This window comes from Rhinolophus sinicus, chromosome 16, assembly GCF_057876585.1.
Source record: "Rhinolophus sinicus isolate RSI-liver-muscle chromosome 16, RSI-T2T, whole genome shotgun sequence".
Taxonomy (NCBI): domain Eukaryota; kingdom Metazoa; phylum Chordata; class Mammalia; order Chiroptera; family Rhinolophidae; genus Rhinolophus; species Rhinolophus sinicus.
Window position 1 is genome coordinate 82,215,660 of NC_142516.1, and position 72,089 is coordinate 82,287,748.

At 41.6% G+C, this 72,089-nt stretch overlaps 1 protein-coding gene across 2 annotated transcripts; it reads right to left on the bottom strand.

Moving 5' to 3' along the window:
* Nucleotides 1–303: 303 nt before the first annotated feature.
* Nucleotides 304–60,034, bottom strand: SPTLC1 (serine palmitoyltransferase long chain base subunit 1). 2 transcript variants are annotated; one of them, XM_019713878.3, is made up of 15 exons: nt 59,879–60,034; nt 58,638–58,745; nt 56,106–56,200; nt 46,031–46,124; nt 45,445–45,517; nt 31,416–31,548; nt 28,977–29,106; nt 24,956–25,045; nt 17,376–17,483; nt 15,205–15,300; nt 14,763–14,859; nt 13,378–13,432; nt 6,539–6,656; nt 2,859–2,932; nt 304–1,719 (listed from the first exon to the last, which is right to left on the bottom strand). In XM_019713878.3, the coding sequence occupies exons 1-15, from the start codon at nt 59,933–59,935 to the stop codon at nt 1,626–1,628; spliced, it is 1,422 nt and encodes a 473-aa protein (XP_019569437.1). In that variant the 5' UTR covers nt 59,936–60,034; the 3' UTR covers nt 304–1,625. The 2 variants fall into 2 exon arrangements, with proteins under 2 accessions (XP_019569437.1, XP_074186290.1); XM_074330189.2 differs by lacking the exons at nt 45,445–45,517; nt 46,031–46,124; nt 58,638–58,745; nt 59,879–60,034 and having other exon boundaries at nt 1,494–1,719.
* Nucleotides 60,035–72,089: the final 12,055 nt, after the last annotated feature.

Below are 72,089 nucleotides of genomic sequence, written 5' to 3' on the forward strand. Positions count from 1 at the left end.
TTTTAAAAGTGGCAATAAACAGCTAGATGTTGCAATTTTGACCTTTAAAGTATAAAAGTACCTGAAAAGTTACTATTCTCATCCATTTAAAAGTAATGGTTCTGGTATTTCTGTAGTGCTACTGTGGCCACAGCTTAAATCTGTAGGAACCTAGGAAATTTCAAATACTATACATTGAAGTACTAAAAAATTAAATGAATATTTTCTGAACTCCCATCTCCCCACAAAAGATATCATCCTAGATTTGCAAAACAGTAAAATCAAGACACTATTCTGTTGAATATATTACATATACAAACAGACTCAGCCGGAATGTAGATTTATTTCATTAAAAACACACAAAACATTCACCGCCCCCCCACAGAGAACTGTATCCTTTAAAGCAGCGGCAGCAGCGATTCCAAGGCACATATGTAAGAAATACCTCAAGCAAAATCAAAACCAAACATTAAAAAATAGGTTATTTAAAAAGATGGTGAACACAGATTACAAAAATGACATTTTTAAAGCAATTTTATTCCTTTACCTTTAAAGCAATTTTATTGCTTTACCTTTTCTTTAATAAGAAAAGGAATAATGGTGTAATATTTATGCGATGTCCAGTGGCACATATCACAGACATTATGTAACCTAACATGGTTTGCTGAAGGAAAAAAACAGCTAAAGTACAGTAAGATTTTTATTTTTAGTGCTTTAGATCATTTTTGCATATTTGAAATTAATAAGCTGAAAAGGAAAAAACCTCTTATTTTCCTTAGCTTAGAGAAAGTGCATGGCTCTATGTCCCTAGGCAAACCCACTACACAAAAAAGGACATTCAGATGGTCTAAGGAATCGAGGGTGATTTATACTTTGGGGTCATCACCATAACCCTCTTCCTACACAGATTAGAATTCAACGCACAATAAATGTAAAGGTCAATTATAGTCAAATAAAAGAGTATCAGATTTAAATTACTGCTCACTTAGGAAGTATAACGACCACTCTCCGGTTAGGGGTACTAAGATTAGCTGTTAGAAATGGTGTAACACCAATATTTAGTGGATATAAAAATTCTAGGATTCAAATATATTATAATGAAAAGTTGATAATAATTGCACAAAAAGTGTTCCCTTATATACTAGCCAACACTGAGCTTCACGCAATGAAGACTGAAAAAAGATGTGGCTGAATCAGGTCTTCATGACACAACAGTTTGTATCCCGAACGCTGAAGTGCCCTCTAAGCGATAATGCCGCAGCTGTTTTCTATGAAACCTTAAGGAGTGCTTACAGAATCTTCACTAGTAGAGGGGAGAGACGATAAAATGAAGCTCCATTTTTAAACAACAACAACAAAGAATATAAAATAGTATAATAAAACATTTAAACAGTACTAAACAGCACAATTTAAATACTAGTCATATGCTGTCATTAGTTTTCCTTTTTTAAAAAAATCAGCTCCTGGGCCTTTAGATGTGTGCTTTGTAAAAATAATCAGCATCCTTCTCCTGGTCACACGGCAAATCCACACCCACAGCACCTGGCACCAACGCAGTCTCCAAGATGGCCCCTCGCCGCCACTCCCAGTGACACTGGCCGACATTGGCCTGTCCACACGTCGTGTGGCCCCCAGGCCGAGGCTGACTACAGCAGGACTGTCTGGGCCACCTCCTTGATCGTGGAAGCAGCTTTCTCCAGTTCCTCTTCCGTTTGTTCCACTGTGACCACAACTCTAATGCTGAGAAATAAAGGACACAAAAACATGCATGGGTCAGCTGCCACCTGTCTGTGATTAAGCTCTATGGGCAAGTGCTGACCTGCTTTCTCATTGTCTGCAGTTGTTTTCTCAGTTCTACGGCAGGGCAGGGCAGGGCAGGGCAGGGCAGGGCAGGGCAGGGCAGGGCAGGGCAGGGCAGGGTGTGGTGGCAGGGACCGTGTCCCGTAAGCCTGAAACACTATGAGCCCATTTACAGAAGTGTGGGGCTCCCGCCTGGAGGCCCAGTGTGTATCTACTCGAGGTGACCTTGCAGTGGGGCTCTTGGAAACTTGGTCTTTTAACTAATTGACTGCTCCAAGCAGTACTAGGCCTAAAGCAAGAATTCCAATTTCTCAAATTAACGAATTGTCTGGTTGTTCGTATTTATAATTTGGCGAGTCATGCTGGAAGGTGGGTGCCCACCACTGGTCTGACATCCCCATTTCCCACGCTCGGCCTACGCATTACCTGCTCCTGGAAGCCTAAGTCCTGCCCAGGCCAGAACCAGCCATGGCCTCCCCTTCTGTGACCTCACTGACCCCGTGCCAGGACCCTGAACATGGCATGCTTCGGGTTTCCACCTCCTACAGTGACACTAAGTGCTTAGAGGGCAGGACCAGGATATTTGGTTAAATCCTGAGTTGGGGTCGCATCACCACGCAGGGCTTCCGGAATCCCTGGGTTTCCCCCACGATGCTTTATTTCCTGGGTGTTTTCTAAGTGTTCGTGGATGAAGTGCCACACGGTGTTGCAGCTATAGGCGGGCAAGCACTGCAGCCGGCTACCCTGTGGGACTGTCACCTCATGGGAACTGCTGGCAGAGGTGCCACATTCCGGATGCGCTTGGTGTTTGTAATGGAACCCCCGCCACCCTACTTCATCCTTGGGGTCTCAGCCATTTCTTTGAGTCAACCAAGAGGGCACTGTGAGTCCTGAGAGGATTTTCAATTAAAATCTGAAAACATCTACTTTAAGAACAGAAGACAAGTGATGTACTGTATTTTAAAGACCCACTTTCTTCCTAGCTCTGGGACTGTCTTCCAAAAACTGTGAAAACATGATACGTTTCATACAGACTTTAAAGTACGGGAAGGTAAGCTCACACCTGAACGTCTACCAACCTTGGAGGAGGGAGGCACTTCTCTTCCTTCTCCAGGTAGCGTGCCTGGGTCAGTGCGATGCCCCTGTTCATGCACTGTGTGGAGACAAGGAGACATTTACACAGGAGGGCAGACACCACGGTGGTGACGGCGGGAGGGGGGTGGTGCACCGAAATGCTGTCCTCAGCAGCAGCTCTAACTCACTTCTACAAGGCCGGCTGCCGGGAGACAGAACTAAAACAGCGCCCAGCCGTGATGGGCAGCAGCACGGCTGTGCGGCCTTCCTGCAGTGATGGAGGCGTGTCCTGCCCCATCCTGCACAGCAGCCACGAGCTGGGTGGCCCTCAGGCACAGTAGGTCGGCTAGTGCCACTGAGAGACTGAAACAGCCACAGGTAGGCGGTGGGTACCATTCTGGACAAAGCACAACCAGCACACAGGAACCAGTACCAGCCAGGCCTGCAGGCTGACTGAGGCTTGGACTCAGAGTAACGCCCGCAGAGCTTTTCAGGGAGAGACCGCTCATTCACACACCAGCCACACCCCAACTCCCTTCCATGTGCTACCAGGCAGAGGACTCAGGATCACACAGCTTTGCGTAGCTTCCCAGGCATTAACCACCTGCTGACACTTTTTGTAAATCAAAAATTCTCTATCGAAATAAAGCATAAAAACCAGGTCACGGTAGAGGGTTACGGGGATTTCTTTTTTGGGGTGATGAAAATGTTTTGGAATTAGACAGTGACACTGCACAACCCTATGAGCATATGGAAAACCACGCAACTGTATACTTTAAAGGGTGACTTTTACAGTATGTGAATCATATTTAATAGCAGGTAGTGGTGTGAAGGAGAGAACAATTATCCCCGTGTGGCAGGAAGGTTCTTTGCTGGAAGCGGGCCACTCTGTAAGCCGCGAGGCAGGTTTTTCTCTTCTAGGAAAAGATGGAAAGCACCAGCAGGCAATGACGATGGACTTGTGCTGTTTCCAATTTCTGGACATACACCTGGGGATGTTCACTGCTCCTGCAGACGCCTGGCTGTTTCTAGCCCTGGCTAGTTAAGGAACATTTTTATAAACCATCCCTCAGTGTGTAACAACAGTGTTTTGTCAAGCAACTCAACAAAAACTCAACAAAACCTCTCAATTCTATAAAGCTTAAACAGGGGTCACAGTTCTTTTCTCTCCCTTAAATATTGAAAAGAAAAAATAGAGAGGTGTGGAACAGAAGATCTTTAAGATGGAAGCTGTGATGATGCACAGACACAGGAAGAGCTTTCTCTTCCTTCTTCCAAATGCGGTCTGCAGATACTGCTTCTGTCCCCGAGGCCCGTGCTCTTCTCGCTCAGCTCTCAGGATGATTTCCTGGAGACCGCCACGCGAGCGGGGATCTGAGCTGTGCGCGGACTCTCCCTTTCTCTTTTACTACCGTGTTTCCCCGAAAATAAGACCTAGCTTGACCACCAGCTCTAATGTGTCTTTTGGAGCAAAAATTAACATAAGACCTATTATTATATTAATTATATTAATTATATTAATATTATATATTATGTTATATTATATTATACTGTACTATTATAAAGACCTGGTCTTATATAAGACCCAGTCTTATGTCAAAATAAGACTGGGTCTTATATTAACTTTTGCTCCAAAAGACGCATTAGAGCTGATGGTCAGCTAGGTCTTATTTTCAGGGAAACATGGTATGAGGATAGTCTATGGAAGTGCCATGTGTGAACAATGAGCCATGGCCTTACCTGCCCTCTGTGTCTCTGCAGAGCAGCAGGAAACCGAGGGTGTCTTGTGAGAAAGGAGCAGAGGATCTGGCATGTGGCCTGCAGAGAAGACCCACGTCCCGCCCACACACAGAGCGTGTGCAGAGCACTGTCCCGAGGGCCTCAGGGAATGGCGGTGTCACAGTGGACTCCAAGGCCCTTGGGACACACAGCTCCAAGGCCTGCGCTGCAGCAGCTGCACCCGTCCTGTCACTGGGGCGATCCAGTTCAGGAAACGAACTTGCTGTCACATGAAGGCACTGAGATTAAATGGACTTTCACAGCTTGTCTGTCTGGCTTCTACTTAATTTATCAACTTGTTTCAGTATCACGTTTGTGTAAGAACTCTAACCCCAAGGAGCCTTACCTCCTTTGTATCTGTGCACATTTAAGGAACATTACAAGAACACCGAGGCAGTTAATGTGGTCTGTGGGACGTATGTCCTTTTAAAGAGCTTGTCTTTGTTCACGTTTGCAGAGCGGTACCTGAGGGGACACCTGTCATTGCCTTACTCAGCCAGGTGAGAGTCACTCCAGCTCAACTGTTCATAATCTGACACGTTCCCTTAATTGGGAATCTCACATTCTGGGTTTGGTTTTACTTTGGAATTTTAAGATGACTGATTCCAGAAGGCCACAACTGAAGCCTTCCAGGAGTCGTCATTCCAGGTGATGTGGTTCACGCCTCGTAGGAGGAGGGATGACTAGAGCAAGTTGTGAAGCCAGAGGCTGGCAGCCATGTGACTGGGCGAGGGCCCGACCTCCATGAGCCCCAGCAGGGCAAAACATGAGACAGACGGCGCCATCCCAGTTCCCGACACCGGGTAGCAGGGACCCGGAGAGGAGTCTCCAGGAGGAAACGTCATCGGGAAACAGAATGCAGCCCGCTTTCATCCTCAAATACATAAACTGGTACCTTGCTTTTCAAACATAATCCATTCCGGAAGACCGTTTGAGTTCTGAAATGTTCGAAAACTGAGGCACGGTTTCCCCATAGAAAGTAACGCAAAATGGATTAATCCGTTCCAGACCTTCAAAGTCAACCCCCAAAACTGAAAATTTAGCATGAATTTTACTATCTAATGATACCACAGATACATAAAATATATGATGTTCATAAACTGAAATGTTCATCAACAGAGACGTTTGAAAACCGAGGTACTACTAGATGTATTTCAGATTCAGGAGAGAGGCAGTGCCACCCAGGCACACACGCTCAGAGCTGCAGGGCCACTGGACAACATTAGCAGGAGGAGGAGGAGGAGCAGCACGAGGGGAGTAAGGGGAGGGGACTCCAGGAGACGCAATGCTGCGGGACAGAAGGAGTGGTTTTCCCCAGAGAGCTTTTCTGGGTTAGTAAGTAGTTCAGTTACAATGAGTAGTAAACTGACTTTCAGATGATAAAAGATATTGAAATCAACATCCCAAATTAGATATAGTAACAAAGTGGTCTTCCTTCCTTCCTGGTGACAAGCATATTATGGCCTGTGTCTGAGCTACGTTGGGGTTCACCTCCTGACAGTCTGGTGTAACGTGTGGTCTACACAAAATGCTGTCCTCACCTACATGTGAGAAAGCCTGGCTTTGTGAATGGTGGGCCAGTGGGTTTCCTGGAAGGCTAGTGATTCAGAGCAAAAGGAAGGGTATTTAAACCCAGCAGCAAAGAACATAACACCTTCAGTGTGAGCTAAAGCTAGACCCAAAGGGATGAGCTGTGCCTGTCAGGGGAGACGCGCGACGCACTCAGCTGGGCTTCCAGACGCGGGCAAGGCTGGGCACCACACCAACTCCACACGAGGGGTGACCAGCAACCTGGTTACGCCCAGCCCTGGGGGCAAAGAGCCTTCTTAAAAATGACATAAAAAAATTGGTTGGATTTAGGGGATGGGTGGTATGGGGAGATTCACTTGGATAATTGGATACTTACTTGATTTACAATTTCCTGAAGTAGTTTAACATCCTTTTCTCTTGACCTAGTGCTTTCTTCTAGTTGCAGGTGAAATGCTGGAGAAAGGGCCTCCCCCACCACTTTTAATCCAGAAATGCTGAAGAAGGGAAACACACACACACAAATCAAAGCATTAAGTCCCTTCCAGGCTCAGGTATCTCCCATGCAAATAATGTTACAGAGTCTGCATTAATGACTGAGTCCCAGAAACCATGACTTTTACGGGAAACACCCTGTGGTGGGATTCTGATTCCGACAAACAGAGGCAAAATGCATGCGCTGGGCAGTCGGCATCCCCCAAGACCCCCGCCATGCTGTTTCTGTGACACAGCTGGGAGGAAGGTGCCCGTCCCGGTGGGCACCTCTGGCTCTCACTGCCCAGGAAGCACGGGAGCCCTCCCTAGTCTCCCACCAGGAGCTCTGCAGGCCCTGTCACTGCCTCTCCTCGTCTGTTCGCTCCCGTTCTTCCACTGCCGGTGCCAGACAGACCTGGTCCAGCCTCAGCGCCACTCCCGAGCCTCCCTCATCACCCACTCACCACAGGCAGGGGTCTGCACCGTCGTTTTCTATTACTTACTCTGAGTTTCCTTCCCAGACTACTTACTACAACTGATAACATTGTTTCCTTGATTACTACCTAAGTCTTTAGTTTCTATCTTGTCTTTTCATAAATTGTAGGGATGATTTCTGGCATTGAAAATGTTGTAATTTGACTTCAACAATATGTTCATATTGAAAAGTTTCCTTATTTGCCTGTTTAATTTTAAATTTTACTTGAGTGAACAATTTTCTTCTTTCTTAGGATTAACAGCACAGAAATCTGCTATTGCTTAGGTAGAAACATTTCTGTGAGGGTGAAATCCTCTATTTTCCAATGATTATTACAGATATCATGAGAACTGTGGGCCATATTATTTAGTCAGGTTCATTTAAAGTCCTTTTTGTCCTATAATAAAAATACTGTTTGATTTCTGATCTATCTCCTAGAACACACATAGTAATACACATTTATTTGAAATTAGGCTAAACATTTTAGATTGCTTTTATATAGTTTGTTTCACCTGGATCTTTCCCTTAGAATGAAATGAGCACAGAAAGCACTTGGCAGCATATTTGATTCCTCAAATATGTTTAGGACACAACAGGTTTTATTGAATGACTGCCACATGCCAAATGTCATGTGAGGTACTGGGAGCCAACATCATTTAGCTTTCAAGCCACACCTGAACAATATTCATTTGTGTCTCCTTTCCTTCAATGTAATACACCATGTTATGATCTCTAAATAAACCAGGCTGCAGATCTGAATCATGGAATCTTAGAATCTATGTCTTCTGGAATGTGGGAGAACCTTCTAGATTAGTTCTTTTACTAATGTAGAAGCAAAACAATACGCTTTCAAAACCCCTATCCTCGGTGAATTTTGCATATGTTAAACTTGTACACAAAAAAGCACCATTCATTTCTAGGGCACGTACTCTCGTGGGAGACTTAAAAACTGCTTCTCAAATAGCATTTCATATGAATTAAATGGCCTGGATTTTTCCTAACACATACAAGGCACCTGTAGCCCAACTGAGCCTGTGCTTTGATCAAATGGGCTCATCTCACATGGTGGGTAGGACAGGCTGATGGGAGAAAGAATGAAACAAAACGCCCTCTCTCTAGCTGCTGAGTGTCAGATGAAAGTGTAACTAAAATCAAATGGACACAGAATTACAGATTGAGTTCAGAAACTTAAAAGCTGTGTTTCAGGGCCTATTATGCTTTTTAAAGAAAAATTTTGGAAAGGAAAATGGGCTCAGATGTGGTCTGCATCATGTGCTTAGTCTAGGGAGAGGGCTGGACACCAATAACTTAGCTGCTAGAACTTAGGGCTCTTCACCTTTCCAGCAAGGAATCAGACTAGGGTAGGCTGCTAACTTCTTCTCCCAAATGCAACCTCAAAGATGAGAGAAGAGAATCACTGACTAGAGGAGAAAAAAAAAAAAATTACTTAGAAGTGAACACTGAAACTACTGTCATTAAAAATTTTTATCTTTTAAATATTTATTGGAAAATAAGAAATAAAACCAATAACCTAAATGTAAGAAGCTAAAAAAGAGTAAGAATACAATTTAATGAAACAGGAAAGTAGAAAAACAAGGAAGAAATCAATGAAGGAAAACAAAATATGATAAATAAGCAAAATTAAAAATAATGACTTAGGCAAAATTCCAGAAAGATTATCATAAAAATGCAAAAGAATGAAACAGAAAAAAAAAAGGGGACGGGAATAATGTAGATACAAGAGAGATAATCACAGACTATGCCCAACGGAAATGCCCTGAGCCTAGCCAGTCTCAAAGGGGTTGGGCTGCCCAATTTTGAAGAAACAAATATCAAGCCTGGTGTTATGCAATGGCTTCAGAAAGCAGGAAAAGTGGAACAACAGCTCTATCATTTATTGAGGCTACCAGAACATCGATTCCTAGGTTACATAAGGTTGCATAAAAGAAGGTTATAGGCCCATTTAAACTGTAAGTATGGATATAAAAATTAAAATTAAAATATAAGCTAACTACATCTAACAATGCAGAAAAATATAATGTAATCAAGTAGGAGTGTAGTCAGGAAGGCAAGGATGGCTCAACATCATAAAATAAAAGTCTCCCCATCTAGGAACAATATGATAAAGACCAAAAACCTATCGTATAATGTTTTATGCTTAATAAGGAAACACTTTTATATTGGGAATGAAAGAAGGATGTCTGCTATTACTGCCACTGTTCAACAGAGTATTACAGATCCAGACCAATGCAATAAAAGAAGAAAAAGAACTAAGATTAAGTTCTTAGTGGCCATCCTCAATTAAGAGGGAAGAGAAAAACATTACTGCAGATAATAGGATTTCTATGTACATCGTCATAACAGAATGAAACAAACTACTGGAATTAAGAGCTCAGAAAGACTGCTGGATATAAGATCAGTTCAGAGAAAATAATAAATCAGCAATTAGAAAAGATACAAGAAAAGACAACCTCATTCGTAACAGCAACAAAATCTGCAGCATATCTAGAGATTACTCTTAAAGATCCTGTGAAGATGCAAGAGCTTTAGGGAAATTTTTAAAAATTCCATTAAAGGACCCAAAGGAAAATTCAAATAAGTGGATGCAAATTCCCTACACAGCAATCAGAAAACTTAATGCAGTTACAGTTAAAACTCTAGTAATATTTTTGGTGGAACTTGAATTAACTGCAAAACTTACATAGTAATAAAAATAGATAGTTATAAAAACAGTCTGAAGATTGAGCAAATAAACCAATAAAGTGAGAAAAAAGAGCTGAGAACCAGATTCAGGTATAAATGGGAAACTGGCAAATGAGAGAGACCAACCAGTAGAAGAAAGGATGTGGTGTTTGGACATTAAGAAACTGACTGCACTAGTATTAAAACAAACGAGACATTCTCTAGCCACCATCCCATTTCTTTGTTCCTCTTACTGTGTTTCCCTGAAAATAAGACCTAGCGGGACCATCAGCTCTAAAGTGTCTTTTGGAACAAAAATTAATGTTTAAGACCTGGTCTTATTTTACTATAAGACCGGTTATAATACAATATAATATAATATAAAATATAATATTATGTTGTATTATATTATATGATATATACTATTACATAGTATTATATAATACTATATAATACCAGGTCTTATTTTACTATAATACAAGACCCAGTCTTATGTAATGTAAGACTGGATCTTATATTAATTTTTGCTCCAAAAGACGCATTAGAGCTGATGGTCTGTCTAGGTCTTATTTTTGGGGAAACACGTAACAGCAAAACTCATCAAAACAGTTATGTGAGCTGTGTCCCATTCCTTTTCCTGGTTTCTCCTGAAACTACTTCTCCATCAGGCTTTTTGTACCCACTGCTCCGCTGAAACTGCTCAGCAAGTCCCAATAACCTCCACATTATGAAATCAAAGGCGCACTCTTAGCACTCCCATCTGGCTTGCCAGCAGCGGCACGTGATGTGCTGGCCTCCTACTTACATACTTTCTCTACTTAGCTTCCAGGACCCTGTGCTCTTTTGGTGTGCCTCTCCTTCACTGGCCACTCTTTCTCAGTTTGCTTGGCTGGCTCCTGAATTCTTTACATTGAAATGCTTGAAACACTACCTATATGCAAGTGACTCAAAATGTACCTCACGCTCACATCTCTCCCTTAAACTTCAAATTGTATAGGTTGGTATGAAAGTAACTGTGGTTATTGCAATTATTTTTAATCTTTTAAACCACAATTACTTTTGCACCATCCTAACATATTCAACTGGTACATTCTTCTTCATGTCTGATGGCATTTCAGGCTTACCATACCCAACACGGAACTTGCCCAACAAACTCACTCCCTCCAACAGTTCTAACAACCTCACTTACTAGCAACTAAATCCAGTTCCTCAGACCAGAAACCTTAATATGAAGCTTGAGTCTTCTCTATCTCACTCACCCTGCACATGACCTTCTAGCAAATCCAGCTGGCTCTACTTTCAAAATATGTCCCAAATCCAAACCCTCCCACTGCTACTACAAAGGTCAGAGTCACCATCATCCTCTGCACACAGCACTGCAACGATCTCCTCACTGGTCTCCTCGCCTCTGTACGTGCCACCAAATAATACATAATCTGTTTTTTCACACAGCACAAGAATGATTTGGCTAAGCCGTTAAGTTCAGTCACGTCATGCCACTCCTTTGCTTAGAACCAAGTCAGGGCTTCCTGTTTGGGCCCTGGCCCCTGTCATCTGACCTTTACCTTCCACTGGGAGTCCCCGGTTCTCCCCTCTTACCAGACTGGCCTCCTTGTTTCATTTTCTGTTCCCTCTAAACAGCTAGATACCTGTGCGATGTGCTCCATACCTGCCTTACTGTGTGTGTGGCATGAGGTGACTGTGGAGTCCTCCACGTGGAGACACTGAGTCAGCCAGTGGGCCTGAGATCTGGAACCCTACCAAGGGGGACAGAGTGGGGATACTAACTGTGAGTTGCCAATGTCCCTTGTCATGAAACAATCTGACACTCCAGGGGAGGAAGAATGCCATTCTCCAAGAAAGTAACAGGGAAAAGAGGGCCACAGACCAAGCCCTGAAGAGGATGCTAAAAGAGAGGCTTCAAAGACCAAGATGAAGCGAATCAAAGACATGGAAGAAAGCCAGTGTGGTGTAACAGAATTAAGGAAAGAAAGGGCTATAGGAAGGAAAGCGCGCTCAGCTGTGCTGAGCCCAGTGAGGTAAGGAGGGCAAGCTCTGAAGATGGTCGCTGGAGCTACAATGACGCAGCCCTCGGTACCTCCACAGGAACAGTCTGGGTGGAATGTAAGAGTAGAGAAAGCAAACTCAGCAGTTTCATGGGTAACAGAGGAGAGGGTGTGGCGAGAGCACAGACAGTTCTGGAGAAGGTCAGCTACAAGGAAAAGCAGAGCAAAGGGCAAGCTGCTAGAGGGAAAGGTGGGCCGTGGAAAGAGGAACCGAGAGCAGAGTATACCTGAGTGCTAGTCACGTGACTCAGGAAAGGGGAGAAACACAAGACAACGGAGCGGGGACAACCAAAGGCACTAGCCTTTAGAAAGAAGAGCTATGATGTCTGGAGGAACATTTCTTTGGCTGTAACACAAGGGAAGACTGGATCAGATACCTGTGTGTGTACAGGTCTGTTAGGGAACATGAGGGAGTTCCCAAGTGACAGCAAGAGGCAAGGCTGTCAGCTGAAAGTGGGTGGGGTGAGATAGAGGGTGGGGGATATTGGAGAGATAAAAGGGTGTGAGAGATGAGGAAAGTGAAGGACTGGACTTAACGAAAGAACACATGAGCACTGCCAGACAGAACGACACATCAGAGGGCGGTGTTCCTGAGTTACAGAGACTCCAGTGTGCTGGCCGTGTTGGTGTATTAATGCCTCATAAGCCAATGTAACTGGAATCAATACAAGTAACATCTCTCTACCATAAATCATGCAAGAACTTTGTTACTATGATGCAGACACACCCAGGACTTTAATTATTTCTGCCCTTACTTTATCGGGAACAGCTGTGACTGCTCATTTTTTAACTGTCCTTTTCTTTTAGAAAAGTTTCTAGTTTCTGTATTTGGCAATGGGGAGAGGCCAAAAAGGCATGCTTCACCTTAGGCAAGGCAAAAAGAAACACTTTGGGCAATGTGACATCATTTTCTATAACGCCACAAATCTGCCTGAAAATGTCACCACCTCAATTTTTTTCTCAACTCTAGAGGCACCTTAAAGAAGTACTCTTGTGTAGTTAAAACAAAGACAAGCAAACTGCTCATAAGGTTCACTTCAATTTCACTTTCTTTTTCTTGTGTTAAAATAAAACTTAGTGATTATTTAAAAAGTAACATGGACAGTACGAACACACTGTCATCTAACTACATGGCATATAACCATGTCCTTTTATTCGTACAGATGTGGAGAGATTCTCCAGTGTTTATGCTGGTTATTTCGGGTGGTAGCATGTTGGGTTATTTGTTACTTTCAACCGTGTATCTTCTAGACTGCTATAATATCTTACTAATGAGTTTGTGTCATTTTTAGAAAAACAAAAATCATGATTCTTTAAAACAAGGACACAACAGATGCTCTGGTTTCATACATACACATGTAAGTGAACTGAGTTTTTGGTTTCATAGTTGCAGTTCAGTGAAACTGACCCAAGTCTACCAAATGTACTTAAAACCAAAAAGATGGGATTCAAAATTTTTCATTAGTTGTTTTAATGTGGTACAGATGAACTTTAAGTTAGTTGAAAACATATAAAACTTACCCTTGTAAAGCTTTATGAATTCGTTTGCACTTTTCCTTCAACACTGCAAAAATACCTGAATGAAAAAAATATACTTGATAGTTCAGTTGACCATTGAACAAAATGGGGGTTAGAGGCGCTGAACCTCCCCCCACAGTTGAAAATTTGACTCCCCCAAAACTTAAGTTGTCCCTCGGTATTCACAGGGGACACCAAAACCCATGGATGCTCCAGTCCCTTATATAAAAGGACAAATCAGTGCACAGAGTCAACTCTGCATCTTTGGACTTCTAACCATGGGTAGAAAATAGTACAGGTATTTATTGAAAAAAAAAATTAATGTTACAGATAAGTGGGCCCATGCAGTTCAAAGTCGTGTTGTTCAAGGGTCAACTGCATATTTGGAAAATTTGATAATACTAGTCTAAATATATTTTTAAAGATCCAGTTCAAGTTCATCAATGTAAAATGTGGCAAATCCTTCTACATACTAATAACAGAAACAGACAGCCAGTAACTCCTGTGAAGGCCCAAGCTTTCATCCTTGGCACATGCTGACACCTCCTCACTCCACTTTCAGCAAACTCTGGGAGAGATTTTTTTTTTACAAGACAACAATGGCTCTTGTTCCTATCAACACTCTAAATAATCTCGCTAAGAACAAAGGGTATAAATAGATTTCTTATTTCTGGATCTTAAACAATTTGGTGAAAGACAGAGACTGTCGTGCTGTTTATGATCTTTTACTCAAGGAAAATTCAAAACCTAAAATATCTGAGCAGGAAGGGGGAGGGCCAGGCCGTCTGAAGAGCAAGCACATGGCTGTGCAAACAGAAACACCCACTTTTCCTGATCCTCTGAATTACAACCAAAGTGGAAAATTTAGAAAATTTAAAACTCAGAAATACCAGGCATGGCCTGTTTCTCCAATTTCATGTTAGGCTTGGTGAGGGGGCACAACAACCACAGCCAGTAGCCACATTTTACACTTAGGTGATGGTGCCCATTAAGTAAGCTTTAATGGTTGGTAAATAGGTACCAACTGCTGATTCAAAGGCAGAGGGGGAATCAGACAATAGTTACAAAATTACAGATAACAAGAACTAGCAGCACACTTCAGCGAATTCCTCCCAACACGACAGACAAACCAAAGACAACTGGCCCAGAGTTGGGCCGTCCTCCTCTGGGCAGCTCCACCCACCCGGGGAGCCGGGTGCTGTGGCTTCAACTCTGGGGACAGGAGAAGCTCTAAGCTGAAGCCCCAAGGCAGGAGCAGCTGTTTTCCGGCCCAGGCCAGAGCTTTGTATGACAAATCATTTCCTCTGCGTCATTCGCCCAGGAGGCACACCAGGAGCCGGCTGACATGGCCTGCAGGGTGTCTAACCTCCGGGGTTTGAAAGCTCTACCTGGATTCTCCTCCATGATGTTGAGTGCCTCAATCGCAGCTGCAGCTAACAGGGGAGGCAGCGAAGCTGAGAAGCAGTACCCCTGGCCGGAGAGTCGCTGAGGAGAAAAAAGGAAGTTAAAAACATAAATACATTTCTCTTTATTTTTCGGCTAGAAAATCTAAAAACACCAAACTCTACTTTGCCTACCGAATAGTATGTACAAATGGAGAGGCAGTAACATCCAGGCATGCCTAAAAGTCATACATGGAACAAAACACTTCTTTATGAAAAGGGATATTTTCTAAATGTAAATACTGAGTTATTCTTTAACAAACCAACTTTTAAATAAAAATTGTGTGGTAAACTAATTGTAAATGGAATTTTGTAATAGGAAGTTACATTGTGAGGTGACCAATGGAGCAGTGAGTTTCAGTTGTTGCTTTTTTAAAAAAGAATCTACCTGATGGTCAATTACGAAAGACCTGCCACAGCAGAAACCACCAATAGAAGCAAGTGAATTCTCCATGTTGGCACTGATAAGATCAATGTCGTCGATCTGCCAGAGAAGAGGGACAGTGACAATTACTCAATTGAAAAAGAAAAACAAGACCAATGTCAATCCTAGAGACAAAATTTCAGCACTAATCATGTCAACTGGATTCTACAAACTACTTACGTGAAAATAGAGGAGAAATCACACAGAATCTATTGTTAAAAGAACTGACTGATGTCTGAAAGCGTGCCTGAAAGTGTCTCACTTTATACTTTTTGCGATTTTATCATGCATTAACAATTTATACACAATGGAAAAGATAAATTAAAAGATGAAATCCAAAGCTGTTTGATACTAAAAATGTTCAGAGGTACAAAATAAGATCATTTCCTGACCATCCCCGCAGAAGGTACCTGAGGTGAACAAAAATCCATGTTTTGAGCACTTTATCCCTACACTCTTTTTACCTTTCATCTTTTCAAAAATGAAATCAATTTATCCAAATATATACGGCAATCAATTCTTTGACCAAAGTGGGCAAATGGCAGCAGATGAACGCGATGTGTCTCGCAGCCTCCTGAGTTCCCACCGTCCTCTCAGCTCCCCAGTAACCTGAGACCCTCACCTTCTGCTCCAGCCCCAGAACTGCTCCATCCTGGCTGCCTAATAGCCAACAGCCATTGAATAATTACTCACTAATGGCTGTGATAATAACTGGTCAAATCGTATGCAACAAGGAAACCTGTGCACTTTTATTCATTTTTGAAAAAAAATCTTTTATTATGAAAAATTTCAAACCTACACAAAAGTTGAGAGAACTGAAAAAAAGAACCCCATCACCCAGATTCAGTAGTTACCAACTCACGGACAATCTTGTTCCATGCATAGCACCCGATACCCTCATCATTTCTTTGGAGCACATCTCAGACTACATATGATTTCATCTAAAATATTTCAGTGCCCATTTTAAGATATGGACTCTTTCAAAACCATAAATACAAAACTATTATCACACCTAAAAAATGAAAAATTTCTTAGCATCAAATATTGGTTAAATAGCTCTGTCTCACAAAGCTTGTTTTTGTATAGTATTTGTTTGAATCAGGATCCAAAGAAGGCCCATACACTCTGTCTGCACTCATACTCAAGCCCTCATAAATCTTATCTCCATGACAACTGCTGATAGCAGTGAGGAAACTAGACCGGTGACGTCAGATAGTGCTTTTGACTTTTTAAAATTTTCATGTCTTAAAAATTTCTCTGGGGTAAATTCTACTTGAATTACATCTTCATTTATCTTGGATTCCTCACTGTATGTAATGGTCGGATATCGGTGTCTGAGGAGCATGCGTCAATCTAACTTCTCTGGGACGGCAGGAGTAGTGGGATGCATTACCTTTTAGGTGATTTTATGTTTCATAGTGAACTTCTTAACACACGCTGCAAACCTTTCATGCACAGAATTTGGAGAAAAGCCTACTTCAACCTGACTACACATGGTGGTGGGGGGGTGAAGATGGAGGTGGGTTCTGCAGATGGGCTGCTTTGCTCCTCCCTGAGGCTCCAGGAGCACAAACCACTAAGACTGGGAGCAGCTGCGGCTCACTTTTCTTTGGCAAAAGAAAACATGACAAACTCATTCCAGTTGTCTGGGACTTCGAGGGGCTTCACTGAATCCATGCCAGTGGCGTTTCTGATACTATACATATGTAAAAGGAAAGCATGTCTCTATCACCTCCACACACGCAAATTAGAGAGAATACATAACTTTAAGTGTTAAAAAGAATATCCTTTCACTGCCATCACACATACTTCCTAAAGGACTACTTAGGGAATTCTTACTGATTTTAAGGAAAAACAGAAGGCAAATTTAACTGTTTCTAGAGCAGAGACACTGAAAGCCAGGACATTGCTACCATGTAAACAGAACACAAATTCTATGATTAGCAACTGAGTTTATAGGTTCCGAGGAGACTGGCGCCTGGTCTGGGTGACCCAGTCCCCCGTGGATTCAGGGCAGTGACAGGCCCCAGAGCTGCACACCCATGAGGATCACTGTCTGGTGCCTCTCAACCGGCCAGCAGGATGGAAATGCTCATTCTCTACATGAGGGAATGTTCCGAAAAAGGAGAACTTACATTGATTCCAAAATGTTCAGTGACTCCTCGGCCATGCTCTCCCAGGACTCCAAATGAAAGGCTCTCCTCCAGGAAGATCCTGGCTTTGTATTTGTATTTTAACTTAACCTAAGTGTTAATAAAACATAACTTTAAAATACTGATGATTAGCAGCAAACAGAACATGTTGTCAAGAACAAAACTGAATGTAAAATAAAAAGGAGAAAAAGGAATGTACAGTTGATCCCCAATAGAGGTGGAGTCTTATTTTTTAATTTGCCTACTTGTTAAAATGTATTTGTCGCCCCAAATCCATACTCAGGGCCTAGGTGTAGGGCAGTGAAAACTCTGAGTCACGTGACGTGCACATCAGAGGCAAGTGTTTCAGCTCACACTATAAGGATGTGTCCTTTTCAGTCTATTTATTGCCACTTTTTTTGCATTATGTGGTTTCTGTTGGTGATCTAGTTGTTTAAAATGGCCCCAAGCATAGTGCAAAGTGCTATATGTCCTAAGGGGAAAGCTGAGATGTGCCTTATGGAGGAAATGTGCTAGATGAGCTCCAGTCAGGCATGGGTTACAGCGCTGCTGGCTGTGAGTTCAATGAGAATGAATCAACAAGTTACAATCAATAACATGTCTTTAAACAGAAACTCACATAAAACAAGACTATGTACTGAGAGATTGATTAAAATGGTATGACCAGTGACTTGCAAATAACTAACTCTGTTTTGGCCCAGGAGCCACAGTTCAGAATTCCCTAATTCAGTGTTTGCAGTATGTGCACAGAACATACCGTGAATAACAAAAATCAATTGTACTTCAGATGCTCCAAAATGACTGAATTTAACTTAATAATATCGACAACGCAATGCCAATTTTTCAAGAAGGAAATGTTAAGACATTATGAGTATAGACATGTAATCTAGCTGCTAAATACTGGTCTGATAAAAATTCCTGGGGAAATATATATATATATATATCTATATATATATCTATATATATATCTATATATATATATAGATATATGTATAGATATATATATATATATATTTTTTTTTCCCCCTCATTAGCACCGTGTTTTAATTTGGAATCACAGTTATTTTTTTAATGCAGAAAAAGTTTTCATTAATGTTTTTCCCTTTGCTTTCAGGTTTATAAGAAAGTCCTTTCCCATCAAAGGTTCAGATGCGTATTTATCTATATGTTCTAATTATTTCATGTTATTTTTTGTTTGTTTACACATTGGGGAGTTGAACATATGCATGTTTGTTTATATGTTTTACCCCCGATGTTTAATTGACTTATTCCTATATAATATGTACTTGATCAGTTTCACAACTGAATTAAAATACAGTGATATCAACCATTAAATTTTTATATACAAGGTCTGACAATTAAGTTCGTGAACTCATCCTAGAAAAAGTGCTACATACCTCATTGATGAATATCACTACAGTCACCTTTGAAGTACTACCCTTGGGAAGCTATGCACAGATGCCAGCGCCTAGTCCACCCTTCAAAGCAATTTTGGAACTCTTTTTCTGGAATGGCCATCAGAACTGTTGTCATATTACCCTTGATGTCCTGAATGTCATCAAAATGTCTTCCTTTCAATATTTCCTTTATTTTTGGGTAAACAAAGAAGTCATTGAGGGCTAGATCAGGTGAGTAGGGAGGGTATTCCAATACAGCTCTTTGTTTACTGGCTAAAAACTCTCTCACAGACAGTGCGGTGTGAGCTGGTGCATTGTCGTGATGCAAGAGCCATGAATCGTTGGTGAAAAGTTCAGGTCATTTTCCTCTAACTTTTTCACACAGCCTTTTCAGCACTTCTGAATAGTAAAGTTGGTTAACTGTCCAATTGGTACAAATTCATAATGAATAATCCCTCTGATATCAAAAAAGGTTAGCAACACTGTTTTGACTCTTGATTTGGACTGATGGAACGCTTTTGGTCATGGAGAATTGGCTGACTTCCATTGTGCATTTTGATGCTTTGTTTCAGGGTCATATTTGTACACCTATGTTTCATCACCAGTGATAACACGGCCCAAAACATTGTCTTGTCTCTCCAAAAAGTCTTGGCAAACTTCGACTCTCCTTTGCTTTTGTTCATCGGTGAGCTCCTTCAGGACCATATTTGCACACACTTTTTCTCATGCGAAGATTTTCAGTTAAGATTTTCCTAACTGTTTCTCTATTGATGTTTACTTGGTCTGCTATGCTTCTCAGTCAGCCGAGGATTTTGATGCACAATTTGACGAATTTTTGCAATGTTTTCATCAGTTCTGCTTGTTACTGGTCACCCTGATCTCTCTTCATCAGTGACACATTCTCTCTCCTCAGAAAAACGTTTAATCCATTTGTACACTGCCGTTTTCTTCATGGCATTAGCCCCATAAACTTGGACTAACATGTCCCTGATTTCACTTTTGTTCTTGTTAAGTTTAACAAGAAATTTAACGTTTGTTCGTCGCTCTAATTCAAGCTCAGGCATTCTCGTGACGGGCACATGAAAACACGCAACAACAACAATGAACGCCATTCAGCAAGACACTGCCACACATCGACACGAACACAGCTGTGAGGCACTGATATACAAAGGTCATGAAACCTTATCGAGCTGCTTGTACACTGCTGCCAATGTAAGTGCACAGTGGCAAGGTTTTGAACTTAACTGGCAGGCCTCGTATAAGACATGAGAAGTTGACCTCTCAAATATTCCTATGACTCATGTATCTTTTCTTGTACCAGCATCGTATGTTATTATTAAAGATTTAATTACTAAGATCCCTTTCCACTGAAACTAGAGAAATAATGCACAAAACGTATAAGATGATTTGATGTCCCACTTCACAAGTCTCAGATAATTTCTTTTTTAATCATCAAGATCTTATTGGCTAATCTTGGTAATCAATATCAAATTGGGAAGGGGGGGCCCACTGGTCTTTTCGCTGGATTTTCATTCAAAATGAATTAACTCATTTGGGGGAAAATCACATCTTTCCAACACTGATTCCTTACCATCCATTAATATGAATGAGATAGTTTCTAAAAGTCATGTTTCAGAATATCTTTTGTCATAGGAGTGGTGCATAAACAGATAAGTGAAAGTAAAGAGGAACCCCATAATCAAACCCTATTTTGTATCCTGTAATTTTTGCATACTCAATACTTACATGTATTTGATCTGTCCCTACATTTTATATTTTGTCTCACTGCTTGGCTGTATACCCACCCATTGGTACTGCTCTATTATTGTAGCCTCATAACATACAGTTCTAGTATCTGTTGGCCCACTCTCTTCCACTCATTATTCCATCAGTCTTTGACACAAAACAAGAAGAGGAGAACAGATACATCTCTTTTATTGAGATTTAGGATGTATCTACATTTCCTCAAAAAATAGTAAAAAATGTTAAAAATAAGAAACGAAAACTTATTTTAAAACCTTATTCAACTGATGGACTCATAGATTCAAATTTATTTTTTTCTGTGCTATTAATTTTTTATTACCTAGAAGAAATAAGTGTCAATTTCAATGTAATGGATTTCATATAGATAGATTTCAATTCTATTCTGAAGTGGCATTTCATTTTTTTATTAAATGTACTGGGGTTAGTAAAATACGTTTCAAGTGTACTACTCTGTAATACATCATCTGTATATTGCACTGTGCATTCACCACCCAAAGTCAAATCTTCCATCACCATGTATTTGACATCCTTCACCCTTTTTTACCTACCCTCTCCTCCCCTTCCTTCTGGTAACCACTATACTATTGTCTGTATCTATGAGTTTTTGTTTATTTGTTTTGTTTGTTTGTTGCTTTCAGTTTTATATCCCACATATGTGTAAAATCATATGGTTTTCAACTTTTTCCATCAAACTTATTTCACTTAGCACACATTCAAATTTCAATGGTGAAATGTAAGGGTGGTTCAACACAGGAAAATCAATCAATGTAACACACCATATTAACAGAATGAAGGACAACCACATGGTCAGCTGACGCAGAAACAGCATCTGACAAAATCTAAACCTATCGTAACAAAAACACTCAACAAATTAGGAATAGGCGGGATCTTCCTTAACCTAATAAAGGGCATTTATGGAAAATCCACAACTAACATCACAGTCAAGGGTGATAGCATGAAAGCATTCTCCTAAGATCAAGGGACAAGGATGAGACTTTCGCCACGTTAGGCAACACTTAACTGGAAATTCTAGCCTTAGCAATCAGGCAGGAAAAAGGAAGAAAAGACATCCAAATTGGAAAGGAAGACGTAAAACTATCTAGTCACATACGACATGGTCTTATCTACAGAATGAGACCCACAAAAATACTATTTGAGTTAATAAACAAGTTCAGCGAAAGTTTCACAATACTAGATCAATATACAAAAATCAGTTGTATTTCTATAAACTAGCAATAAACAATCAAAAAAAGAAATTAAGAAAACAATTCCATTTATAATAGCATCACAAAGAATAAAATACTTAGGAATAAATTTTACCAAAGAGGTGTAAGACTTGTTCAGTGAAAACCATAAAATAATTGCTCAAAAAAGTTAAGGGTAATATAAATAAATGGAAACACATTCCTGCTCATGTATTAAAAGACTTAATATCATTAAGATGGCAATACTTCCCAGAGCAATCCACACATTCAATACAATCCCTATGAAAATTTAATGGTATTTTTTACAGAAATGGGAAAGGTGATCCTAAAATTCAAATGGAATTTCAAGGGACTCCAAATAAACCAAACAATCATTAAAAAGAACAAACATGTAGAACTCACATGTCTTGACTTCAAATTTTACTACAAAGCTACTAATTGAGACTGTGTGATACTGGCCTAAGGACATATAGTTGAATGGAATAGAGTCCAGAAATAAACCCATAGATCTATGGTCAACTGATTTTTGACAAGGGTGCCAAGACCATTCAATGGAAAATAATAGTCTCTCCAACCAATGATGCAGGACAACTGGATAACCACACGAAAGAACGAAGGTAGACCCCTCCCTCATAGCATATACAGAAACTAAGTCAAAACGGATCAAAGAACTAAGATAAGAGCTAAAACTATAAAACTGTTAGAAGAAAACCTAAGGGTATATGTTTATGTCCCTGGATTTGGCAACAGATTTCTTAGATATGACACTAAACAACAGTACAATCAGCAACAAAAAGTTAAACTGGATTTTATCAAAATTAAAAAACTTTTGTACATCAAAAGACACTACCAAGGAAATGAAGAGAAACTAGAATGGGAGAAAATACTTGCACATCATATATCTAATAAGGATCTAGTGTCCAGAATGTATGAAGAGCTCTTGTAACTTAACAAAAAGACAAACAACCCAATTTAAAAATGGGCAAAGGACTTCTATAAACATTTCTCCAAAGAAAATATATAAATGGCCAACATACACAAGAGGATCAATATCATTAGTGATTTGGGAAATGCACATCAAAACCACATACTTCACACTTACTAGGAGGGAACAATTTAAAACATCAATTAAGTGTTGGTGAGGGTGTGGAAAGTAGAACCCTCCTCCAATTGCTGTGGGAATGTAAAATGGTGCAGCCTCTGTGGAGAACAGTGTGGTGAAGGTTCCTCAGTAAGTTAAATGTAAAACTACCATACGATCCAGCAATTACACTGCGAGGTATATACATAAAAGAATTGAAAACGGATTCAAACAAATACACTGTTCCCAACAGCCAACGGTGGCAGGAAGCCAAATATTAATCAACAGATAAACAAAATGCAGTAGATCCACAAAATGGAATATTACTTAGCATTAAAAAGGATGAAGTACTGGTACATACTACAGATTGGATGAACTATGAAAACATTATGCTAAAGGAATGAATCCAGACACAAAAAGCCATGTTTTACAATGGTGCCCCTTAGCCCCTCCTTAGTTCACATTCCGTGGTTTCAGTTACCCACAGTCAATTGCAGTCCAAAAATATTAACTGGGAAATTCCAGAAATAAACAGTTCATAAGTTTTAAACTGTGCCTTCTGAGTAGTATGATAAAATCTTGCACCATCCCACTCCATCCTGTCCAGTACATAAATCATCCTTTGTCCAGCATTTCCATGTGACATACGGTGAGTTAGTAGCCATCTTGTTATCAAATTGACTGTAATACAGGGCATATGCTCAAGTTACCCTTACTCTACCTAATAATGGCCCCAAAGTGCAACAGTGATGCTGGCCATTCAGTTGTGCCAAAGAGAACTGTAAAGTGCTTCCTTTAAGTGAAAAGGTGAAAGTTCTCAACTTACTAAGGGAAGAAACCCCATATGCTGAGGGTGCTAAGATCTATGGTAAGAACGAATCTACTATCTGTGAAATTGTGAAGGAGGAAAAAGAAATTTGTGCCAGCTTTGCTGTGGCACCTCCAACTACAAATGTTACGGCCACAGTGCATGATAAGTGCTTAGTTAAGATGGAAAAGACGCTAATTTGGGGGTGGAAGACATGAGCAGAAAACATGTTCCAACTGACGATAACGTGCTGCACCAGAAGGCACTGAGCCTCTACGCAGGCTCCAGCAAGGGATCCCCTGAAATGAGTGACCACGTTCACATAACTTATTACAGTATATTGTTACAATGTCCTATTGTGTTGTTAGTTCTTAGTCTCTTAGTTGCTAGTCTCTTACAGTGTTTAATTTATAAATGACTCCTTCTCATAGGTATGTGTGTGTAGAAGAAAACGGACACAGGGTTCAGCATTATCTGCAGTCCCAGGCACCCACTGGGGGTCTTGGAACGCACCCCCTGTGCAGAAGGGGACTACAGTATGTGATTCCATTTACGGGAACATCCAGAATAGGTAAATCCATAGACAGGAAGCAGATTGTGGTTGCTTGGGGCTCAGGGAGAGGAGAAACGGGGAGTGGCTGCTTAATGGGTGCAAGGTCTGCTTTGGGAGTGATGAAAAGGTTTTAGAACTAGATAGTTGATGGTTATACAACACTTGCATGTACTAATGACACTGATCTGTATACTTCAGAATAGCTAATTTTATGTCATGTGAATTTCACCTTAAAAAAAAAACCTCTAGTCATGGTTTCTAAAAACAGTACATAGCTTTCCCTGTGAAAAAGCTGAGTACAAAATACATATTGTATAATTTTATTTATATGAAATTCTACAAAAGGCAAAAGTATAAGAACAGAAAGTAGATCAATGGTGGCCTTGGGCCAGGTCTGCGGGTACTGACTACAAAGAGGCACGAGGGAATGTTTTGGAGTGATACACATGTTCTGTATCTTGACTATGGTGGTGGTGATAGGGGTGTATACATCTGTCAAAACTTATCAAACTGTACACTTGAAGTGTATTTTATTATACAACAAAGTTGGTTTTAAAAAGCTGAGTCTTGATTACTCTTTAAAGGCCAGAGATGGCATTTAATGTTAATCGACTTCCCGAGCATGATCAGAATGTGCTTATGATACCTATTAAGCAGAGCAATACAGACGCCATGCATTAAAAGTGGCCATAAACAAGAGGCGAACTGCCAAACAGTCCGAATACTAAAATAATGAGCAATCATGGTTGCTTACCAATTCTGGAAGAGGACAAATAGTTCCAGTATTCATGTACAATCCTTCGGCTACAATGAAACGTCGAGTTACACGAGCCTTGCGAGGATTCTTTAAAATAAAAAAACGCAGACATTTTAAATTTCAGTAACTCCAAACACAGAATCTGTTACATGCTTCCTAGCACTTTTCCCTTATAAGATTTATTCATCAAAATAAGTAAATAAATATATTAGAATAGTTGTGATCAATTTCAATCCCAGGTTTGAGATGCTGTTATTACGAGATAAAGAATAGTGCTTTTGGGGCCGGCCCAGTGGCCCAGGTGGTTGGAGCGCTGTGCTTCTAATGCCAAGGTCTCTGGCTCGATTCCCACATGGACCAGTGACCTGCGCCCTCTACAGCTAAAATAGTGAACAACAGCTCTCCCTGGAGCTGGGCTGCTGCGGGCTGCTATGCTGCCGTGGGCTACCGTGTGCCTCCATGAGTGGCCAATGGCCAACGTGAGTGGCCATCTGCCGTGTGCTGCCATGAGCGGCCAGCAGCTGGTGTGAGCTGCTATGAGCGGCCAACCGACGACTGACTGCCTCAGCAAGGCTTGTAATACCAGCATGGGCCAGGGAGCTGTGTCCTACACAACTAGACTGAAAAACAACGGATTGAACCGGAGTGGGGGTGGGGGAGGAGGAAGAGGGAGGGAATAAAAAAGAACAGTGCTTTCTTCCTTCAGGCATTTTTCAGTTCATACAATTAACTAAATAGGTAAACACACACACACACACACACACACACACACACACACACACACACACACGATTTAGGCACTGAGAATATTATAACACAAGAAAACCTCTCAAGCCCAGAATGATGGGGAAGAGGCCCAGGGAACTTTCTGGGGGAGGTGGGAATGTTTGCTATCATGACAGGGGCCATGATACCATATGGCTAGGATTGTGCATTTCGGTGTCTATAAATTTTACCTCAAATAAAAAGAACTGTAACAAGGATGTCAGTCATCATCATAGAGACACAGTAGGGAGTCATGTGGAAGTTCAGATGATACAAGAATGGCAGAACGCTGACAACAAAGCTGGGAGAAGAGTAAGGGGGTTTCATCACACTACTGTGTTTCCTTTGAATGCGCCCACAATTTTCCATAATAAAAGGTTAAAAAACAGACAAACCCTGCTTTCCCTCACCTACCAAAAAACAGATGAAAGCCTTTACCTTCCTTACTTCTCACTACTGGCTCTAGTAAAGCTCAACTATGACCTCATCCGGTGATGTTCGAAGCCAGTGGGTTGGAGGCTTTTTCAGACAACATATACCTTCCCACACCCCATGGCTGGCAAGCTGCTAATAGACCATCACACTGTTCAATACTGAGATCCACAGACCTTGCCAGGACCTCCCTACTCACAGGTTTATTGCCTCTAAACGTCTGTCTGATGGACAACTAGAAACTCCAATATCAAAGCTATGCTTTAATGGATATTTTTGAATCCACAGCTGGACCGAACAGAAAGATGTCTGCTGAAGTACCCGAAAGGATCAATCCATCATGGAGTGTGCATGATGGAGTGGGTCATCCCCACTCTCTCATTAACACAAACCCAAAGACCGTGGACCTGCTGGCGGTCCTGGATGAGGACATGGGGCATCCTGCTTCTCCCTGCCTATCAAAAATGAGGTATTTTTCTTAGGATTTAAAAATAGTCAATGTAGAAATCTTGGGAAATGGAAAAGCACAACAAAGAATTTAACAAATTAGCTTGTTACAACACACATCGATAACTTTTGTCTTGTAAATACATACCTTTATAAATTACTTTGTTCAAATTAGGATTTTACTGTAATAGTTTTAGGAACTGAGTTTTAAAAACATTATGAGCATTTTCATATTATTTAAAACATGATTTTAAGGGAATATAATATTCCACCTTGAGAGTATACCATAAATTAAGAATTCTCCCAGTGTTGGATTTAGGTTGTTTCCCTCCTTTTGCTTTTTTACATCATATTGTGAATATCCTTCAATCTTTGACACCTTTTCTAATTATCTCCTAAAGACAGCACCTCAAGATACAGGTCTGAAGGGTACAGATTATTTAAGAATCCTGAAATATATTTGCCCACTTACTCGTTAGAAAGGCTGTCATTTGAAGCTCTTCCCAGAATTACAGGGGGGCCCTCTGTCTCATCACAGACACCAGTGTTGGCACTGATTATTACTATTAAAAAATGCTCCCTAATCAGATAGGCAACAACTCCTAGCCTAAATTTCTCTAATTATTAGTGAGGCCAGACTATTTTTCACTTGCTTACAGTTATGTGTAATTTTTCTATAAAATGCTTTTTTTTTTTTATCTACCAGCTTTTAATATTTTATTTTTATATGAATTAATATGGGACAAGAGAACCCTGTAGGAAAAAGAATGAAAAACATCTTGGGAAATCAACAAAAAAAATTTTGATCCAAACCTGGAATAAACTGCAATATTTTAATTTACTTTCAAAGGAAAGAGAAGCATCTAAGTAGAAAATATCATAAAATTTAATATTTATATTTTTGTGAAGTGAAAAAGAATTATTTTTAAAAACAAAAATGTAAAGTAATTTAGAGAGCCTATTATTGGCAGGAAAATGTTGTATAAATTAATTAGTAAAATGGAAGAAACTATAAAACGGAAATACATTTCAAGATAATTTCATTTCTTGTTGATATTCATAAAAATAGTTCCACGTATTATAAGTCCAGTAAAACACACACACATGCACACACACACACACACACACACACAAGAAACTTGAATATAATGTTTTCCAAATTTGTACAATACTAACTTGGCAAAATAAACTCTACAGCATACTGGCCACTGGTCCCACTTCCCAAGGCAGTGTTCTTCAATCTGGTAGCATTCTATTACTAAATCAGAATAAGGGACATCTTTTTACAATTTGTAGAAAGCAAGTCATCAGTGGAATGGTCTCAATTTGAACATTTTCCGTATAGATTTTCCTAAATTGTGTAACTATGAAACACTGGCCTATAGCACATCTAGCATAAAATAGCAAGAGTCTAAGTATAGTCATTAGAGATAGAAAGTCATCATGGAACGTATATATTCATTAAATGCTGCTCTTAGGCTGTCATGTAAACAAAGATGACAGAATCCCAAAGGGATAATGCAAATATCTGGAAAAATGGAAATGAACACAAATTTGGGAATCTGATGAGCATTTTATCTGTTACTCTAGCAACGAATGAGCTGTCCTGGAGAAGTGTACTTGAAAGGGATGCAAAGGCTGTGTGAGCAGGCTCTGTGTACCATCCACACAATGCTTCCTGCCTCAGAACCACGGACCAGACAACCTTTCTCATCCATGTCAACAGAAGGAAATAAACGCGAATTCTAACAGTCATGCCTCTGAACATCTCTGCTACACTCAAACCGAACACAGGGGAGCGAGTTCCATCCCTCCATTCCCCAAGGGGAGGAAAAAGTGTCAATAGGCTGCAAGGCGGCAGGAATCCACATTTGGGCATTTGTTTCTCACAGGCAGCAGCTGCTCAGAACTCCGGCATGAAGGTGGGGTGGGCAGAAAGATCACCTTGCTCATAAATTCATAAATTAAGACCTGCTGCCTGCTATTGTTTCTCCCATGTAATTGATACACGACTTATTCTGATATGAACGAACCTATTTTGAATCTCATTAATGCCCTAATGAGTTCGGGCGCTGTTTCTGTACAGCTGCAAGTGTACCCCCCGACCCCCAACAAACTGCACGGTGCTTCTGTCCCTTTCACAAAGCTGCCCGGATTACCTCCCCCAAATTTGCCATACGTAATTATGGCAGTGACGAGACAATTACCATCAAACTTGGCTCTGTAACATGAAGTTCATTTAATAAGCAGGAACGCCCTTAATATCCAAATGTGATCCGCAGGCAACTGTTCATGACAAATTGCCATTTCATATATAATTTAGCTGGTTAGAAAGTATAAAAGAACTGCCTCATTTTCTTCAAAAGACTCATACCTTTTGATCTTCGATCTCTTGTTCTTTCAGCAGTCGCTCCAGGTCAGCCATATCGTTATGCTTAAATAACTTAATGTCACTACGTGATGCCTGTAATCCTTTCTGAATAGCAAAGCAGGCTGCTCTATCTCTGCAAGGAAGAGAGACCCACCAGAGTGGGGTGTAAAGGGTCTTGTCAACATTTTAGAAAAGCAATGCTTGCTTTCGTAGGTTGATCAACACCCATCAGTTAACATGAACACAGCAAATAAACAAAACACGTCTGAACAGTTACACATCACTGTCTGCGTTTCAGTCTGCAAGCTCTTTTCACAAACGACCACACTGATTCTATTCCAAGAAGCACTCTTGCCACTTTTCCGCCTCAGAAGTCAGCCTGCACCTAATATGGGAGGCGCCTGTTTGCTCACAGCAATTTTCTCTGAGAAATACACAATTACTGTGCATTGCACCATCAGTGGCCTCTGACTTGACTGCCACACTCTTCTGCCGTCACTTTGCCATGAGAAGCAATGCTGGATCACTGACTCTATCTACAGAACCCAGGGGACAACGGTGTGGGTCTTGCAGATTAAACTTCCGTAAGATCTTCTGAATTGGGTTAATTTGGAGGAAATGTATTTTAAAATAAAGTCGTATTAATAAAAATACACGCAGACTTCTACTTCTGGGAAAATGGTAAGAAGACTCTGAAAGGAGAGAAAAGGTAGACCAGCTAGGGACCTGAGAAATGACATGAAATGAGTTCCTTGGGTTTTCCTGAGTTGCAGCTGATGAAACAGGCCACCTGGAAATGCCACGGCACAGACAAAGTGGCTCTAACAGAAGCCTGTGTTCTGCAGCCAGAGGGACCGACAGCAGAGGGGGCAGCCCAGCAGGCAGTAATGCCTCTACTGTAGCGTCACCACAGAAAAACCTGGGCCCACCCCCTCCACACCTGCAAAGGCTGGGGGAAAGGACCTACACTCTGAGCCTTGTGAGTCTACAGCAGGGCACCCCAATACCCCACGATGGGAACAATGGCCACAGTGTCCTGCAATCCCCAGGCAGAGCTGTGTGCGTGAGCGTGCTGCACTAGCAGGAGTTCCAATCGTGGGACGAGCGGCAGGAGGCTGCAGGGACTGAGGTGAGCCCACTCTGAAGTCCACTCCCTCACTCGGACCCCTCTTTTGAGCTCCAGCCTCCATTCATTCATTTACTGAACCGGTATTTACTGACCACTATTAAATGGCAAATGCACCCTAGGCAATTAAGCTAGTACAGAGTGGTGAAAGTCCTAGAAAAGAGGAGTCCAGTGAGTCTGAGCCAAGATGAGCAGAGCTGAGGGTGTGTCGGCGCACATGTGCACATGCGTGCATGAGGACGGTCTGAGAAGCGGGGCCTCGCAGAAGGCGGCCTTGACCTGGTCTGAGAGGCTGGGGAGGCTTTCCTGCGCAGGGTGAGCAGCACGAGCAGGAATTAAGCAGGAGATGAGACAAGGAACAATATTCCAGGAAAAGGGATGAGCATGTGCCAAGTCTCTCAAGTGAGAGGAAACCGGCGTGTAAGGCTGGACAGGCTACAGCATGACCACCTGAGGGAAAATAGTGAAAAACAGGCCTGAAAAGGTAGTTCAGAACACACAACAGCATCCTAAATACTTGGATCCTTATTTTAGAACAATGGAAACTAAAATGGAGTGTGCCAATCAGATTTGAATTTTTTAGAAAGATTATTCTGGCTATGGTGTTAAAAAGGAAAAGGAAGCAAAAGTAAAATTATTTTTTAAAATAAAAAGTAGATTTGTTTTTAAAATTAAGAGAGTCATTTAATAGTCTACTCAAACGATGACAGAGGCTTGGGTGAGAGGCAGGTGCCTCTGACAGGTGTGACCAGCTGTCTGGTCTGCGCCAGCCGCGCCCCACTCCTCTGCTCTTCCCGGCCACGGCCGAGGCAATGCCACCCACGCAGTGCACACACACCGAAGGGTGCAGATTTATTCATGGGAAGTCAGGGAGGCCCAGACTCACGGCTTCCATGCTCCTAACACGCCATGAAGCGAGACCAGCAGAGACCAGGAGTTGGGGTGGGGTGCTGACAAGTGGGGTGACTGACAGGTAGTGTGAGTGAGCTGTGCCCACGGACTCAGAAGAACCCCACACGGTCACACAGCTGCGTAGGCAGGCAGATGGTTGGCCTCATCCTGGGTAAGTCTGGCCTTCTTGATATCAATAAACTCATCATAATGGAAGATAACTGAGTACTGACACCTTTAGGCATTCTTCTAGTGATGGTCCCAAAAATTCTGCACAATTAGTTGGCTGGGGTGACTATGCATTTCTTTAAAAACAAAAAGTCAGTAATAGTTGAGGCAGATAACCTCCACCAAAGGAGTTCTCCAGAAGGGTCAATATTAGTCCCAAAGGATTTTGATTAGAAAGGTAGGTGAAGGTGACTTACACAAACACGATGTCCCCTCTCTTAGAGTACGCAGGAATGGCACTGGCGATGGTGGCAAAGCCGTACGAGTAGATAATGGCTTCTTCCGTCTTCATAAATTTTGCCAGGCGGTCCTCCAAGTCCAAGTGCACATCTATTTCAATAGTAAAAAGGTCAATGGTTAAACTGCCTTAGAATTCTTTTTCTCCAACTCAAGAATAGAGAAAATCAGCAGTTTAGTTATTAGTACTGTCGCCTTATAGCCAAAATGTAATTGATTCTAAGTTATAAATGATGTAAGATCTATTCAGATAATGCTGGGCCAATACTGCTTCTAAAATCTGAGGACTGAATCGGCTACTCATCTGTACACACAACGGGTCCGACTGGGCAGCTCCGAACCGGGTTCGCTCTGCTGTTACTCCAGCCTGAGAACCCAAGGCCCAGGGCCTTCCCTGCTTTAGAGGCCCTCACCCACAACACCACTTTCCCAATGTTCAACATTAATGAGTAATACCTTTTTGCATTTTACAGAAGGTGCAAAACCGGGTACTAAGACAACTGTCAACCAGCTTTTAACAGGAAAAGAAGGAAGAAAAAAGCAAAGTCGGTCATTTCAACAGAACTGCAGAGACTCTGCATGAAGACAGTAACACTGAGCAGAGCTGGTGCCCCTGACACCCGGTGTCAGTCCTGAGGTGCAGCACCTGCCATCACACCGCAGGACTGAGTTGCCATCTACATTCCTTTGGAAGTGTACCAGGGAACTCAAACTTAGAGTACAAAGGGAAATGTGGTCCTCTCTTAGAGGCACTTGAAGAAGAAGGCTGACGTATTGCCTTGTAAGACACTAACCAGTTTTATGCCAAACTAGCAACCTTATTCTGATATTCCTGGGCATTTTTTAAATTGCCTACCAATAGTTCCTCAAAATGCCTTTTTAAAACAACTTTATCACCTATCGGTATCTTCATTAATTAATGAGTTGAATAAATTCATTGTATATTTGCATGAGTCAGTTAAGTTACAAAAATTGTATTTTACCACTGCACATGAGATAAAAGAATGTTGATGCAATCATAGGAGTAAGTTGTAATGATTAAATTGGTATTTTTTTCTTATATCCTGGTGCCTTATACTGTCTCACCTCCCCAGGCTGAGCCAGAGGCCGCATACCCTGGGATGGAGGAAGCAGCAAGGTCTAGAATCCACAGTGCACTGACTAGCTTTAAACTAGCTTTGAAAACTTCAAAGTGGTCTTAAAATGAAGCATTATCCAGGAGAGCAAAAGATTTTTAAACTTTAGCTCCATTAACTATAGCAGGACCCAGGCCCGGAGAAGCAGATCAGAGTTTTACCACATGCCCAGAGCACGGAGAACTCAGAGCTGGTGTGGAAGGATACGGACAGGACCCCGCCGGCCTGGGAGCTTCATGGGAGAAAGGAGGAAGGTCGCGGTTCCTAAAGGCAGACTTCAGCTCGTGGAAGGGGGAGCTGCGGCACCCCCCGAGGGGAACTTGGCAGTCTGGGTAGTGGCAGGGGCCCCATATACCCCTTGATGGGGGCAGGGAGGGCTGATGGGTGACAGAGCCCGTGGCCCAGTTTCCAGGCCCCGTGGGGGGAGGCATCACTCCAGAACACCGGCCAATCCCTCGCTCTCAGAACCAGCCTTCCCTCCAGGAGCCCCGGCACCAGCACTTCACTCCAGACCAGGGGAAGGCAGGGGCCTGTGCCCCCACTCCAGAGGGACACGTGTGCCCCCGCACCCTCAGAGGCCTTCTTGGTGAGAAGGCAGAGAGGGACAAGGCCTGAGGAACTGAGACACAGAGGAGATGACTGAACCCAGCTGGGTACACAGCTCGACTGTGAGTGGTCGAAACTGCAATGGACATGGCTGCCTGTCAAGGGTAAGGCTTTCACCGCCGTCCGGGGACAAGTGAGTAAGGTCAGTTTAGCTACGGGAAATAAAGAAACAACAACTTTATTTGAACAAAATGTCTAAGCTCTGTAAACCCACTCACTGATTTTTGAGGCAAGATAATCTATTGTGATGCTTTTTAAGTATTAAAAGGCAAATTAAGAATTACAAAAGCTGCAACTTCACTAAGGACTATATTTTAAAAAATAGTCAGATAAGGGGGATCCAATAATCTTGTCAGTTAATTCACTTGTTAAGCACTTAATGAACAGCATATCAAGACAGAAACTATGATAAGCACTGGATCAGGGAGAAATACAGGGTTTCTGCCACTTGACAAGGGACACAGCTAAGAGGCATCCAGCAACTGTCACCGGAGAACTCCAGGCCAGAGACAGGTACGAGGTGAGGTTGTGCCCTCAACCAAATAGCCTCAAATATTTGTGTCCTTCCACACTCAGAGCCACACACATCCACAGTGATTTTTGATTAACGACAGAGAACACTCGAAGGTGAACCAAACGCAAGGGTGGGAACTGGCTACTGAGTAGGAGGAGAAGACACGCATTGTCGACACTAACCCCCAACTGAGTGGGAGGAGAAGACACAAATTGTCAAAACTAACCTTCAACTGAGTAAGAGAAGACACATGTTGTCTACACTGATCCCCAACTGAGTAAGAAGAGAAGACAGGTATTGTCTACACTAATCCCCAATGATTAGGGGGAGAAGACACACTTTGTGTACACTAACCCCCAAATGAGTAAAAGGAGAAGACACATATTGTCTACGCTAACCCCCGAGGAGTAAGAGAAGACACGCATTGTCTACACTAACTCCCAACGGAGTAGGAAAAGACAAATTGTTTATACTAACCCCCAATGAGTAGGAGAAGACATATATTGTCTACACTCATGCCCAATGAGTAGAAGACATGTATCGTCTACACTAAACCCCAACTAAGTAGGAGAAGACACAAACTGTCTACACTAACGCGAGTAGAAGACACATTGTCTACACTAACCCACAATGAGTAGAAGACATGCATTGTCTATACTAACCCCCAACTGAGGAGGGGAAGACATGTATTGTCTACACTAATCCCAACTGGACTGCAAGACAGATACAGAGAGGAATTTGAAAACTAAGGAGCAATATCCAGAAACTGAAGCCTGTTTTATAGATTTCTTATAGAATGTACAGAGTTGTGAAAATGAACTACTTGTCCCATTCCAATCAAGTAATGGTAAAAAAAATTAAGCATATTTCTTCCCATTTCTAAGTTAAAATACATATACACCACATAGTCTATTATAGAAAAAACACATGAAAAGCATTTGATTTCCACTACTAATCAGTTATAGTCATTTTATCAACATTAAATGGAAACAACCAGTGTCCTTTGATAGATGACTGGATAAAGAAGATGTGGTACATATACACAATGGAATATTACTTGGCTGTATGTAAAGATGAAATGTTGCCACTTGTGACAACATGGATGGATCCTGAGATTATTACGGTAAGCAAAATAAGTCAGAAAGAAAACGTCGAGAACCATGATTTCAATCTTATGTAGAATATAAAACTGAAAGCAACAGACGAAAAGGACAAACAAACAAACAAACAAAAACTCATAGACAAAGATAATAGTTTAGTGATTACCAGAGGGTAAGGGGGAGAGAGGTGGTAGGAGAGGATAAAAGGGGTCAAATATATGGTGACGGAAGGAGAACTGACTCGGGATGGTAAACACACAATGTGATTTACAGATGATGTATTAAAGAACTGTACACTTGCAGACGTCATCAAAATGGCGGCGTGAGGTGAGCCTCTGTAAAACTCCCCCAGAATTTACAAAGAATCGAACAACAATAACTCCACAAAGGACTCCCTGCACAGCAGACAGGCAAGACGAAGAGGCCCACTACTAACTTCACCTAAAGGTGGGTGAATCGCGCAAGGAAGAGGGAAGGGAGAAGTACAGAGATGGAGCGGCGCGGGCGCAGGACACCGGACGCAGACCTAGTTCAGTGCTCCGAGCTCGAGGCTTCCCGGAACTACCACAGCTGTGGGAGAGGGAAGAACTCGGACTGCTAGGGCTCCGCTTATGGCCCACCGGGCTGAGGGGGCAGCATATAACACGGCTGAACCCAAAGCTCATGACAGAGACCTTGGAGCAAAGACTGAGGGAAGAAGGCTGAAAACGGTGGTTTAAGCCCTCACTGCCGAGCAGAGAACGGAAGCCTTAGGGACTGAGACTAGCCGCCCTCTCCCTACCCTCCCAGAGCTCGCCCCGCCCCCAGCTGCCCAGTGCTAGAAGCGACACAGTAGCAGTGTTAGGTCAAAAGACCAAATATTTGCAGTTCTGAGAACTGTGGTCCACAGACATGGACTCGCAGCCCAACTAGTTCTGGCAAAGGGAAGGGAGCTGAAAGCAGGACTGGCTGTGATAGTGGTCGCCACCATTGCTCTGGGCCACTTCTCACAACTCACCCTGCCCCTGTCACCACTTATCTGGGTGGATACCTGCAGGAGTAAGCAGAACTGCTGAAACATAGGGGCTCTGAATCTGGTGCAGGAAGAGCTTTGGAACTTCAAAAGCTCTCCGCATACCCACTGCGACACTGAGCCCTGTGACCCAGGTGAACTATTAACAGAGGAGAAGCCCGTCTCCCACGGAATCCCCCCACTGTGTGAGAAACTGGAATAGTGCAGAGAAAACATAGCATTACCATGTGACAGAGGAAAAAAAAGGCTGCAGTCGGAGAGAAAATAAAACATTCTACCAACAAGTACTGGCAAATAAAAAAAGACTTCCTCCTACCAACCTGTTGCAGAAGCGACTCCTGAAGATGTCTAGGAAGAGAAATAATAAATCAGTAATTGCCATGTATAACCAAGGCAACAAGACAGCTCAGAAAGAAAGTGAAAAGTCTCCAGAAAAGGAACTTAAAGATAGGGAAATATGTGACTTAAATGACAGAGAATTCAAGATTGCAGTTCTGAAAAAACTCAACGAGATGCAAGAAAACACAGAAAAGCAGTTTAATGAACTCAGAAACACAATCAAAGAACAACATGAGCATTTTACGAAAGAGATTGAAATTTTAAAAAAGAACCAAATAGAATTTCTGGAGATTAAGAACTCAATAGAAGAAATTAAGAATGAAATAACCAGCTTAGGTAGTAGAGTTGACCAGATGGAGGAAAGAATCAGTGACATCGAAGATAGAAACCTGGAAATAACATGGATGGAAGAAGAAAGAGACTTGAGACTTAAAAGAAATGAAAGAACTCTACAAGAACTTTCTGACTCCATCAGAAAGAGCAATATAAGAATAATGGGCATACCAAAAGGAGAAGAAAGAGAGAAGGGAACAGAGAATATATACAAACAAATAGTCAATGAGAACTTCCCAAACTTGTGGACAGAACTGGATCCTCGAATCCAAGACGCAAATAGAACACCTAATTACCTCAATCCCAACAGGCCTTCTCCAAGGCACATTGTACTGAAGCTGTTTAAAATCAATGACAAACAAAGAATCCTCAAGGCAGCCAGTGAAAAGAAGACAGTAACCTACAAAGGAAAGCCAATTAGATTATCATCAGATTTTCCGGCAGATACTCTACAAACCAGGAGGGAGTGGAACCAAATATTCAAACTATTGAAAGAGAGAAATTGTGGGCCAAGAATAATATATCCAGCAAAGATATCCTTTAGATATGAAGGAGGAATAGAGACCTTTCCAGACATACAGAAGCTGAGGGAATTTTGTAATACACGACCTGCACTACAAGAAATACTAAAGGAGGCTATTCAACCACCATCAACAGGGACAATTTGTGGACACCAAAACATAAAAAGGGGGAGAGTAAAGGCCTGAATCGGAGTATGGGAATGGAGAAAGTAAGTGTGCTGAAGAAAATGGAATACTCTAAATATCAAACTTTCTTTTACATAAACTTAAGGGTAACCATTCAAAAAAAATCCAGAACTGAAATATATACTGTAATAAAAGAAGAAACAGAGGGAAACATCATAGAATACCACCACACAGAAATAATAGACAACAACAAAAAGGCAAAGAAACAATGGAGACACAGCCTTACCAGAAAAATAAAGATAGAATGACAGGAAATCCTCACATATCAATAATCACCCTAAATGTAAATGGACTGAACTCACCAATAAAAAGGCACAGAGTAGCAGATTGGATCAAAAAACTAAACCCAACCATATGCTGTCTCCAAGAGACACATCTCAGCTACAAGGACAAGCACAGACTCAAAGTGAAAGGGTGGAAATTGACACTCAAAGCAAATGGTACCCAGAGAAAATCAGGTGTAGCCATAATGATATCAGATGAAACAGACTTCAGGGTGAAAAAGATAACAAGAGACAAAGATGGACATTTCATAACGGTAAAGGGGACTACATAACAAGAAGACATAACAGTCATCAATATTTATGCCCCCAATCAGGGAGCACCGAAATATACCAAGCAACTACTAACAGAAGTAAAGGGAGAAATTGACAAAAACACAATTATACTAGGGGACTTAAATACATCATTGACAGCTATGGATAGATCATCCAAATAGAAAATAAATAACGAAATAGTAGCCCTAAATGACACATTAGATAAAATGGACATGATTGACATTTATAGAGCATTTCATCCTAAAACATCAGACTATACATTCTTTTCTAGTGTACCTGGAACATTCTCAAGGATAGACCATATATTGGCACACAAAATCAGCCTCAGCAAATTTAAGAAGACTGAAATCATACCAACCATATTCTCAGATTACAAGGCTTTGAAATTGGATATCAACGCAAAAACAAAGCAGGAAAAAATACAAATACATGGAGATTAAACAACATACTTTTAAACAACGACTGTGTCAAAGAAAAAATTAGAGATCAAAAGATACATAGAAACAAATGACAATGAAAATACATCCTAACAAAATTTTGGGGATGCAGCAAAAGCAGTTTTAAGAGGGAAATTTATATCTTTACAGGCCTATCTCAAGAAATAAGAAAAATCCCAAAAAAACAACCTCATGTTACACCTTAAAGAACTAGAAAAAGAAGAACAAATGAAACCCAAGGTCAGCAGAAGAAAGGAAATAACAAAAGGCAGAGCGGAACTAAATGAAATAGAAAACAAAAAGACAATAGAAAAAATTAATGTGAAGAAGAGTTGATTCTTTGAAAAGATTAACAAAATTGACAAACCCTTGGCTAGATTCACTAAGATAATAAGAGAAAAGACACTAATTAACAAAATCAGAAATGAAAAAGGGGATTTATCTCAGACACCACAGAAATACAAAGGATCATCCAAGAATACTATGAAGGACTATATGCCACCAAATTCAATAACCTAGAAGAAATGGACAAATTCTTAGAAACATACAGCCTTCCAAAGCTGAACCATGAAGAACTGGAAAATCTAAACAGACCGATCACCAGTAACGAAATTGAATCAGTTATCCAAAACCTTCCGAAAAGCAAAGTCCGGGACCAGATGGCTTCACTAGTGAATTCTACCAAACCTTTAAAGAGGATCTAATACCAATCCTGCTCAAACTCTTCCAAAAAATTGAAGAAGAGACAGTACTCCCTAACTCATTTTATGAGGCCAACATTACCCTGATACCAAAACCTGGTAAGGACAGCACAAAAAACAAAAACTACAGACCAATATCTCTGATGAATACCGATGCAAAAATCCTAAATAAAATTCTAGCAAATCGAATACAACAATGCATTAAAAAGATTATTCATCACGACCAATTCATCCCCGGGGCACAAGGATGGTTCAATATCCGCAAATCCATCAATGTGATACATCACATAAACAAAATAAAGGACAAAAATCATATGAGTATATCAATTGATGCAGAAAAAGCATTTGACAAGATACAACATCCATTTATGATTAAAACACTTAATAAAATAGGGATAGAAGGAAAATACCTTAAAGGCCATATATGACAAGCCCTCTGCTAATCTCATAATTAATGGTGAAAAACTGAAGCCCTTTGCTCTACGTTCAGGAACAGGACAGGGCTGTCCCCTATCACCTCTTCTTTTCAACACAGGGTTGGAAGTCCTTGCTAGAGCAATCAGGCAAGAGAAAGAAATAAAAGGCATCCAAATTGGGAATGAAGAAGTTAAACTGTCACTCTTTGCAGATGACATGATGCTATACATAGAAAACCCTAAAGATTCCACCAAAAAGCTATTAGAAACAATCAACGAATACAGTAAAGTTGCCGGCTACAAAATCAACGTAAAAAAGTCCACTGCATTCCAATATACTAACAATGAAATCTCAGAAAAAGAAATACAAAAAACAATTCCTTTTGCAATTACCGCAAAAAGAATAAAATACCTAGGAATAAACTTAACCAAGGATGTGAAAGACCTATATGCTGAAAACTGTAAGACATTTTTGAAAGAAATTGAAGAAGACACAAAGAATTGGAAAGATATTCCGTGCTCATGGATTGGAAGAATCAACATAGTTAAAATGGCCATATTACCCAAAGCAATATACAGATTTAATGCAACCCCCATCAAAATCCCAATGGCATTTTTTAAAGAAATAAAACAAAAAATCATCAGATTTGTTTGGAACCACAAAAGACCCCGAATAGCCAAAGCATTCTGAAGAAAAAAGAACAATACTGGAGGTATCACACTCCCTGACATTAGCTTGTACTACAGGGCTACAATAATGAAAACAGCATGGTATTGGCAGAAAAACAGACACATAGACCCATGTAATAGAATTGAGAACCCAGAAATAAAACCACATAAATATGGACAGATTATTTTTGACAAAGAAGCTAAAAACATACAATGGAGCAAAGACAGCATCTTCAATAAATGGTGCTGGGAGAATTGGATAACCACGTGCAAAACAATGAAACTGGACTGCTATCTGTCACCATGTACCAAAATTAATTCAAAATGGATCAAAGACTTAAGCATAAGACCTGACACAATAAACTGCATAGAAGAAAACATAGGTACTAAACTTTTGGACCTTGCGTTCAAAGAGCATTTTATGAATTTGACTCCAAAGGCAATGGAAGTAAAAGCTAAAATAAACGAATGGGACTATATGAAACTTAAAAGCTTCTGCCCAGCAAAAGAAACCAATGTACAAAATAAAGAGGCAACCAACTGAATGGGAGAAGATTTTTGCAAACAGTGCCTCCGATAAGAGGCTAATATCCAAAATATACAAGGAACTCATGCAACTCAACAACAAAAAAACAAACAACCCAACTGAAAAATGGGCAGAGGACCTGAAGAGATATTTCTCCAAAGAGGACATACAAATGGCAAATAGACATATGAAAAAATGCTCAACATCAGTAATCATCAGAGAAATGCAAATAAAAACCACAATGAGATATCACCTCACCCCAGTCAGAATGGCTATCATCAACAAGACAAATAGTAACAAGTGTTGGAGAGGCTGTGGGGAAAAAGGAACCCTCATACACTGTTGGTGGGAATGCAGACTGGTGCAGCCATTATGGAAGGCAGTGTGGAGGTTCCTCAAAAAATTATGAATAGAATTACCATATGACCCAGCAATCACTCTCCTGGGTATCTACCAAAAAAATCTGAAAACATTTATCCATAAAGACACGTGTGCTCCAATGTTCATTGCAGCTTTGTTTACGGTGGGCAAGACATGGAAACAACCAAAATGTCCTTCGATAGATGAATGGATAAAGAAGTTGTGGTATATATGCACAACAGAATAGTATTTGGCAATAAAAAAAGATGAAATAGGACCATTTGTGACAACATGGATGGATCTTGAGATTATAATGCTAAGCGAAATAAGTCAGACAGAAAAAGCAGAGAACCATGTGATTTCACTGATATGTGGTATATAAACCAAAAACAACAAAAGAACAAAAACAAATGAGGAAGAAAAACTCATAGACACAGACAATAGTTTAGTGGTTACCAGAGGGTAAGGGGTGTGGGGGGAGGGAGATGAGGGTAAGGGGGATCAAATATATGGTGATGGAGAACTGACTCTGGGTGGTGAACACACAATGGGATTTATAGATGATGTAATACAGAATTGTACACCTGAAATCTATGTAATTTTACTAAGAATTGTCACCCCAATAAATTAAAAAAAAACCAAGCAAACAAGAATTGTACACTTGAAACCCATATAATTTTACTATTGTCACCCCAATAAATTTAATAAAAGTTAATTTAAAAAACATGCAGTCATGGTTCAGTTGATTGCTCTAAAAGAAAAAAATATTTAAAAATATACAAATAACTGTTTACTCTTGGCTTTAAAATAATAAAATGCCACTCTCTCTCACAATAAAATCCTGCCACTGATTGCTTTTTGATCTAGTTTAAGACTAAAGAGCCAAGCAGGCATTATATATGCAAAGCAGATCCTGGGCACCAGCAACAAACCACAGATAAATGAGATCTGTACGTACCATAAACAAAACAAATAAAGAAGTTTTTAACAAGAGCAACTATCAAAGTGCACTGGGACCCCATTAGCCTCAATGGAAAGGAAAGCTTCACAATCTGATAAAACCACTCGCTGAGTTCTAAAATATACATTAAAAGAATAAAATGAGACAGTGGAACAACTTCTGATAATATCGTTCTTAGGAAACGATCGTAAAAACTTTAGTTCTACCTGCCAGGCCTTTAGGGGGCAGCAAAACGTTTAGCCTAAGAAACTAGATGAATTTTTTGACTCAACTGTTGTTTGATTTTCGTTTTTTATGTTAATCATCTAAGATTATCTAGTATTGCCCTGTGAAATAAAAAGAATGCTTTAATAAACAAATGTACTTTTACAAGTGATTTACAGTCATTACCTGAAAAGTCGAAAAACACCTAAAAGAGGGAGTATTTTCATCTTTGAAAACAGATGCTGAATGTGACACTTCTAGGAAAAATAGACAAAAGGCAACCTTTTGGGGATCCAGGGAGAGACCCTAGGCCTCATGAATCCACAAGCAACTACAGGTAATACCCATATGACATGGCACTTCTACAACGTGGTTTCACTCTAACCCGGTTTGGGAATTAGAGAAATACCCAAACAACACGGAGCGTAAAAAGAACTTTTAAGAGTAAAAAACATCTCATTTGAAATTAGGGAAATCCCTGAATAACATGGAATGTAATAAAAGCTTTTAAGAGCAAAAGATATCTCACTTGAAATTTTTCATTTGAGCATAGATGTCGTTATCAGATTTGACCTCAGAATTTTAAAACTTATTAGAATTTTAAATCCATTTTGTTCGTGGAGTATTAAGTTCAGAGGACGAAGATATCTTGTCAAAAAGAAAACGCCCTCGGTAAATGGTGCTTAGTAGTGATGACGAAGAAAACATTATTTCATACATATTAATATGGTATACTTTTTGTGAAAATTGCTTTAATAAAGATATTTCTCTTAATTATAAAAATATAACAGGATGTTTCTTTAATTTTTGGAACCTAACCCCCTTTTCTGTACTAGTTTTTTGTTTCGTATAACACGAATTCACACAACATGGCATTTTTTAGGAACCTAACAACCGTATTATACGGGGGTTACCTGTACACACAAGAGGAAAGGTGTCCTCAAGTTTTTTCATAGTTCAGTGCAAAGGGCAAGTGTTCTCTAAATATTTAGGGTAAGTTAGTTGTATAGACATTTTAGAGAGTTAAAATTTAGCCTTATTGACCTCAAGTAGCTTCTCTGATCTTACCTAACACTGAAATTTCAGGGCAATTTAATATAACTAAGAAAATTTAAGTGATTACATCCAGAATAGGAAAAACGTAGAAAATATCCTGTTGGAAAACCAAAAGGGAAAAATATGGACAATATACATCTAAAGAAAGGAAAAAGATGGTAAGTAAACATGGGCAACTATTAAAGAATGAGACAAGTTTATCGGAAGAACAATGCACTCAGAAAACATTATACATTACTGCAAGCTGTAAGTTTTGGTGTTGTTACAAAAACACTGCAAATTAACCCTCAATCTTTGCCAGACTCCACAGTCTGTTTGAAGCTTCAACTATACTTAGAATAAGGATGAGTCAGTGACCAGTAAAGTCCTTTACAGAGGAGCTTACACACAACAGTGCATTCATTATACTGCCTCTGGTGGTCCATTCAGACACCTGAAAAATCAAATCCAATGGTTTGTACATGCTGAAAAAAAGTGGAAGAAATAACAAGAAACACTGATAGCTGTCTTTTTTTGGGGGATGGGATAGTGGTGGAAAAGGGAAGACTTTTCACTCTGTCTCTGTAAACCATTTGAAGTTTATATCATGGACTAAATTATTCAATCAAGAAAATTAATTTAAAAACCATTCATCTAAAAGACCCCATGTTTGGAAGCACACGCATCCTATTAATGCATATTAAATTTCAGGTGATCCAAATGGAAAGCTGACTGGGCTATCCTAACAATACATTTCCACAGCTCTGGGAAAACTGGTCTTGAAGATTTAGAACATTTGTTTTTCATGACTTGATTTAGCAATAAATCTCTTACCTGTCGTCTCAGATTAACTCCCAAGCAAGGGCCAAGGCCATACATACCAATAAAATCCACCAGAAAGAGAGCCTTTTAGGAAAGCAACTACTGTGCCCTAGCAAGCAGATCACACAAAGAAAGTCTTGTTGATAAGATTACAACAAACAACTGCATAAAAAATGCCATTTCTAGTGTTCCAATACTATCAAGGAAATCATTCCCTAGTGATCAAAACCAAGCAAACAACCATGTTTGCACTAAGCTAGAGGAAAGAGGGAGACTGATCTGAGCTTTTCTAAGTCTTTGATCCTGTCATTAAGACTGGGAGGCGGCATACTTAGTTTCTAGTTTTAGGGCTGAAGTTAATGAGCTGTGTGACTGAGGAAGTCACTTAACCTCTCTGTGCTTTCTACTCCTCTTATGAATAGTTGGGATGCTGGAATACATGGTTTTTAAAATCCTTTCCAGCTGTAGGATTCTTGGATACAAACTCCCGTCATCTGTTTCCAATACAAATAATTTAACCACTAAACTAGCTAAGGAATAAAGAAAGGTGCTCCCTTAAATAAAAACATCTTCACGGTTACAGTGGAAAAAAAAACACACAAAGACCCGAAAGTACAAATGAGGACAGAAGTCAGAAGAGACCTCCCCGGCTCTACTTTCCCACACTCCGACAGTTTGTAAGCCAGAATGCTATTTCCAGTAATATTCACTTGAACAATTATTTACCATTTTCAAAATCTTCAGAAGCAAAGAACAATATACATTTAAAAAGCACAACCACAAAATGCCAGGTCGATTTTGACAACTGTCAGGAAGCTCATAGTGTTTGAAATCACACTCATTTAGTTAGCCTGTCCCAAGGTCACCCCCACACAAGGAAATCAATGATCCTTCACTTTCATTCCAGAAAGAAAAGAGCTACATAGTCTATTGCCCCGCAAGTCAGTTCTTGCCTTGTTTCCTGGCATGTCCAGCTAGAGCTATTTCCCAGCCCCGTTTGCAGCAAGGCCACGCCTGGGTTACGGTCTCATAAACGGAATGTGAGCAGCGATGTGCAGCGCCACCTGCCGGCCTAAAAAGGGTACGGCAGCCTCATGCTCCTACTCCCCTAGACTTCTCACCTGGCTGCAGCCACATAGGCAAAGATGGTGCCCTTCCCATTGGAGCAAAGACACGGGGAAGATCCGGATTCCTGCACAACTATGAAGAGCAGCGCCACCCACAACCAGAACATTCCCCTTACAACTGTCATGCACGAAACAAACTGTGTCTCCTCACACCACTGTCCTTTGGGCCACATGCTACAGCAGCTCAGGCTCTAACCTACAAGCTACATACCTCATTGTACCCACGGCTCTTCTCCACAAGTGACATTCAACCCAGACTAACGCACCTCCCACCAATGGTTCCAAACATTCTAGAAAGTCAGGTAAAAAATAGCACTTGCCAGCTTCACACCACAACTAATTAAGGATGTCTTTTCAAAACAGTTTTAAATCAAATGGCATCTTAATTCTTGAAAGTAGTGGTCTGAAAAATACAACAGAAACGTACCGAATGTGCCATAAAATCCCCTAGGTCCGCAAGTCCCCACACCATACTTCTTTAGAGATGCCAAAGCTGCTGCCTTTGTGGAAGAAAAGTAAATTAGATTTTAAGAGTCCAAAGCTGACACTTCCTATTCTTTAACCCACATGACTCCTCCCTCGCCCTCCCGTTTTCCTTCCTTTCTCAGAACTTGGCATTCTAACAATAGGATATAAAGAAGAGGCAGACATAAAGATCTAGGGATGCAATTTAAAACATGGAAATGTTCTGTTAGCTCGATTAGCCAAATCCGGTTACCTTAATGGCTTTATACTGTTGGGCGTTTGTGGACAGTCTGTCCTCAAAAATATTTACTGGCTGACAATCCCAAGAGGAAATGGAACAATTTCCTAGACACATCTCTGACTACCTCAGGTCTGGCTTGTTAGTTCTGCCACCCTCTGTGGAAATCCAGGTCATAGCTCTTCCACAACAGCGTACTGGCAGACACACTTACAGAGCTCCTTCCGGTGTTCTGCACTGGCTTTGATTTTACGTCCAGTGTCTTAAGTCGGACATGCTATCTGTCCACTTCAGCACAGGTGCTCCTTACCTTGACCCTAGGGTTATCCAACAATCCAAGAAAATTAAATGAGGCAAAGTTGACACATTCTTTTCCATTCACCACGATGTTGTGGCTTGGTGGGCTGGGGAAAAGAGACGAGAGTAGTTACTTTTGTGTTACAGCACCCATGCTATTTCATTACCCTGACAGCAGACAGGACACACAAGGGTTGTCATTCTACCTATTTGCATACTGGTCTCCTGGCTCTTTAACTGTTTATTTTTAGAAAGCAAAATTAGATAATAGTATATTAAAAAGCAAATACTCAGTCATTAATCATATTCTTAATAGGATACCCTGTATTACTTAAATTAAAAAGTGACCTAGACTTCCAAGAGGGATGGATGGATGAATGGCAAATCTTAGTTTCGATTTAAAAATTCACTTAAGAAAGAACAGCTACATAAAGTACCTCAGAAAAATTCTGGGATAAGATTAACCAGGAGGAAATATAACAAGACCAAGATCAAAGGCAAGAATAGGAAGAACAAGTTACGATCTTACAGTTAATTGGTTTAAAAATAAATGTTACATATATATATGAAGCCCCTAAAAGAATAAGTGAGACATGTACCTAATTTCTAAAGTTAATGATGGAATACTATTTAAGAGGAATTCCTCCCCGGAACCTGAGAAAACATTTTTTTTAAAAGGAAACGGGGTGGGCAGCCCCCAAGGAGCTTGGATTTGAGCATCGCTGGGCCGGGAGATGGGCTCTCGAGGAGACAACCTGTCAAGTCCCTTACTGACAAACACTAACTCGAGACCATGCTTCAAAAACAGAGGCTCAAGCTGTGGGTCATGAGCTATTAAAGGGTTGTAAGAGCAATTCAGTCAGTCACAACTAGCCTATTTTAACTAAATAAAATCATAATAGAACAGAATGGAAAAGTACCAGAATGCACAGCACAGCACAAGCGTACAGGCTGTGGCGGGAACTTATCTGTCACACAGCTGCACTGGTCTGCGTGCTGGGCTGCTCTATAAAATGCACTGCAGCCAGGAAAGACTGAGAAACTGCTCTCATCGGTATGTTTTCACACAACTGGTTTTCTATGAGAAAAATAATAAAAGATGCTGGGAAACCATGGAAGGAAATGAATGACAAGTTGAAGTAAATTCACAAAAGCAAATAAACTCAAAAGGCAAGATGACTCACTGCAAAGAACACGCGGTGTAGTTAGTCAGACAAATCCCATCTGCCTCATGGCTACTGATGGCTTCAGAGATTTGAGGATGTTACTTGGCCTTCATAAGCCTCAATTTCTTCATCTATGAAGTTGGGAAAGAACCTTTCGCTCAAGGTAATTGTCATTATAAAAGTGCCTGGCCCACAAGAGGTGTTCTTTAACTATTTTCTTCCTTCTACCCTATGGCTTCAAGGGCTTCTTTTCTTTCAAATCACCCGCTGTGACTGTGACTCCATCGTGTCATTTAGTTTTCTGCTTCTCAGGGCTTCTCTAAGTTTCCCAAGTGCTCCCTGGTGTGGAGGTTCTGGCACTCAAAAAAAGATGCAAAAACAAAACATCTACGGAGACAAGTCTGTAGTAACGGTTGCTGCTATCAAAGTCAATTCCATTCTACAAAACCTGTAACACAGAAAGAAATCTAACCATCAAGAATAGACACACACACGGGGTGGCAGCTTAGCTCAGTTAGCTAGACAGAGAGTGGTGCTAATAGCACGAAGGTTGCCAGTTCGATCCCCTCATGGACCACTATGAGCTGCATCCTCCTTAGGAAAAACAAAAGAAGAGACACACCCAAAGCCCCTGACCACAGAAAAGCAGCAGCATGACACAGGGAAGTAGGGATGTGATTTCTGTCCAGCACTTGGAACAGGGAAGGAAAACAGATTCCGATGAGAAACAGACGGCTCACACCTGTGCCCCACGCAGGCTCCTGACCCAGGAATCCTGGATCACAAGGCCCTTCTGAGTCACTTCGCAGAAACAAATAAAACCCATCTAGAAAGTCATCTCCAGAATCAAGTCCTCAGAGGACTAGAAGAAGGGAAAATACAACCCTTCCCAATCAGAAACCCAACCTCACAATTAGAGTCAGTAATTACATGGATGAACAAAGGTCCATGATTGGCTAAGCGAATCAGAAACAGGAAGGATGCTGCTTGACCAGAAAGAAACAAGTATCACAGACCCCCGTCGACATCAGGTTTGGCCCTGGTGTGAGAAAAACTAGACCAAGGAGAGAACCCAGCACTCAAGAGAACTGTGTACAGTCAACGCCTGGCCAATGATAGCAGTCGCCTGACAAGCTACACAGACATCTTTCTCTATGGAAAAGGAAAGCTGCATAACCATGTACAAAGGTGAATTCTAGATGTACTAAAAAGCGAAAAGATAATAGAATGTAGAAGAATGTCTTTGTGACCTTGAAATAGGAAATGACATCTGAAACAAGTTTCAAAACGACACAAACCATGAGGCCAATGGATGAATCTAACCAGGTTAAAATTAAGAATCTTGGTTCAATGAAGATACCAAAGACAAAGTTAACAGCACCACCTTACGTGGTGCTGGCAAGAGTGGAGCTGGGCCAGGGAGGGTTAATGCCTGAATCACCAAGAAAGGCTAAAAATGGAGAAAATAAACCAGAGACTCAACTAAACCAGAAGACAAACCTCTAGAGAATCTGACTAAGAAGGAGACACAAACCTCACAGATGTGTCATTATATTCACCTGTAAATAAAGTTGTATGTACATATTTTACATATGCATGACCAGGAAAATCCTAGAAACTACTCAGGCCAATACATTTGAAAACATAAGAAATGACTAAACGATGGTAAGCACAGCTTACTCAAGAAGGAAACCTGAATTGCTTTACAAACTCACTGAAGACACAAATTCATGATTAAAAATCTATGCTCAAAAGATCAAACAACACAGGAAATACATACTATTGCTCAGAAACTGTAAGACTAATATATCTTTGATATCAATACTGGACCAACACAGAAAAGAAAAAGAAGAGACTAAACTCATTCTTCAACATGGATGTTAAAAATCCTCAAAATTAGCTAAATAAATCCTGTAATGTATAAAAACTAACCAAAAGCCATGCTTAAATAGGGCTTATTCTAGGAATGTAAGGATTATTTGTTAACAGAAAAACCTACCAGTGACTTCTGGTATACAAGACAGAATGAATGAAACAAACCCATTTCAACCTCTGGTCCCGTCTGATACCTCATGAAAATGCCTAGAGAGTCTAAAGGTCTAACCTTACCAAGACCAGTACACAGAAGCAGATGACAGTAACAAAATGTTGGGAACCGGCAAGCAAACTGACAAGTTGTATTTGGCAAGTCGAAGAGATCAAAGAGAAAGCTGAACATAGGCTGGCAGTGAAAAGCCCTGCAGCAAACCCAAAAATGCCCCCAAGGTGGGGGCACGGCTCCCTCTGACAGCGGGGGACAGGTGGGGAGGACCATACTATAGGATGACGGCTTGGAAAAGTTTGATACGAAGCAGTCATTCCCTTGCGTCCCCTTCAGCCCTGCAGAAAGGCGGGAAATTTACTCTCTGGAAGGGCTGAGCATAAACAGAAAGTCGCAAGGACCAGTGAGGGGATGGGTGTACTCTGAAACCAGAAATAAAGTATATATCTATGTAACATAAAATGGGACACTGAGCTCTCTTCCTCCAGGCCAACTCCCATAAAGCCGGAAACCAAGTTTACACCCTTCCTCCCTGCCCCCAGCACATTGGAGAATTCCTTTTCTGTGAAAACTCAAAGTCAAGAGAAGAAGAACAGAAAATACTGAGTTTGGGATTCCCTCAAATAAATGGACAGGTCCTTGCTGATTATCCTGGAGTGATAACCACCACCACCAGTCAGGGAGTCCAGTCAGGGCTTCCAATTAGCATCTCAGTGTCTCATCTTAAAATAGATGGACAATCTAACATTTATGGTCAGCTGATTTTCAACAGAGTGCCAAGACAATTCTACAGGGAAATGTCAGTCATTTCAACAAATGTCACAGAGACAACTGGGTATACACACGTAAAAGGATGAAGATGAATCCCTATCTCAAACCACTATAAAAATTAACTCAAAATGAATCACAGGCCTCAACTTAAGAGCAAAAACTATAAACTCTTAAAAGAAAACAAAGGAGTAACTCTTCATTATCTTGGGCAAGGCAAAGATTTTTTAGATCTAACACAAAAGCATAAGCAACAAAAGAAAAAATAGATAAATTGGACTTCATTAAAATTAAAAACACCTGTGCTTCAAAGTACACTCTGAGAGAACAACACCTACAAAGTACACCCACAGAATGGGAGAAAATATTTACAAGTCATATATTTGACAAGGGTCTAGTATCCAAAATATATAAAGAGCTCTTACAACTCAATGATAAAAAAACAAATAAACCAATTAAATAATGGGCAAATGACTTAAGTAGACAACTCTCCAAAGAAGATAAGTAAATGGCCAATAAGCACATGAAAAGATGTTCCACATTAACCATTTGGGAACTGCAAATGAGAACCACAATGAGGTACCACTTTCCACCCACTAGGAGGGCTATAATAAAAAAGACAGTAAGTGTCGGCCAGGATGTGGAGACATTAGAACTCTCATATGCCAGGGGCATGTAACTGATTCAGCCAGTTTGGAAAACAGTTTGGTGGTTCCTCAAAATGAGTTACTGTATGACTTAACAACTCCACTCTTAGGTACATACTCAAGAGAAATGAAAACATGTGTATACTAGTACTCAGGAGAGTGATGTACGTATGCATTTTTTTTCTTTTGTCATGTATTCCCAAGTGATAACCCATATGCCCATCAACTAATGAATGTGTAAACAAAATGAGGTCTTTACAGAGTATTATTCAGCCATAAAAATGAAAGAAGCACTGATACATGCTACAACATGGATGAACCTTGGAAATATGATGCTAAGGGAAAGAAGGCAGGCACAAAAGGCCAGATATTGTATGATTCCTTTTACATGAAATGTCCAGAATAGGCAAATCCATAGAGAAAGTAGATTAGTGGCTGCCAGGGGCTAGGGAATGGGGGGATGGGGAGTGACTGCTAAAGGGCGTGCGATTTCTTTTGGGGGTGATGAAAATATTCTGGAATTACATGGTGGCAATGGTTGCTCAACTCTGTGAATATACTAAAACCCACTTAATTATATACCTTAAAAGGGTGAATTTTATTGTATGTAGATTATATCTAAATAAGGCTGTTGTTTAAAGAAAAAAAATCTACCCAAGTTAAGTAAATGCACTTAACTTTTGTATCATCTCAGTACTGAATGCAGAGGAATTGCATGAATTGAAAAGTAACTCTAAATGTATTAATATCAACAAAACATCATGGTTTTTGCATACTATTTACATAATGCTGTTTATTACAATGAAAATATTTTGCATATTAAAACAAAGATGCTAAGGATCACCAGCATTAAGAAGGAATCTAATACAGCAATAAAAAAATAGATAAAACACTCACTAGTGTAAAAGAGTAAAATAAAAAACAATTTAAATATGTGTTAAGGTTTCAAAAAAGTTACCTTCCATAGGCCTTCCCCAGAAGTCCACCTGTGCGCTACTGAGTAAGCCAAGATAGAGGCCACTGACAACACAGTGATGAGACCAAGGGAATCGCTGGGCTAGTGCTGAGGCGGGGACCCCAGGGCCACCCTGGGCAGCGGCTCTATACAGCAATAGTGAGCACTGGAGCAGGACGACAAGCATTCCAGCAAGAAAAATGAAAAGGAACCCAAGAGATAATTCCTGTGTTTGAACACTCTGAATGGAGATTTACACCCCTGGAGGAAGACACCAGGATGAAACCAAGCAAGCAAGTGGACACACAGAAATGATTAACTCCAAGGAAAACAAGAGAGAAAATGTAAGTAAAATGTTCTGCATACTGAAAAAAATGGATGCTAACCTTAACTAATGAACGATGTTAACGTGGCCATAAAAATGTCAGCACTAAGTAACTTGAGGACCGTGATGCAGTCAGTCCCAGCCGTGCATGGAGACCAGGGAAGGGCAGGGAGGCCTGTGTGCCTGTGGAGCTGGTGTCCTGCCCAGTGTGCAGGAGCCACACCCGGCCCCAGGCCCCCAGGCTGTGTGCTGGCTTAGGATGGGCAGCTTCTCTAGTCCACACAGAGGCAAGGGAAGGCTATGAGGGGCCTGGAGACAGCAAGTGAGCACGCGTTTCAGAGAGCCAGTCTTTATCTCCCACAGTTGATGAATACAGTTAAAGCTGGGAATGAAATCAAGAAATCAAGAAGTCAAGAAATCACAGCATAAGCAAGTTCCTTAGAAAGAGAGGCATACACCAGGAAAAGAAGCTAAAAAATATAAAGCAATTGCTTCTAGTAGGAATCTGAGGTGAGGAAGGATGGCATGATGGACTGCAGTTTCTCTCATAAAAATTTATGTATACATATAACAAATTAAAAAAATCTATCAGTATATAGTAACTGATTAGAGGAGAAAAGTCATGATCATAGTAACTGATTAGAGGAGAAAAGTCATGATCATATCAATAGATACAGAAAAAGTATTGAGTGCATTTTAACATTCTGATTTAAAAAACAGAAAGTTCCCTTAGCAAAGTAGGAAGAGAAAGGAAGGCCCTTAACTTGATAGAGGTTACCTCACAGCACACTGAGCCCGTTACCACTGCTATTCAACACTGCATGGGAAGCATCAGTGCAGTAACAGAGGAACAAGAAGAAAGACACTTTTCAGGACAGAAATGAAAACTCCCTGGAATCTAGGCATGAACCTATTACAGATACACAATGTCAGTTTCCTGGTTGTGACATTGTATGGCAGTTACCCAAGATGTTACCACTGGGGGAAACTGATGGGATCTCTTTGTATTATTTCTTATTACTGCATGTGAACCTATAATTATTTCAAAATAAAAGCAAAAAAGATACGGTAAGTCTTTATGAAGAAAATCATATAACTTTACCGTAGGACATAAAAGAGCTACGAATACGAGTGACACACCAGGTACATGGGGATAAAATTCAGTATTAGCAAGATTCCAATTCTCTCCACATTAATCCATAAATTCAGTGCACTGCTACAGTCATAAACCCAAACCCATTTTTGGTCAAATCTGATCAACTAAACCCAAGTTCACAGTGAAGCAAAGAGTCCAGAGTAGCCCACACAATTATGGAGAAAGGGGAGTGAAGGCCTCACTCTTGCCAACGCCAATTCTTACGCTGTGGTCTTTATAGGAGTGAGGTCTGGCACGGGGACACACAAATACACTGAAGGAATGGAAACAAAGCCAGAAACACACCCTTTATAAGGGAACTTGGTACACAAAAGAAGGGACATTTCCAATCAGTAGGTGAAAAATGGACTATTCAACGAATAATGCCGGGACAACTGACCATCACATGGAAAACAGGCAATTAGACCTTTAGGGTAGGAAAGCATTTCTTCCACAAGATTAATGATTGGTAACTTTGATTTCAGAACATGTAGAATTTTTTAAGACCAAAGAAATCCATGAAAGTGAAGAATACAAGCCTCTCTTAGATTAAATCAGAAGCAGATAGACACACTCAGGAGAATATTCTGCATCACATTTTTAAACAAAGTAGTAAATATTTTCATGACAACAGGAATATGTGGTAAAAGTATAAACATAAGCAAAGGAAAAACACCCACCAACTTTAAGATAGTGGTTATCTTGTGTGGGAGGCAAGAGTAAGCAATAGATGGGAAGAGGTATCTTTAGCAACATTTGCAATGCTTTATTTCTTTATAAATAGATTTCAAGTAGCTAGACAACCAAGATGGTGCAGTAGGTAAATGCTGTGTTTAACTTCTCTCACCACCACATCAAAATTACAACTGATTTCCAAAACAACCATTGAGAATCGCCTAAAATCAAGCTGAACTGAAGCCTTTCAACTAAGGATGCACAGACAAAACCACCTCCAGACTGTTAGGAGGGGCAGAGACGTGGAACAAGCTGGTCCCACACCCCTGTGACCATTACCGATCGGGAAGGCTATTTCGGCTGTGCAGGTCCCCTAATCCCTCACAGAAGCGAATGGTCCCAGTCCCACCCCAGCCCAGGTTTCCAGTGCCGGGGAGAGAAATCCCCATAAATTTTAGCTGTGAAAGCCAGCGGAGATTGTGACTGAGTGAGACTGAGCGCTTAAAGGGACTGTGCACAGACTTACCCACCAACGGAATCACTCACTCTGAGCTCCAGTGCTGGGGCAGCAGCTAGAGAGGCGGCAGGGACAAATGGTGGGGAATTGAGTTATCTGGCTTGAGACGGGCTGGAAAGGGGGGTTTTTCCAGGACAGGGGAGCTAGCAGTGGCCATTGTTTCTTTGTTGAGCCCTCCCCCTTCCTGGGGTGTGGACACAGGTGGCCGCCATATCTGAGTTTCCACAGGTCTTTCCCCACGCCCTGGAAATTTGAAACCTGGCCCTGCCCAACTTTTGGGCACACCCAGGCCTCTTCCAGTGGCTTTTTCATGCAGACCATGGGCCTTGGCTCAAGTTGCACTCTCCTAGGGTCTCTCAAAGGTTCCGGAACCCAGACAAGCAGCATCTGGCTTGAGTGTGTCCTGTACCTCTGGCTGAGCAGTCCTAAGCTTGCACTAGTGGCAGCCAGCCTTCGTTTGTGGCTTGGCCTCTCAAGGTGCTTCCAAGTACAGCAGAGTGGCAGCCATCTGCAGATTTCTTTCTGGCTCCTGCTTGGTGGCCCCAGGTGAGGCACGGGCTGTGGCTGAAGTAGACCTACAAGGGATCCCCTCCAAGGTAGCCCTGGGACTGGTGCCCCCAGTGGCCAGCTTCAAAACAAGCTGGAACATTACCCAGCTGCCTGTAAGTACAACACACCTAATGAGTGGATTGGGCAGGCACCAGCGGCCTACTGAGGCATATCCTGCTCCGTAGGATCAGCCCCTGCACAACAACTCTTCCACTGCAGTCAAGACCAGGCCTCACAACCAGTGAACTCAAAGGTCAGTCCCTCCCATTGATGTGCAATTATCAACCAAGGGTCAGCAAGAGGAGGGCTCACACAACCCACACAAGGGACACACCTGGAGTGTGTGGCTCAGGGGACTAGGAAGATCGCACCACTTAGCCCCACAGCACACCTACTACATAAGGCCACTCTACTAAGACTGGAAGACACAGAAACCCTACCTAATACATAAAAACAAAAACAGGGAGGCAGCCAAAATGAAGAGACAAAGAAACATGTCCCAAATGAAAGAATAGAACAAAGCTCTAGGAAAAAACTAAGTGAAACGGAGATAAGCAATCTATCAGACACCTGAAACTAATTAAAAAAAAAAAATTCTAGTAAAAAAAGTAGATTTCAAGTAAAGACAGCAAAATGTTAATGCCTATTAATTCTGGATGGGTGATAGAAACATATCTGATATTTTCTATATTTTTAAAAAGTTTAATTTTAAAATGTACATGTATTTTTAAAAAGTTTAATTTTAAAAAGTACATATAATAAAGCAAAGAAAAACAACAGAAGAACTAAAAATAAAAGCAGACATTGGAAGAAGAGAGGTAGCGTAAGTGAGCTGGAGTTTCCTAACTCAGATTGTGAGAGTCAACAGGTGTTGTCTACCATTAATCAGCCAAGAAAGAGCAGCGTAAGGATACTATTAATGTCTAATTATGAAGGTAACCTGCAACAGATCTAAAATCAGGAACAAAACCAGGTGGGAAAAAGCAGGAGCGTTCCTTTTCATTTTCAGTGCATCTGACCATTTGATATATTATCATGTGCATATATTACTTTGAAAAATATACATTTTTTTGATTTAGAAAAAAGGGACAAGTGGTAATGTCCAAATTGCAGACTACAAAAAATGCCCATATCATTCCTAAAATAAAGTTTTATATTGGGAACTAAAACAGTTTCTGATCTGGAAAAAAATCCTACATGTTTTATTTCAGTTAAAATAAATGTTTTACTTCATATAAACCACTGTATACTTTGTCACGTTTACCTATAAGAAACCAAACACAAGTCCTTCCAGTAGGAAACAGATTTACCCTGAAACAATGTTGTAGTTGAGAGCAGGATGGTCTTTTGTGATAGGAGGAACAAGGGGTTCTGGTTGCCACTCTTCAATCAATTCTTCCTTTTCCTACAAGAGAAATGGTGTTAAAATACATCACAATGCTAGTCACTCCAGTAGTATCTATAGTGTTTGCTGTAAAGGAAACATCATCATGAACACAGCACTAGAAACAGGTCCAGCTATTGTGGCTAGAAATGAAACAGAATCACTTCTGAGGTTTGAGCACTTAAGCTCCTCACCTCATATCACAGGCTAAAGGCTCTTTTCCATGTAGTTTTGCAAATGACTAGAAAATTTAAGAAAATTTTATTCCTATGTTCAGGATTTTTCACCATGGGAAGTATGAAGTGTAACTTATAGTGATTGTAAAACAAAAAGAAAGTCTGCAGCACAAAGGTGAGAAGCATGATTTCTGCTAAGTCAGCTCAGCCTCTCTTCCAAGACAATACAGAGAGTCACACCCAAAGCATTTATATAGGTGACTGTCATGGGGAGGGGATCAACCAGACCACAAAGCATTGTTTCTGCAAGCCAGCTGCAGGATGCAGGTGTAGCTGAAACAGAAAAAAACTCTCGTAAGTATTATAACGGGATTTTGTTTGCAAATTTCTCATAAAAAGCTACTTTATTCCTTTTACCTGTTACTTCACGCATTTTAAGTATTTTGACTATTTTGAGTTTCTTCTCCTTTCTTGAGTTAGAAAAAAGGTAACTATGAAAATGTAGTCTGGATGTACAGGATGAGATGAGGCACCTAAAGTAATACGACGGCCACAGCAATTCTTGCCTCACAGACAGACCCTCTCTCAATAGTTCTAGTCTCATACTTCTGTTAAATGCTTTTGAGCATTTTTCTCCCAATAGGCAACTCCAGGGCAGGACCAAAAGCATATTCCCTGATGTTCTGGGACTCAAAAATGCTGGCCCTACAAATCAACCAGTAAGTCCCTCATCTGTTCCTGCCAATAACCCAATGGGAGAGAACTGAATCCCAACAAGGCTGGAGCACGTTATGCGCACTGTCCACTGGCTACCGTGCAGACACGTGTTAGAATCCACTCAAGGTGCCCTGGTTCAAGGACTGCAGATCTAGCAAGCTGACAGGGGCATTTCTCACTCACAACACTCAGCTCTTTTCTTCCACTGCTGTTAGGGTAAGATGTCAACGATCACTAAATTTAGTTCTAAGTTTGCCCTCTGAGGATATTGTAAAATTATGTTTGTGTATCTCTTTAAAAAATGGATGTATGTGTAGGTTGATATGTTTAACTAAAACTAAGAATATTTGGATTAAATCAACCCCTTTAAAAAGTTGGGTTAGAAATCTGTTTCATGGCCACCTAGTCATTCATAAGGGGTCCCTAAATGTCAAGGGAAAAAGTATAGCAGGATTTCTGGCTGGAGGGTCCGGTCTTACCGCAGTGTGATCAAAAGAGTGTGCCCTGGCACGTGAATCCCACAAAGCAGTCATAAAGGGAGTGAGAGATCTGTGGTCAAGTTGAGGGTATTCCTTCAAACAGAGGTCCAAATATCCACTGGCATGTAAAAGGTTATAGGAAGTCGTGCAATGAGACACCTCTATTCTGCTTTACCAGGCTGCCATGCTTTACTTGCATGTTCCCTAGGAGACGGTGCCTGGCCACTTCATGATCAATACGAACGACCAGGACAGCGGCAACCAGGGAGGCACACACACACTGCTGTGGTATCTTCTGCTGGGAATGCTCTGGGAAGTCAAGAAAAGTCCAGTGCTTCGTCTCTGCTGCACTAAGTGCTGCCTTGTGAACCAAAAGTTCTAGAGATTTTTGTGGGAAAAATCTCTGAGAGTCCTTGCCTCCCTAAGCATTCTGGCACAACAGTCCAAGTGACGGAAACTACACTGCAGAACTGCTCTTCTCCACCAATACCAAGCACAGTCACCCGGTGCTCCTACCTGAGTGACAAGGGTAAGCATCTCTCCCCAAGCCCCCAGTCCCTTATACCAATGGACTGCAAGTGGTCAGTGCCACAGGTCCTCTAGACACTTCTGCTTCCTAAGGTTCACCTAGCTTGGGCTTGAGTTGGGTCTCTTACCATACAGAACACACCAAAATTCAACTTGCTGTGGGGAGGTGGGAAGAGAAGGAGTCTTTCCAACTCCAAGTTTCCTTTATGAAGACCACAGGGAAAAACGTTCACGCAGGCTTCAGAAACAGCGGCGCTTTCCCGAGCAACTCATGTAATCCTGCACACAGACATTCAAAACCAGTAGCTGCCCATGCTTCCCTTTCGTCATCTATTTGTGAGAGTGTTGTCTATCCCCAGCAAAGCAGAGAGGCCCATAGCATGGTAGTTCACTGGGTAGCCCCGGCTTCCCTGTATTTTGTCTACCCTGCTACGTCATTCTCCTTGATTTCCTTACATTACAGAAAATATTTTAGCATATAGTTGAGCCACCACAAGTTATTTTTGGAAATATGTAGCAACTACAATCATACACCGAATAATAGATTTAATTTCTTACCTTGGCTGTAAGATCAGATCTTTCTTGTAATTTGTAAGTTTTAGAGAAAAGAAGTCTGATTATCCAGAGTATTAGAATTCCTTCCAAGATAAGATGGTAAGCAGGTGCCTAAGGGTGAGCCAAAAACAAAACAAGAAATGAAATGAACACTTCTAAAACCTGCATATAAAATTTAATGCACCTACAAATACAGCCTCCCGTGACCTTTAACGTATTACTTAAAATTTACTTTGAAAGCTCTTTTCATTTCTGCTCATTCTTGCCCCCATTTCTAATATAGGCAATTTCTTCTACATATGAAAAATCTCTAATACTGCAGCTTTAAAACCTCTTTAACAAAATATCTTTAAAATAAAAGCTGACACAGAATCCCAACATGTCGAACAATACCAACAACTATCAGATCCTTCAGATAATTTAAATTTGTACTGGTGGAAAATGACTGTAACAAACATTGCATGGCTTAATAACTTTCTACAACCCCATCTACCACGGGTGAGTTAATAGAGCAATAGAGAACATTCACACAGAAAGTTCTATTGGACAGCGCGGCAAAGCTCAGTAAATACTAGTTAAGTGAACGAACATTCTCTAAGACTGACATTTTGATTTCACGTTACCTAACGTACTGGAAATAGCTAGCCTTTCAACAAACTCTTTACTCTTCCTTTAACGATCTACTAAAATAGTTGTCTATTTACAAGATAGACAATGGGATATATGCGGAAGAATGACAAAATAATATTCCTGAATCCTCAATCATTCGCCTTCCTTTCTAACCCCGCGCGCGCCCCGACAAAAACCAACTCCAACTTATTACAATTCTCTCTACTACGCCCTGCGCCACACTTCCAAGGACCTGACTTCCCTAGGACCTCCCCACACACGAGATCCTCCAGTTTCACTTCCCCGTTTCACCATCAGTCCCAGCCCTGCATTTTGAGAACCAGCCTCGCTGCGTGTCCCCTCCCACGTGTTCCTTCCCTACGCCGGGACAGGACCCAGAGCAGGCGCCGCGGTCGCCAAACCCTCCGAGCCCCTTAGCTCCAGCTCGCGCCGGTCCCTCCCTGCGCTCCGCGGCGGAGACAGTGCGCGCCCGCGAGCCCCTCCAGCGAGGGACGCCGCGAGTCCGGGCGTGACCGAGCCAACCCCGCCCAGGTGTCTGGCCACAACTCCACACGAGCAGTCCCACCTCCCCACGGCCACGTGTGGTCGGGGGCTGCTCGGGCCACCGAGCTCACCTCGTAGAGCGCCTGCACCATCTCCACCAGCACCCACTGCTCCGCAGCAGTCGCCATACTCAGCCGCCCCGGCTTCCTTCCGGAAGGCGGGTTACAGGTACGTCAAACAGAGCGCGGCGCGGCCCGAAGACGTTTTCGCGCCTGCGGGGCGGGGTGGCCGAGCGCTGGGCCCCGCCTCCTTGCGCTTGCGCACCGGGCTGCGCGGGAAGGGAAAGGCCTGGGGCTCTGATGGGTGGGGTCTGGAGTTTGGGTCTCGCAAGGGGGCTGGGAGGGGTGGGAAACAGCAGACTAGTTCCTCTGGTAAATGTTGCCACGTGGCCAGTGTTTGCCAGGCCCTGTGCTGTGCTCTCGGGGTGGAGGGATTAAATAAATGTCCTTTGCACTCTAAATGCATTTGGGAGCAGGGAGTGTTATTAATGTAATTGAAAATATATTCTTTTAAATTACATTAAGTAAAAATCCCAGAATGTATTATTAAAAAATACAGAAATATAAATAAAAATAGCCAACTCATATAGCACTTACTGTGTGTCATGCATGGACTAAGGCTTCGCAGGTATTAAGTCATATAGCAGGTAGGTGTGGAACCATCTAGTGTCTTCATAGTGTCAGACGAAGCAATGTCCAACCTATAGAAAAGTTTTATAAGAGCATTTGAGCCAAAATTTTGAGGCCATGCCTGGAAGCCATCACTCGGATTGAGAAAATGCTCTGAAGAATGGCAGTTTTGCAGCTTATTTTATACATTAGAATCAAAGGAGAAAACCTAAGGCAGGTTACATGAAATCCATTGGTGGTAGATTAAGGGGGGATGGGGAAAAGCAAAGCGGCAAAATCTCTGAGATTGGATGAAAAGTAAAATGGAAAGATAACACATGTCTTTTACATTGGTGGGTGCAGGGGAGTTAATTTAACATTAACAATAAATAGAGGGGGTATTCGGAGATAACAAGGAGGGGTTCTGTGGTTTTGTGCTGGCAGTCGTGCCTTCCAGGGGTCTGGAAAAGAAAATCACTCTGACGTTTCAGAAGTGTGTTATCCTAGATGCACAAAGACAGCAGACAGGTTCAGTTAAGGTAAAGATTAACCTTTATCAAGAAAGCTACAGGCCTGACTTGACTACTCACCGTGACCTGACTAGTTAGGAACTTTTTATGTTCATACTATCCTGTGTGGTTACTTTCGGTCACTGAGTTTGTAAAGCCTGTCATGCATCGCCCACCCCACCCCACAGCTTGTCAGGTTTAGTGTATAGCCCCTTTTATTGTTCACAATAGCTATATACTAACATGATGTACACACACTTACTTGCATTGGATTTCTTAAGTGCATCTGGGATCATAGGGACACTATTGTTCTACAAGTTGCTATTTTCTATTATTTTTTCTTGTAGATTTTTGTCTATAAATCTTGTATTTTTAATGGCTGAAGAATAATATTTCTTGAAATAACTTGTTATATTTCTTGCTCCATTTTATTTAAACATTTTCCTACTGGTGGACACTTAGGTTTTTTCCACTTTTCCCCCATTACAAACAATGCTGCAGTAAACAACTATGTGTGTATTCCTTTCTGTGCATGCGGAGCATTTCTGATGAGCTTCCTCAAAGCAAAATTTTAGTCAAAGAATATACATATTCTAAATGTTGACAAATACTGCCATACTTTTCTCCAGAATGGCTCAACCAATTTAAAATGTTTGAAGTTGTAGCCACAGTCTAGCCCATGATGAATATAGTCAATTTTTTGAAAGTTTTTGCCAACTTAATGGAGATAAAATGATACCTTACTGAGTTTTATTTTCCATACTGCTGGTTATTCATAAGGCTTAGCAACATTTTATATGTATATTGGTATTAGTAGTCCTGTGAATCACCAATTCATATTCTTTGCTCATTTTTCTATTGATTACTTTTCATTTTTTTATGGATTTATAGGAGCTCTTTCTGCATTCTGAATATCATGTGTTTTCCTATTTCATATGTGACAGTTATTTTTACCCAGTTTCTGTCTAGTTGTTTATGTTGTCTTCTGTCATACCTACATTTTAAATTTTATGTAATGTGTCTGTCTGTTCCTTTATTTCCTCTGGGTTATATCTTGTTCAGAAAGAACATTTTTACTACATGTATGTTTTCCTCCCTTACATGCATCAGTTTGTTGTTTATAGTCAGCTCTTTAATTACTCTGGAAATTATATTTTTGTAGGATAAGAAGTATGTGCCTTATAAATATTTTTTTCCTAGAGGAATCACAGATTTTACCAGTGCCATTTATTTGCATAACCCTGACTTTCCCCAGTCCTGTGAAATGGCACCAGCATTATGTATTTGTTACATTTCCTCATGGAGTTGGTACTATGTACCAGCTAATATCAGAGCTCTGCCAACATCCCCTGGAATCCAGTACAGTGCGTCTGCACACTGCTTCCTCCAGGTGCTTTCATTCCCAACAGCTATCACCTACACTGTTTTGAGGCTTATCTTCAGGCTGTTAGAACCCTGTTTCCTGCTCTCATGGAGAATTGGAAGGATCTGAGAATGTTTGTTTTCCCTAGGCAGCCCATAACTGGGTGGATGAGTGATGGTTACAGGGATATAAATATTGCAGCTTCTTTGCCCCACAAAGCAAGACAGCTCTGATGGGTGAACCTCACCATCTCCCCTGGATTGAGTCAGTGGCATTGTCTGCAAATTCTCTTCTGCACCCATCAGGAGGCAGAGTCTACCTTCTCTTCTCTTGTGGCTGAGCATATCTTTGTGACAGCTTCTCCAGTAGAATGCAGCTGCCATGCACAGAGATCATGGGGACCATATAAAGGGAGAAAGAGATGGTCAAGGGGCTTCAGCTCCAGCCCCCAGCTGTCTGAGTCTTGCCAGTCCGGGTGTCAGACATATGAGGGAAGATGCCTTCAAGATGGCCCCAGCTCTAGTCAGCCTCTGATTATAACCATCTGAGAGATCCTGAGTGAGAAATGCCTAGCTAAACTTAGACAACCCCCAAATTTGTGAACAAAATAGATGATTGTTATTGTTTTAAGCCACTGCCTTGGGATTGTTATGTGGCAGTTTTATTTTCTCTGTATTATTTCCTTAGGGCTGCCATAGTAAATTATCACTGACTGGTGGCTTGAAACAATGGAAATTTATTCTCTTACAGTTCTGGAGGCCAGAAGTCCAAAACCAAGGTGTTGCCAGGGCTGTAGTCCCTCCAAAGGCTCTGGCAGAGGATCCTTCCTTGTGTCTTCCAGCTCGTGGTGGTTCCTGGCATTCCCTAGCCTTTGGCTGCATGACTACAATGTCTGCCTCTGTCTTTGCTTGGCCTTCTCTTCTTTGTCTGCCCTCTCTGTGCCTCTTTACAGACACTTGTCATTGGATTTAGGGTCCATCCTGCTAATCCTGGATGGTCTCATTTCAAGACCCTTAACTTAGTTGCAGCTGCAAAGAAACATTTTCCAAATACGGCCATATTCACAGGTTTCAAATATTAGGACATGGATATGTCTTTTAGTGGGCCACCATTCACCCCACTACAGTTGAACCTCCAGCCCTACAAATTCATATCTGTCCCACATACAAAATACATTCATCCCATTCCGACATCTCCAAAAGTCTCAACCCTCTTCTAAATATTATCAGCTCAAAAAGTCCCAAATCTCTTCATCTAAGTCATCTAAATCAGGCATGGGTGAGTCTCTGGGTATAATCTACCCAGGGGCAAAATTCTTCTCCATCCATTGACCTGTGAAACTAGATCACATACAAAACGCAATGGTGAGACAAGTATAAGATAGACATTCCCATTCCAAAAGGGAGAAAAATGGAAGGAATAAAGGGGTCATCAGTTGCAAGCAAGTAAGAAATCCAGCAGGGCAGGTTTCATTCGGTTCCAAGGCCTGAGAATAATCCTTTGTGGCTCAAATCTACATAGGCCTCTGTACCCATGGCAGCTTGATAGGTCTTTGCTGTCATAGCTCCGGCTTCTATGTCTACGTCCATGGTTCTGCCCTGGTAATAATTTTGCCGTTTTTCTTGAAGGGTAGCATATGCTTACAGTTCAGTAACTCTGTCAGCTCATTTTGTGCCTGTAGAATTTCTGAAAATCTGACAGCCTCTTTCACTTTGTCTGTCTTTGTTCCTTTGGGACAAGCTAGAATTGTTTGTGCTGATACAACATTCTCAAAAAGCTTGTGGGTCTCCCATGTATGTCATGAGGATTCATTCCACTAGACCAGAAGATAATCCACAGATCTTTCTCGAATAACCCCATCTCTATTCCTGGCTCTCCTGAGATGGTTAAGTGGATCGATGAGTCACATGCCTAATTTCTTCAGCAAAAGTTTGTTTAACTGCACCCTTTGGCCTCTCTCCAGGTCATACTTTCCCAACACTGAGTCTACAGTTTTGTTTTTTTATCCTTTATAATGTAGATAAGCCAAGAAACTTACAAATCATCAAGTGCTGGGTTTCATTTTTTTTACTTAACATTTCCTTACTTAAATTACCTCTTTCCTCACATTTTATTGAAAATAATGGGAAGAAACCAGTCCACACCTTCATTATTTTGCTTAGAAACTTCCTCAGCTTATTATCCAAGTTCATCACTTACAAGTTCTGCTTTCCACATAACTACAGGACACAATTCAGCCAAGTTCTTTGCCACCATATCACAAGGATTACTTTCTTACAGTTTCCAATAACATGTTCTTCATTTTCTTCTGAGCCCTCAACAGAAATGACTTTAACATCCATATTTGCTAACAGTCTATTCATGATGAGTGATGCATTTTCTGAGATAACAGAAGCTTTCTCTATCATGCTCTTCACTTCCTTCTGTGCTTGTTAGTTGTGACAAATGTACCTTACTAGTGGAAGGTGTCAATAATATGAGAACTTGTGAGTTGTATAGGAACTCTCTGTACCTTCTTCACAATTTTTCTGTAAATTTACAACTTTTGTGAAATAAAAAGCTTATTTGAAAAAGAACTTGGGGAAACAGAGTTATCGTGGAATGAATAAGGAAAAATATAATTAATACTTTCAGGAGAAAAGAAAAGAATCTATTGCCTCTGTGGAGTAAGAGCCATATGCTACAGAAAGGAACATCTAGATAAAAGAATCTCTTGGGAATTAAAAACATGGAAGCAGAAATGAAAGAATGTATTAGAAGTCTTGAAAGGTAAAGTTAAACAGATATGCCAGAAAGTAGAACAAAAAAGCAAAGAGATATAAAATAGGGACAAAAGGCACAAAGATGAGAGAATCAGTTTAGGAATTACAAGAGTCAAATTCTTAAGTTCCATAAAGAAAGCATATAGGGAAAGGTGGGAGGAAGCAACCTAAGATATAATATGAAAAAATTCCCAGGAGGATGTGAGTTTCAAGATTCAAGGCTCCCTTAGGTGCCAAACATAGTGATTATAAGAAGTCCCACAACTAGTTACACCATTATAAAGTGAAAGAAAAATAAGAATCCAGAAAGCTCCTGAAACTTCTAAAAGGCGGATTAAAGGACAGATAACAGAAAGGGATCAGGTGTAAGGATGGCATCAGACTTCCCATTAGCACTATTAGAAGCCAGACAGTGGAGCAATGCCTTCAAACTTCTGAAGGAAATGATTTCCAACAAAGGATTCTATTACTAAGCTATCATAATAAAAGTAGAATGAAGACATACAGTGTAGATCAGCCAGGGTAGGTTAGGTGATGCTGCAGTAACAACCATCCCCCAAACCTTTGTGGTTTATAACAACAAAAGTTTATTTCTTGCTTATGCTACACCCCTTTGTAAATCTGGGAGATTCTGCAACATGTCTCTCTTTTTCATAACCCAGGCCTACACAATTACTGCCTATCGTTGTGTTAGTGCAAGTTGCACACTAGTGATTAAATTCTCTGGCATGATGGTGACATTCCACTTCTACTCATGTGGCCAGGAGGTGTGGTCTTACCTCAGGCCTGGAAAACAGAGCCAGGAATATTTGACAAATAGCACTGATGGTTAGCCCACAAGTGCTTAAAAACTGATCTACTGTGATATCCTTCCTCAAGAAACTCCTGGGTGATATGCTGCTCCCAAATGAGTCAACAAAACAAGAAAGGAGATGGCATGGGACACCTCACACAGAAAAGAAGGAGAGGATCCCAGGATGATAGCTGTGGGGCAGGCCCAAGGTATGACCAGGCCAAACTGGATTAAGGAGATGGAGGGCAGAAGGAATGGACTGAGGTGGGTCCAACACCAAGTAAATTAAATCCGGGAGAAAAATGTTACAGAGAGGAATCATCTTTTGACCTAACAGTGAGCAACATTTAAAATCATTTAAAAATGAAACCACTCTGAATGAACTTGACCAAAAACTGGGTTAAAACTTATTGAGAAGATGGAAGTTGGTGAAATGTGTGTGTGTGGGGGTAATCTCAGATGCCCAAACCTTTATCTTCCGTAGTAAGTTGTTAATGAACAATAACAAAATGAAAACATCATAAATAACAGGATAACAGTAAGCTGCGTAACAACATGAGGACATTTTCAGAAGTAACTAAAAGAAGTGGTTGCCTTTTGGAAATGGGAATCCTAGGTGAAGAAGAGTGGGCCAGGACTAATGTTTTTTTTACTTTAAATCTTGTGCTTTTATTTGAGTTTTTAAGTTATAATACATGTGCTACTTGGGGCAAAATACAAATTAAACCAAAATTATATCTTTATTTGTCCTTTATAATATTTCACCTAGCATAATTAGCATAATGTATCAGTCACTGCTATTAGTGATTCACGTGTATTAAATAGTGGCGTAAGATCTTATTGTGGGGTTTAAAGAGTTTCTGTTTGTGTCTAAAATCAAATACACTTGCTGGTATAATAAAATTAACTCTGAAAATCCATTAAATCTTCCATAACTCTACAACTATATAAAATATGTAGTTTTGTATACACACCCTTGAATCCATTCCTTTGGAACTTCCTTAGAGCATGTTCCTTAAGGGCTCTCAATTCCTTATTATTATTTTTATCATGGGGGTATAACATTGACTTCAGACTGCTAAATTTATGAATCACTTGTCATTTGTTTATTCGTCCATCCATTTCTTTCTCTCTTGTCTCAGGTCCCCTTGCCCATTCCCAGCCCGTGTCGTTCTGGATACCCACCCTAATGTTTCTAAGTGCACCTGTAGCCTTGCCAAGGATGCAGTGACACTCATCGCACATCATTCATGAAAAATGTAAAAAATGAGGTTCAGGTCAGCCCTGGGTAGTTTGTCCCGTGGCTCAGCAAAGTTATCACAGACTCTGGTTCTTCTGGGACCTTTGCTCACACCCCAGCATGCTAACTTCTTTTTAAGATCATATCCAGATCACTTCAAGACCAGTGCTCCTCACTGGCTGTAAGGCAGCAGCCGGTGCCGATCAGTTTCCCATGATCCCACGCTCATGTCCAGGCAAAGAGAGAGATTGGTTTCCTGAGGCCTTTTCTTAAGAACAAGGAACCAACTTTCTTAGAAACCCTCACATCTCTGCTCAAACTGGGTTAGGTCTGCCCACTTCTGAGCCAGCCATGTACAGGAGAGGAGGGGTGATCTGCTGCCCACAATGGGAGGGACCGAATGGAGTCAGTCACAGTCCTCTAAAGCCATTTGACCAGTCTCTTCCAATCCATTCAACACAGCAACCACCTGACAACGTCACTCATCACTTAAGCTCCTTCAATGGCATGGAAAACAGTTTTCAAGCTGGTCCTCTCGCTGAGCTACATTTCCCTGTGTCCTCCCTTGAATCTAGGTTGGCTCTGTGATTTGCTTTGGACCAGCGATGCCATGTGACTTCCAAAGGTAGGTCATCAAAACTTTTCTGTATCTGCCCAAATCTCTAGGAACACTTGTTTTTGGAATACCCCCTCTAGGAAGCCATGGTACTTTGAGACACCAAAGCCACATGAAGAGGCCATGTGTAGGCACTACAGTTGACAGGCCCCTGAGCTCCCAGCCAACAGCCAGCATCAGCCATCAGCCGTGTCAGTGAGCCACCTTGGGAATGCAGTCCAGTGGAGGCTTCAGATGACTGCAGCCACTTGTGACCATAACCTGTGAGGCCTCAAGTGAGAAGTACCCAGCTGGGCAGAATCAATCTACTGAGCCCTGAGAGGTAATAATAGCAGTAGATAACTGAAACAAATGCCTTCCCACATAGGTCAGTTAGGTTGTGAGTAGGAGGCCACCTGACCAGAAATGACTTAGAAGCCTTTAAAGATCCACATACTAAGAATGCTGGGGAAGTAGATCCAGGATTTGATCAGTGGCTCAGCAACGTCAAGGACACAGACTCACTGTTTCCATTCTACCATCCTGAGCATGGCAGCTTTGCGTCGTTAGGACTGTCACCGATTCCAGATGGACACAGTGCCACATAATCACAGGCAATCCGGACTAGAGGGGAGGGGAAGGAACCTCTCTTTTTGAATTCTGAGGCTTTGTGTGGATGCCTGATTTTTCCCAGGAGCCCTCCAACATTCTTTCTTTGTACTTTATATGCCCAGCCCTGATGAGTCACAGGGGAAGGGGGCTAGAATTAGCCAACCAATTATGACCCATCTTTTGGGTGTGGGGGCTGGGCCTGCTCTCACTGAGACCAAGAGGGCTCTGCCCACTGCCTGAATAAAATGGGGTTTTCAGGAAAAGAGGTAGAATTGGATGTGCCCAATCCTTACCCCTTTGTTCTGTGGCCTATGCCCACTAGCCTTTCCCTTCCTACTGTCTCTGCATCTCTGCACACATAGCTGGAGTGCACGCTCTGTACCCAGAATGCTCTCTTCTCCCAGCCCAGATCTGAGATATGCATCCTTCAGATCTCAGCTTCAGCACCACTTTCTCAGGGAGCTCCCCATTCCCCAAGCTACATACTCTTTCAGGACTCTGCACTTCTTGGTTTCATGTAATAAAGCCCCAGTGTATCATTGTACATGTATGGATTGATGTCTGTCTTCGCCACACACCAAAGATAGAAGCTGTGTCAATATTTTCATCACTATATTCACAAGTATCTAATAGATACTCGATAAATAATTATGAAATATATCAATTATTATGAAATATATTTGCCCTCTCTACTTCACCCACACCTCCCTGTGCTGGTGCTGCATAAACACTGAAGTCATTTAAAAAGCTATTCTGGATCCTAAATCCTGGAAAACTTCAACAGGGTGATTTCAGGTTGTTCATACAATAAGTTCCATTTTGCTTAAACAGGAGCTGATTTTATGCTTGGTGAAATTTTTAAGTGTCACTTCAGGATACCACAAATAATAATTATAACAACAATAAAGAGTTTCATTCATCTTTCAAATCTGCAATAACTGTTGCACGTGTTTTAAAAAGTTTTAAAATGATTATGAGAGCCCTCTTCAAGAGGGACGAAGTAAATTGTTTTAGAAATTAATGTCTTTTATTAATAAACCCAACTCGCAGTGCTCAGGGGTGATTCTGTGACTGGGTTTCTTGGGGACTAAATCTTAGTATTGGAAGAAGTCTTAAAGGGTAGACTCTTTGCTAATATTCCATAGATAGGTGATAAACATAATATCTCCATTCTGTATTATAAAGGAGAAACACTCTAAGTTATGTTGTGCTTATGAACATCCCTCCTGCACAGAAGAGCTCTGTGACCTTGGGCAAGTTGCTTAACTGCTCTGTGCCCAGGTTTCCTCAACTGTAAAATGGGGATAAGGTTGTTGTGAGGATTAGGTGTTAGTACACACAAAGTGCGTAGAACCACGGCTGGCCTCTGGTAAATGCTGACTAATGGTGGTTGGTATTTCAGAATCTGGCACAGCAGCAGGATCTTAATGCAGTCACCAAAAGCATGGGTGTGGGGACAGAGCCCCAGAAAGCAGTTTCCAGGCTCTCGGTCTCACATAGAAAGGTGCTGGCTCAGGTAGTAAATGGCCATCAACTGTGATTGGATGGCCATCAGCTGTGGCTAGTTGGCCATCAGCTGTAACCAGTGAGCCATTGGCCACTAATATAACTGCCGTCGCTACGCTAGCAGAAAATGGGGGGCTTGCAAGAAGATGGTGGCTGAGCTAACAAGAGCGGATTGCAGAGAGGCGGATGCCGCCAGAGAGAATATAGTGATATGACTCCCCTACTTATGGCTCCGTGGATGTTCCTTTTTGGCCTCACCATGTCCTGCGTTCTCTTGTGTGGAGCGGGAGCAGAGACCCCGCCGGACGCCCTGCATGACAATGGGCTTTCAAGGTTTGAATCCAGGCTCCACCATTTAACCAGCTCTCTACGACCCTTGGTCAATGATTTAACTCCTCCAATCCTCTGTATTCTCATCCATCTAATGGGGAGCATTATCTACCTCATGAAATGAGGGTTGAATTAAATCAAATGTGGCTGTACCTGGCAAACAGTGCTGCTCTCACCTGGTGCCTCTGCCATCGAGAAGCCCTGTCCCTGCTCAGCAGGCCAGAGCTCCTGAAACTGGAGGGCATGGAGGACATTCAAAGCAAACCATGGAGTTCAAGTTCAGTCATTGTCATGCGGGAGACCCTGCTCACTGCGCCATTTGTCGTGCGTGGGGGCCTTCTCGCCGCGCCATCTTTCAGGCGGGGCGGCCTGCGGGGTCTCTGCTCCCGCTCCCCACCCAAGAACGCAGGATATGGTGAGGCCGAAAAGGAACACCCACGGAGCCATAGGTAGGGGAGCCATACCGCCACGGTCTCACTGGAGGCTGGGCCCACCGGACGCCGACCTGCCGTCTGCTTTTCCACCAACCGACCGACCGATGACTCTCCTCCACTCTCTCGACTCTGTTCCTCCTCTCTCTCGGCTCTCCTCTTCCGCTCTCCTCGGCCCTCCGTAGCTGCAGCAGTTATACCAGCGGCTAATCGGCTAACCGGCCACAGCCAACGGCCAATCAGCCACAGCCGACGGCCATCCACCACCCGAGCCAGTACCCCTTCACGTGAGGCTGAGAGCCTGTAAACTACTCTCTGGGTGTCATGCAGGGCGGCCTGCGGGGTCTCTGCTCCCGCTCCCCATACAAGAACGCAGGATATGGTGAGGCCAAAAAGGAACACCCACGGAGCCATAGGTAGGGGAGTCATACCACTATATTCTCTCTGGCGGCACTATACTCTCACTGGAGGCTGGATCCACACTGTCCGCAAACCGCCATCCACACTTGCCAGCCCAGCCGCCATCTTCTTGCTAGCCCCCATTCTTCTCTTCTCTTCTCCTCCCTCTCTTGCTGGCGTAGCCACAGCAGTTATATTAGTGGCCAATGGCTCACTGGTTACAGCTGACGGCCAACTAGCCACAGCTGATGGCCATGCTATCACAGTTGGCCATTTACTACCTGAGCCAGCACCTGTCTATGTGAGGCCGAGAGCCTGGAAACTACTTTTTGGGGCTCTGCCCCCACACTGGGGCTCTGTCCCCACAGTCATTTTTCAGAGGGAACAAACTGTTTTGTGTTGGTCTCAGCCTGTCAATAAACAATGTTGTGGCTGGACCAGCCCTTGTGGTTCTTGTGCTTGCAAGACACCCTTATAACCATCAGGAAACTTTGAAAAGGCACAGGTTCATAATTGGAAATTACACAGCACACCTGGAGCCATACAGCGAGGTTGTGGGGTGGGGGGTGAGGGGTAGGGAGAGAGAGACAGAGAGAGACAAAATGGGCCTGGGGTTCTGCTTTTATTGGGTTCAAGGGTGAGGGCCTTGAGTTTCATGGGCTCACTCTCTATTGGCAAACTTATGACATAAGAACAGGAATTTAAAGTGTAGGGTGGGGGGAACACAAGTAGTCCAAATGGTCAGTTATTGAAATCAATGAAGGTTTCAAAACAGAGGAACCTTGGTGGGGGGAGGCAACCTGACTCTTTATCTAGTCCTGTGGCTGGCAATATGTTTATTGGAGATACCTGGCTTTGAAGTGGATGCCTCTCTGAAACAGATGCCTCCGCAATCAAAGCTTAAATCAGGCACTTGCATTACAAAAAGAAAAAAAGAGAAAAAAAGAACCCAAATGTATACAACACAACTCAGTACCAGAAAGAGGGGAAAATGACTTGTTTAAAGGCACCCACCTAGTCAGAAACAGAAATGAAGAGAACCCATGTTGTAAAAGAAAAACTAACATGCATGTGGGGACAGAGCCAGAAGTACAGTTTCCAGGCTCTCACCCTCACGTGGAAAGGTGCTCACTC

Excerpts from the sequence above, each read along its gene's own strand:
- SPTLC1 (XM_019713878.3), bottom strand. The coding sequence starts at position 59,935 with ATGGCGACTGCTGCGGAGCAGTGGGTGCTGGTGGAGATGGTGCAGGCG. Across the intron at positions 58,746-59,878 it reads TGGTGCAGGCGCTCTACGAG|GCACCTGCTTACCATCTTAT; the intron begins GTGAGCTCGGTG and ends GCTCACCCTTAG. Across the intron at positions 45,518-46,030 it reads TGGATAACCCTAGGGTCAAG|GCAGCAGCTTTGGCATCTCT; the intron begins GTAAGGAGCACC and ends TCTTCCACAAAG.